This window comes from Papaver somniferum, chromosome 3 (genome assembly GCF_003573695.1).
Source record: "Papaver somniferum cultivar HN1 chromosome 3, ASM357369v1, whole genome shotgun sequence".
Lineage (NCBI taxonomy): Eukaryota > Viridiplantae > Streptophyta > Magnoliopsida > Ranunculales > Papaveraceae > Papaver > Papaver somniferum.
The window spans coordinates 22,748,524-22,820,612 of record NC_039360.1 but is presented as its reverse complement, the minus strand read 5'-3'; the positions used below and the strand labels follow the sequence as shown (position 1 = coordinate 22,820,612).

Genomic DNA, 72,089 nt, shown 5'->3' with positions numbered 1-72,089 from the left:
ATTATCCACATTCCTATGTATGGATAACTGGAAGTTTCCAATATAACCTCTTAAAGTATTTGAAAATATCTGTACATTCTTTTGATGCTCAATGCTAGGTCTGATCTTCGTACTAAAGCACTTCCCGTTGATACGAATAAAACCTACAACTCGATATAAATAAAATTCAGGTTATGGCATTCAATTCTTAATACAATTAAGCTTGCTTAATAGAGGTGGTTGATTCCCAATTAAAGAATCAGCGTTATTAATTATTAGTATTAGGATCTAATCATTAACACAGTTATTCTGAGAGTCAAGATTGGTGATAGCTCAATCTAAAATGTTCCAAGCAAACTTTGACTATATTTCTTAACTCAAAAACACAGAAAGAGAGTTGATTTTAGTATTTAACACAAATTTCGGCAGCGTAAAATTAATTTATAGTCCGAATTGAAAAAATATGTGAAATTGACAGTTCAATATGAATCTTGTTCTGAACTAAATACTGAAAATTTCAAGCTGAGTTTAAGTTGAGGAAACTACCTGAACTTGAATCCGGGATCGGATCATTAAAATTAGGGTTTTTTCCAAGACGAAGATACTTTCCTGAAGAATATCTTAAGAGGTGTTGTGAAGTTCTTCTCCATTTTCCCATTTCGTGTGAAGATGCAGAGACTCCGAGTGATGCTATGAGAACAGGTGTTTTCCCTCTTCTGAATACTAACTTCCTTCCTACTATTATGTACTTGTTTTTCACCCGTGCGATGCACGGGTCAGTGTCTCTCTTATGAAATATTTGATCCATGTTTTATAATTGATTTAATTAAATAAGCAAATATTATTATTGTGGAATTAATAAAAATTCAATACGTTGATGAACCTATAGTCAATATAAAACATTTAATAATAAGCTAATAAAAACAACATGTAATAGAAATAAATAATAAGCTAATAAAAACGACATGTAACAGAAAAAAGAATTAAAAGTTATGGGTCGGCTCTACAACAATTTCGAAGCTTACATGGTACTTGTTCTAGCTTTACTTCCATCTCATTCTTTCCAAATTTTAATATTCTATAGATTTCCAAAGCTCGTGATTTTAGTTTCTTTACATACTTTTGTCCGATCATTATATATCTGTACTTCGTCGACAGAAGTGTTACCAACATCGCGATATACAATAATCTAAAAAAAAAAAATCTCATTCGTCGGTTAATTCTTTATAAATTCCTCCATCTCAATCACGCCATTGGAATTATGTTAGTAAAACGGATATGAGTAGGGATTTACTTCAATTTGGTAACTTAATGACCTTCTTATTGTTTTCTTTCTCTTTTAAAAAACCTAAAAATATTTTTATATGAAATTTATCAATCATAAAATAAATAGAATTAATATAACAAAAAAATAAAATAGATACAAAGTAGAGATATGAATATAGATAATTATGATTTCTTGCCAATTGTACTTGAATATCCTAGTAAAATTAAACTTATACAATGGGATATATTCGACGTCTTTGAACCTGTTTGAGCAGTGAAGTGCAATCTAAAATTTCTTGGAAAGACTTATATTTTACTGTTAAAAATTGAACAACAATGCATGTTCTGAATATTACCCTTAAATTCTCCTTGTAATTTTATAGTGAATATTTGAGATAGTACATTTATTAAATTTGTTCTCCCTGCTAATTGCTTATTATTAATCGTTTTATTCGAATGCTTTTGTGAAGTAAAATCATGTTGCACTGGAAATATTTTTCTTTGTTCAGTGGCCTTATATATCCTACACTCTCTGTATTCTAACTTTTGGAAAAACTATACTTGCCCCGTCCATGATGCCTGTAAAAAATGGACTCTAGAGTCTCTCCATGTCATCATTGTCTCTCAAATAAAATGCGATATCAAATTTAATAATCTTTATCACAAAATAACATTACTCGCAATTTTATATGGGTTCAGGTTTCATCACAAATTGGAAGTTTGTCAAAGAACCACTAATTAAACTACGAAGTGATTTATAAATAACATTACTCGCAATTTTTATATGGGTTCAGGTTTCATCACAAACTGGAAGTTTGTCAAAGAACCACTAATTAAACTACAAAGTGATTTATAAAATAAATAGTTTATACTATAACAATTATTTTCATAAATTCAACTATCCTAAAAATGAACCGTAATTTTATAATTTAATTATCACGTCACAATAATTGTCTAAAATAAAATTGTTTGAAAAATCTTGGAATGTGCAACTATATGTGTAAAAACTACAACCATAATAATAAAAAAAGAAACAACTAACATGTATTCACAGATAAATTTAATAGAAAGTGGAGAATATTATTAGGAAGTATAGTTTTCCAATAATGGTTCCAAGAGATGGCACCTTGTTTGTAAAACCAACATCAAGATTTCCACTATTCAGAATTTCCTTCAGAGGAAATTTAACAGAAAAATATTGGCCATTATTGCTCGGTAGCCATCTCAAACAAATTTTTTTCCTATATTTGAGACGCCAATGCTCAAATTTTATATAGTTGTATCGTCAAACAAAGCCTATAACACCTGCACATTCCCATCTTTGTGATTAGCATCATTTGCTATGGAAGATACACAACATTATAAGAATGATTATTTTTTAAGTTGAGATACATAGCATATATTTTGTACTTGAAGAGAGTTCTTATATATATATATATATATATATATATAGATAGATAGATGTGTATTTATTGAAAACTATTCATGAATTATACATACATTGGTAACTTTATGTTGACCGGTGAATTCCCAATATACCGAGTGAATCACGTAGATCCATGGATTATAAAATGGTATGTACTTTAGACCCGTAAATAAACAGTGTGCATTTTTGAATTACTTGAATTTCCCCTTTGACGCCAAAAAAATTTCATATAAACGTCATACCATGATATTAAATATCTCCATCTGTAACGGCAACGAAGTCGAAAAGGTTTTTCTTTAATATTACTGAATCTAATTGTGAAAGGGCATGTTTCCATAAGTTTTTATTTTGCTAGACGAAATATCATTATCTTTATGTGGACGGACTATGTGGATTCAAACCTCCTTAGCGGTAATAACTGATTCTAACAAATGATACCAAGGTATAAACTTACAAAATTTAACTTGGACGATAATTGAGAAGTGCACTTCACGCTACATGGTATTATATAACAAATAGAATCACGTGAAGATCCAAGATCAATGTCCAACCCAAAAAGTTGACGCGAAAGAATGGTAAAAAGTGAAAGCATTAGTATTCGATTGTGTGTTTACTTGGACTATGTGTCCCTTTATGTACAAAAAAAGAGGAGGTTATCAATTATTTGAGCACAAAGCTTTGAAATTTACACAGTGCAAGAATGTGAAAAAAAAAAAAATAATTTTACAAATCATCAAGTATGTCACAACTCACAATATATAGAGCGTGGAATTATTACACTTCCAAAAAGGAAGATTGTCCTTCGACAAATATAGCGCATCCCTTACGGTATATCTGAGCCACATCTGCTGCATTTTTTCTCACCTGAATCGGAAAGAATACTTAGTTATGCTCATTCTGGCAGAGCAAAATACATCCAGAATGTTATCCTTTCAAGATAAATATGACAAATATGATCTCTCATGACAGCATCGATCTCCAGAAAAGTCCTCGTTTCTGCGTTTAGAAATAAAATGGTTGCTTTAAAATTAAAAGTTTTTTCACTTTCATAAATAATGTGATTTAACATAAATTACCCAAGATAGGGGATCAATTTCATAAATAATGGCTTTGTCTTTATCTTTGTCTTTAGCATCCACAACCTCCACCTACGCGAATAATGAAACATAAAAAACAGAGGCAACAATATTGTTAAAAATAGATAAAGAGTATTTCTTAATTCAATATCCCGTGAATGTGTCGCTCGAGATGATCCTTTTGTGAGATTCTTCATCTGCTTGAAAGTTCTCCAAGAAACATCTCTAGCTTCAACCTTCGCACATAGACAAAAATAAGAATAGAGGCAACAATATTGTCACATGATAGAAGAAAGAATTTCTTACTTCATCAGTGATCGAACGCGGCGCTTCCAAAGTGCTTGACTTCCCGAATGTCCTCGAATCCTTCCTTAATTTGGTAATCTGAAGTTAAGAGAATTAGTAAAATAAAGGGTGCAATGAACAATGAAAAGTAAATTGACGAATTTATGCATAAACATACCACAATTTCTCTCTCTTTCCAGCTGAACTCCCATGGTTGTAAGCGGGAGAATTTTCAGGAAGAGAATTGATAGATCCATCAGCATTAAGGCCAGTAACATAAGGACCTTGTAAGGTGATAAGAAAAACATTCCAATGATAATCATTCGACTTGTATGCGGTATTATTAGTTGTTTGATGGAAATCGACATCTCGCATGATCCTATTTCCCTCTGCGATGTCGTCCTTTCTTTATAGACGAATACCCCAACGAGATGACTCTTTTTTCATGATAACGATGTCATAGTTAGCAAAGAAGGTATCCACTGTATACTCCGCAGGGTTAATTTCAACATCAGCATACTCCGCTTTCCTGTATTTCTTGGGATAGAGGGATTCTAATCCAGCCGCACGACGAGCGAATTCTACCGTAATTCTAATGCTGTCACCACTTAGCTGAAAGATCGCACGCGAGAATTTGGGATATGAGAGAATCCTATAGAACATAGGAATTTTAGGATTGTAAAGAGGAATAGGGAGACCAGCAAGGATTTTCCCAACTGAGATGATGATCCTTTGGTCATTCCAGTGGTCGAGCGAAAACCATCTGGGATTAAGAGCAATAGTGGGTTTTGAGTTAGGAGGGACAGATAATGCAAAACCTCTATCTTTGAATTCTTTCGAATTCATTCTGAACTTTCCATCCTTCTGAACTAACCATTTTTGATTAGTATGGGAATGGGAATAGAATAGAATCACAAGATGATCAAATTAAAGATCAGGAAGGAATAGAATGAAGTGCAAGAATAAGGGAATAAAGAAAAAGGGAATGATGGGGATGATGAAAAGATGATGATTAACTTCTGAAAGTCAGAAGAATAGCAGCAGAAAGTGAGAATCGAAGAGAGAAAGGAGAGAGAGTAAAAAAGAAGAAAGAAGAAGAAGATCGAGAGTAAATAAGAAATTTTACTCCTGATTCCCGAGATATTTACTCCATTAATGCGATGATTGAAACTGAACGGATAAGAAGAAGCGGTTACAAAAGACGTGTCAGCTAACGAATGGTCGATAGGACACACGTAAATTCTCATGCTTAAAACATGGAAATATGTCGGTAGAAAAGAATATGAAAAGGTGAACGGGTGCGGCACTATAAATCGAATTTCTCACCTCGCTCCATTTTTCCAAGGAAGCGACATGAGAAGAGGCAAAATGTAGATACAAAATACCGCACACCAATTATGTATGCGGAGTGGAGACCATTAAGGCCGAGCGTGATTGCAGACAGATTGTACAGAATGACACATCGAATGACATCAGATTAATGACAAGAAAAGTGTGAAGGGTCATGCGATGTTAAAGAACATGCGAGAAGAGTCAATGTAAGCGTGCGTTAATGACACACGTCAGATCCGAAAATAGGGGCTTTATTAACTGTCTCACACTATGTAAAACTCCTATATAAGGAGCCGAGCGACCTTGTGTAAAGAGAGAGCTTTTTTAGAGTCTAGACAAAATATTTTGAGGAGAGAGAAAGATTATTTGTCCTCCAAATTAGAGCTTTCATAATATTTTGTATCAAGTTAAAGATCTTAATGAATGTTCTTGTATTTTCCATGGATTTAACCTAGATTGTTCTATAGATTATGATAAGGGTGTAGTTGTGAGAAATCTCGCAACCACAACCATGTAATAAGATTGTGTCACACACAAAATCCACCAGTATTGATCAGACTGCGCATATAATGCGATTTGAATGAGAACGAATACTTTTAGCTTGACGAGCTTATGCATGCATAGTTCAAATCAAAATAAGCTAATCAGACTACGAAACCTCTATGTAGTAATGCAGACATATCTTCATACGGGTACCCAGGATTCAAGAAACCTCTATGTGGTAATGCAGACATATCTTCATACGAAACCTCTAGGTGGTTCTGATTCTGATTTTCCTTTTCTAGTGTAGATCACTACATGGATGTAGTTTTTATTATCCTTGCACATGAAGTTGTCAACATGGGTAGTCCTCCTGGGTTATCATCAAGTGATCATGTAGAGGAATCTATTTGCAATAACACAACCACAACTTGAAGAAATGGGTTATTATTCAATGCTAAAAGATTTCGGAGTTAGAAGCTGATTTGAAGGATGTAATATATGGATTATTAATAATCGAATGCACTGCATTTTGATTTTGTCTTTGTGAATTTATCTTAGTAGTATAAATTTGCTACTATTTCACACCTAGAAGAAGCAGAAACTTCAGTACAACACTTGAAAGATCAACCCACTGTCACAAAAGGTAACTTGTTATAGGGGCTGCATGGTTTATTAGAGGGGCGGCAGTGTGATAGTAATGTCTTTCTAGTTGGTTAGGAGATGTCCTATAGGGGGTGTAAATTAACTAGATTACCTTCCTCATTTTTTTAACCTAAATCAAAGCTAAATTGAAACTTTGTTTTTTTTCTTCTTCTCTTCTCCTCCTCCCATCAACCGTAACCTCCATTAAACTCAAAATTTCATCGTCTTCGATTAATCGACGATTCGAAAATTAATCAAGTGTGGTGTAATGACTTATATGAGGTATGTTTTGAAAACTCAATTATGATTTGGTTTATTTTTTTCGATTTAAGTTTAATTTCTATCGAAAAATAGGGTTTTAGATGAAAATTGAAATTTCTGGGTTTATGTGAGTTACGGTTGATTTTAACTCAATTACGAACCGTAACTGGATATTTTGATGTTGTTACGGTTGGTAATAGTTCAATTACCAACCGTATGTTCTTATATCTGAGAATTTTCTTCAGTTATGGTTGGTAACCATTTTAGTTTACGAACCGTAACTCAGTTACGGTTGGTATCGAGCATTTGGTTACCAACCGTAACTGAGTTACGGTTCTTATCGAACATTTAGTTACCAACCGTAACTGGTTTTACGGTTGGGTTTTCTTCAAATTTAACCAGTTACGGTTGGTAGTTCATCTTTTACGAACCGTAACTTCGATTTACGGTTGGTTATGAGCACAATTCCAACCATAATTAGCTCTGAAAATGTAAATAAATTGAATTTTTTACGTACTTTAGATAACTTTGAGCAACAAAAAGCTAGTTGGGACTAATTTAGAAGTATACGTGGTCATTTTCAGGTCCTTGTTGTTCATTTTGTTGGTTAATTTCTTCAATTGATTGAGATTGACCTTCTCCTCTAAACTTTTTTTTTTAACTCTAAAAATCTGATTTTGGTTTTGATTTTGAGTTAATATAAATGAAATTAATCATTAACACTAAACTTGATTATCATCACTAAACTAGATTATCAATTATGAGGGTTAATTTGTCATTTCCAGTATTTTTTTATAAGGGACACCTTGAATGATCATGTAATGACCCTTTTTATCCTACTAGAATGCCGCCCCTCTAATAAACCATGCCGCCCCTATAACGGGTTAACACAGGAGAGCAAGACTACTTTCAATTTTAGGAAACAGTATGAAGATAATGCCATTGGCCAGTTAAATGTAAACTGAAGTTACAAGGAGAAAAGAAAGAAAGAATTAAGACAGTAGAATAACATTGTAATACACAAATCCTACTTATAAAGTTGTCTCAAAAGAAGGTATAGTGTTCTGATACATACATACATACATACATACATATACTTCTAAAACAGTTTCAAAGAAAAACAAAGCCAAGGACACAAGACATTGATGCAATATATTAGTTTTACTTTTCTGGATTCTTCTCAATCAATAGTATTTGTTGATCCTTTTCTGTAGGGTAACATTCTTTCCCTTGTTTTGTTTTCTTACGTGACAGTACACCAAAATCTGGAAGGGCTGAAACATAAATGATCTAGTAAAACTGACACCTCCAGCTTAAGGTTTCCATGGCGCTGGAGGTGGAGGAGGAGTTGGGAACATTGGTGGTACTGCTGTGAATATCGTATTCTTGTCAATTAAGGGTGTCGAAGGTTTGCCTTCACCTGATAAAGCAATGAGCACAGCCACCAAACCTGCATTACCTGCAAGTGTTGGCTCGGTGTAGTTGTAGTTTGTTCGCACATCATGGAAGCCATCATGCTTGTCAGGTCCACCAACCATGGCTCCAACTAGTGTATTTGGGTCCGGCTTATGAGTATCCCTCCATTTCCATCCTCCTTTACAATTATATCTGACTCTGTTCTTAGGAATCGAGGCCCCTCTGTGATGAACATGTTTTGGATATTTATGTCCAAAACCAACAACATAACTCATTTTCCTAGGATTTTTTCCAAGGATATAGTTAACCTGGAGAAAGAAATCATAAAATTGCATTTAAGTTGTGGTATATACAGTAACGACTGTGTTTCTGAGAGCATGAACCCAGAGAGGCACTAGAAAAAAAGCAAAAACCAAACAGTAAGCACATACCTGGGTCTTGGCAAAATCACGCAGTACTTTGGTCGAGTAGAAATTAGGTCCACAATACCACCCAGGCGTATCCGCAGCTTCAAGGTAATCAGCATACAAAGTTGCCAAAAAAGCAGCGTTGACAACATATTGGAGGGGCTGAGGAGCTCCATGGTTCAATTGTATCAAGCCTCCTACAATAGGTCCCAAAATTATATAAAAAATTAGATAAATGACAAACACCAATAGGTAAAACTAATTTTAAATGACAAACACCAATAGGTAAAACTGAAAAATGAGAGTTTATTGTACCTTTAGTTCGATTAAAGCTGGTGAAAACTGGTAAGTAAGAGCACATAATAATACTCGTCTGATTATGGAAAGTGCTCAACATATCTTCATACGGGTACCCAGGACTCAAGAAAAGTCGTAATCTACTCAGGAGAACCTGAAAATGAGAAGACGGAATTAGACTATTAGTCATTGCTCACGGAATTCCGATAAAGCTTAGTTTAAATTTTCATGGTAACTGTGGTCAGTCATGCTTGAGGAATTGCTGCAGAAACTTTGGATTCAGTACCAAAAAGCTCAAAAAGGACCCCAAAAAAGCTAACATCATAATCACGAACATGATAAGATGAAAAGGATGTCTAACTTGGAAGCTGCAGGAATTTAGTATGTAGTGGGATAGAGATGTAGCCAAGGTAAGGCTTACTAGCAATAAGGGAAAATAAAATCAGTGAGAGCCAGAACCAGTGGATTGACTTACTTGAGCACCAGTAAGCTTGTTTTCCCAGCTGAAAACACCGTAATTAGGACCACCCCAAAAAGCGCCAGCATGTTTAGCTAGACCCCGAGCAGTAGCAAGTGCAAGGTAAGAAGAATTTCCAGTGGCATAATACATCCATGATCCACCCCAAAGGAACTCGTCCCAGTAACTAGTGGAATTATAGAAAGTCGCAGCTTCTGCACTTCCAGCGCTGTACCTTCCTCTTTGATCCCGTGCGAATTTGAAGAGAGTCGCAGCACCATGGACTAGCTTTTTTGAATAACTCTTGTTGTCTTTGAATACGATGGATGCAGAAGCTAAAGCAGCAGACATTTCAGCTGCAAGATCTGAGCAGGCATGACACTCATACACTGGCCTTGGATAGTCAATGTCCTCTGGCCTCGTCCAGCAATAATGATCATTTGGAGTAGTACTCCCCCCTGAAGTGTCTCCTGATCCAACCTGCACAAGCATATGGAAATGAGAATATGAATGAATTTAATGATAATTTGTAAGGTGGTCTTCAGTAATATTAATCGTTACAAAGTTTGAAGTTAAAACATTTGTAAAAGTAATTAAGGTTGGGTTCCTTGTGCCACAGGTAGATGAACCAAACTAATCATACCCAAAACTTGTGTAGCATTACCAAGATATGAAGGTAACACCCATATTTTGTGCCACAGATAAGATGTGACTCATATTAGAGTAACAATAAATTCATTAGAGTCTTGAACAACTGTTAACTTTACCAAACATAAAGGGATCAGGTCTGCTGTCTTGCTTAATAGATTAAGAGACCCATTAGATTAACACTAAAAAGACGTATGGGCAATTAAATCTTTGGCAAATCTCATATTCCAACTCTATAATTAGCATTCCTTGTGCAGATATGGACTGAAACGAACATACTAGCGACACCGTTAACTGTAATTACGTAGTTACCATACCTATCGTACATGTAACAGAATGGCAATAAAGGATAACCAACAGATCATTAACATGAAAACCAAAAATTACCTGTGCAGCGATCTTGTCAATAGTATCAGCAGAATTATTAAACGTCTTGAGTAAGTAATCAGTACCCCACTTAATAATCTCCTTGACATGGTTAAGCTCACCGACAGCTTCATATTTGTGACTGTATTCAATTACACTCCAACTCAACATAGTCATTGCAAAAGATTGTGGGAAATTGAACTTGATTGCATCTCCAGCATCATAATAACCACCAACTAAATTCTTATTAACACTATCAGATAATCCATCTTTCATCCCAGAATTTCCCCTCCAAGACACATTATTATGCTTTGGTAATGGTCCAGCTACAAATTAAAAAAATCAAATTACATAAATTAGATCACACAGCAACAACAACAAACCAATCAATCAATCCAATTCTTAAAACCATAAATTCCAAGATCTTATTAAAACTTTGGCAAAAGAGGCATATTATATGACATCTGAGTAGAGATCTAAGTGGAATTAAAGCTAATCTAACACTAAATTTCTCCGTGAAATGAATCGAAATGATGTAAATACAAAATTTATTATACTTACAACGTTGAGCATTGAAGAACATGAGAGCTTTATGAAGAGCTTGAGTATAATTATCCGGTGGAGGTTCAGGATGATGATGTCTGGGAACAGTTTTAATAATCAACACAATCAAACCAGTCAAGAAAGCAGCAGCAAGGATAGTACCAACAGTCCAGACAAATATTTTCCTACTGACAATAATACAACCAAGATCAACATATTTCTTCTTCTTCTGTTCGCCAGGACCTAACAACCAGGATTGCTGTGTTTCATCTAGTGGTCTTGATAATGCAGCTTTATCAAAATCATTTAGATTTCTACTCCTGTCATCATCTGTTGCTGAATCTGCTGCGTGTATTTCTAATGGACCTCCCCATGGATCTCTCCCATACATCTTTACTTCAAATTAATGAACTAAAATAACATGTATCAGTAATTAAACAGTGAACTGATAACTAGCAGAGTGAGATCTGAATCTCAACTCAAAATTGAGCTGTGAAGTGAACTAACTAACAGAGAGATCTGATGATGGAGAGGATGAAGAAGAAGAGAAAGAGAGAGGATGCTGCGAATGCTTCTTCTTTCTTCTTCTTCTTCTGAAATTTGTGTGTGATTGCTTAATATTATTGTTATTGTTATGGAATGGAATATTGTGTGGATGGTGCTGTTGAGTTGTTGGTGGTGGAAGAAATGTCGGTGTTGCTTAAAAAAAGAGGAAGAAGAAGAAGGAAGGAAGTAACTGAAGTAGAATGGCTGGTTCTTGTCTTTCACTTTACTTTACTTCCTCTCCGAGCTCTTTTCGTTTGGTGGTTTTAGGTAGTGAAAGAGATGAGATGAGATGAGATTAAATTAAGTAATTATTAATTATTGATATAAGATTATTTTTTTTGATTTGTTTATGTGGTATGTTTTTGCTGTTTCTGCTGTCTCTGACACTGACAGTTCTACTTAGGTTCTGCTTCTAGATCACACGAACTGAAGTGGGTACAGTTACGCACGTTAATCGGTTGCTTGAAGAGAGATTAGAGAATCTTAACGAACAAAGGCCACGCAAAATCTAAGACTGTCTCCGACGGCAGAACAAGTCTTCTCTTCCGTTGTTCAAGGAAGCCTGTTTGGCGACCAAACAGAAGTAGTTTTGATATAAAGTAAAATTCTGCTTCTTTTGGGGTGTTTTTAAAACTTTCTCCGAAATTAGGAGTGTGTTTGGATATAAGTCGGAAGGGACCCTTTTTACTTATTTTAGCCGAAAAGCTAAAAAATTAGTCTGCAATAATTTCTAGAAATAAAAAGTAATGTGAAGTAAATTTAATTTTTTGTTTTTAAAAATAAAAGTGTTTCTGCTTCTCCAAAAAATAGTAGTCATATATTTTTGTGTAACTTTTTTGCCTTTATAAACTATTCTAAAACTTATCTACCTCAATTTCTGTAAAAAATACATCATAATTTTTTATTTTAGCCTGAAGATTAAAATGGAAAACAACTAGACCTCTAGTTTGAAAAATGAGATGCTATCGCAGGAAATAAAACACAATGCACATGTCTTTAGGTGAATTTGAGTATTTTCCTTACCCACGTACATAATTATAAATTAGGGTGAACAAGACGAACAATGCACCCCAATTAACTTGCGAGTCCAGCTGTTCGTTCAAATGGTGGTGTCCATCCCAAACAAACAGACACATTTGACCTCAAGTCGCTAATTACAGCTTCTTCGTTCCAATCAAAAATCCTCATTTTGCTACTAATTTTGACTTTTCTAGCCTTAGACGTAATTGGTCCAGTAATTAAGCAATTTTGTTGTTTTTGTAGTAGTATATATCTAAAGGTTAGGTGTTGAGACCCCGTCGGTGCTTTGTCAAGATTTCCTGTGCGCATATACCATGTGCATACATGTGAATATATAATTTACATAGTTTAATCAGATAATCTGTAATCACTATTTTAATTTTCTATTAGTACCACGTAATTTACTGAGAAAGAATTGACTGATGATGATTAATTATTGTTTTATTTTATGTACAGACTTCGATTTACGCATCCTTGATGTCTATTGTCTACTCACCCGTTCCAGAAAGAACCCAAGCTGCTGCAGGGACCCCAGTTTTATAACCCATTTACGTATATGGGGATGTTGATAACACAAAATTGGTTAAAAAGATTAAAATCAATAATTTTGGGTGAAATGGACAGCTAGATTTTGATACTGTTTAAATGGCCAAAAATATAAAAATAGGCAAGATGTAACCAATTTCATCGTGCCTATTTTCAAATAGTTTTTTTTATTTTTAATTTAAACATGATGTATCCAGTTTCATCCTTGCTATTTTTTAAATTTAAGCTAGAATGAAACCAGTTTCATCCTTACTATTTTTTTTTGCCATTTCACCCAAATTATTTTTTATCCGTCCATTTGAACCGTGATTTAAAAATATTTGGACAAATAAACCATTTTCCGTATTGATAAACTGCCCATTTTCAATTCACAAAATTCGTTAAAAAGACCAAAATCAACAATTCCTGGGTGAAATGGACAGTTAGATTTTGATACTGTTTAAATGAACAAAAATGTAAAAATAGGCAGGATGTAACCAGTTTCATCGTGCCCATTTTCAAATATTTTTTCTTATTTTTAATTTACACAGGATGTATCCAGTTTCATCCTTGCTATTTTTTAAATTTAAGCTAGGATGAATCCAGTTCATCCTTGCTATTTTTTTTTGGTCATTTCACCCAAACTATTTTTTACTCGTCCATTTGAACCGTGATTTAAAAATATTTGGACAAATGACCCATTTTCCGTTTTCAATTTCGGTTTAATAAATTGTCTGCGTTTTTTTTCAATTTTTCAAAACTGCCCCCACTGTTAACTTTTCCATCTAATTTAGTTTTCCATCCAATTTTTTACTTATTTACCCTTTACTTGTCCCGTTTATCTTATACTTCATTTTTCAGGTACGTCGAGCTCGGTTCATGGATTTAGGGTTCGGCGTTCAGGTTAGGGGTTTAAGGTTCAGGGTTAAAAGTTCAGGGTTCAGGGTTCATGGTTCACGATATAGTTCAGGGTTCGAGGTTAGGGGGTTCATAGTTCAGGGTTCATAGTTCAGGCTTCATTGTTCATGGTTCAGGGTTCATGGTTCACGATATAGTTCAGGGTTAGGGGTTTGGGTCCATGGTTCAGGGTTACGGTTCATGGTTAGGGTTCATAGTTCATGACATAGTTTAGGGGTAAATATGACTTTTTAACAGGTGAGATAACTGCCACCTTGCATTTAACGGGATGGAAAGCGTTATTTGAAAAAAACGGGGCAGTTTAAAAAAGTGCAAAAAAGCGGGCACACTTTTTTTACCCTAATGCAAAACCGGGTCACTTCCCACTGTGGCAATCGGATCCACCCTTGATTCCTTTCCAATGTACCCCACCAGGAGAAATAAGGGGGCCTATTTTAAAGAATGAGCCAATACAATTTTGACAGGTAAACGGTGTAAAATGTTGGGGTGTAAAACCGGGGGCTACATAGCATTTTCGAGAAAAAACCAAACAAATATTTTACAGCTCCGGTGGTTGTTGTTTCTGGTGAAACTATCAAAAATGCTTGCCAAGGCCGAAATTTAGACATTCCCACAAACCTGACATTTGAAATTAACGTACTAATATATTTTTAACCGGTCACATGGTTTAATCAAATCACTGTCATCAAAATTCAGTTTAAAAAGGAAGACGATGATTAAGCAACTAGCATTTGTACAGCTTTAAATACGATTTGATTTTACACAAAATTGGTTTAAAAGACCAAAATCAATAATTCCTGGATGAAAAAGACATGTAAAATTTGATACTGTTTAAATGGACGAAAATGTAAAAATAGCCAGGATGTAAACAATTTCATCCTACCTAAGGGTGCACACGGTACGGTTCGGCTCGGTTCTTGCCGAGGCCGACTACATGTACCTCCCTACCCTCAGTTCCTATTTTTTGGACCGATACATGTACCTTGTACCTCAGTTCCGGTACTAGTTGGGACCAGTACGGTACCATGGACGGTTCCGGTACTAGTCTCGGTCCTTAATTTTTCCAGAATTTTTTTTTTATGTTAAGAACCTGTTTTACTGAGCAACAATATATTAAGAAATATCTCAAAGCACAGTATATGACAACCAACAAGTAGCAATAATACTAGCAAAGAAACGTGCCAAATACCAAGTCTTGAAAAACTAAAAAAGTAACAAGTAGCAAGAGACTGACAGACACAAAAGTAACAAGTAGCAAAGTAACAAGTAGCGGTGGTAAAAAAGTAACAAATAGCAAAGTAACAACTAGTTGTACCGTCTCTAGTCCAAACAGAGTTTCAGTGGCTCCAAATTTCAGCAACTAATCAAGATTACCTGCAACAATACACTTGATCAAGTCAGAGCACAAAACAAGAAAGAAACATAGATCAGCAAAACATGAAATGAAAAAAATGAAGCAAACCAACATGTTGAATCTTTATCAAGAATTTAATCAACTTGAAACACAATAAAAACTAGGGCTGCACAAGACCCGCCCACGATACCCAAACCCACCCGTACCCGTTAAATCCGTGGGTTTTTAATCCATACCCGCCCGTTGTGGGTGCGGGGTTGGTTATGAAAAAGAAAAACCCGCTGTCTGTGGGTGCGAGGTTGGTTTAAGCTAAAACCCGCAGATTATATACCATTAGATAAAACTAATCCTAGTCGTCCATTATGAAACCCTAATACTAGTAGATAGGATAACTGATAACCCTCATTCACTTTCTACACTCTTCTCTCTGTTCGGCCTCTCCTCTTCTTCCTCCTCAGTTCTTCTTCTTCACCTACGAACGACAATTACCAGAAATCTTCACCAGAAATCGACAACAATCGAAAAATCAACAGATTCAACACTTAATCTTCATCTGTGAACTTCCTAGATATGAATATTTTGGGGGTTTTGGTTTTTTTTTCTCACTTAATCAAGGAGAATAGAAGTTACTCTAAATACTTGAATATAAAGCGGGTTTAAACCCGTTTAAACCCATACCCGCCCAACCCGTAGCGGGCGGGTAACAAAACTCGTCCGCTGTTTGTGGGTGCGGGGTTGGTTATGAAAAAAAAAACCGCAGTCTGTGGGTGCGAGGTTGGTTTTAGCTTATACCCGCCTATACCCGTCCATGTGCAGCCCTGATAAAAACCATGCTATATTGGCAATGGCAGCAAGGTCAATACTCAACTTACGAAGAGGTGCCAAAAGAGTGTAAGCTTAAATAAGATGTTAAAAGAAAAACAGTACAGGAGTGATGAGATGAGTCTACCAAAGGGGATGCCACAAAACATTTACCACAATTGGGCTTTCTACAGCTAAAACAACTATTCATTGTTAAACATTAACACGCGCAATCTAATATTTTCATCATAAAATTGGTTAAAAAGACCAAAATCAATAATTTTTGAGTGAAATGGACAGTTAGATTTTGATACTGTTTAAATGGACAAAAGTGTAAAAATAGGCAGGATGTAACCAGTTTCATCGTGCCCATTTTCAAATATTTTTTCTTATTTTTAATTTACACAGGATGTATCCAGTTTCATCCTTGCTATTTTTTTTTGGCCATTTCACCCAAAATATTTTTTTGCTCGTCCATTTGAACCGTGTTTTAAAAATATTTGGACAAATGACCAATTTTCCGAATTCACAAAATTGGTTAAAAAGACCAAAATCAATAATTTCTGGGTGAAAAAGACATATAGGTTTTGATACTGTTTAAATGGACAAAAATGTTAGACTAGCCAGGATGTAAACAGTTTCATCCTATCTATTTTCAAATATTTTTTCTTATTTTTAATTTACATCAGGATGCATCCAGTTTCATCCTCGCTATTTTTTAAGTTTAAGCCAGGATAAATCCATTTTCATCCTTGCTATTTTTCTTTTGTCCATTTCACCCGTAATAATTTTTACTCGTCCATTAAAACCATGTTTTAAAAATATTTGGACAAATGACCCATTTTCCGAAATTAATTTCATCCTTAATTAAATCCAATCTAACAGATTCAAAAACTAAGCTTTCATCATAAAAAATCACTGTGTAAATCATACCAACCAAAATTGCATTTTTTCTTTCTCACTTTAACCTTCAAAAGTTCTCAAATTTAATAGATTACACAGATAACACCAACCATGAACAATCCAACAAGTAAACTTCATATACCATACATCAAAATCATCCAAATCAGTCAAAAATCAACATAATTATCAAAATCAAACCCTAAAACACACAAATCGAGCCTCAAAACCACACAAAAACCATTAAAAATTCAAAAGGTTTTAGAAATTAGACCTGCTGAGCAATAAGTAGGAGAATCTTTCTGAAGATTTCGGATACCCAACAGATAGATCGATCACTCCTCAGTCTAAATTTAACTGAACAAACAAAAGGAAGAAAATAATCAAAATCAAAAAAATAAATAAAATAGAAACATCACAATCATAATCATAATCAGAGAAATTAGTTACCTGTTGTGGACTTGTTATTGAATGAATCAAAAAAACAGTGATGGTGGCGTGTTCTTATGAACGCAGTGATGGAGGAGGAGAGCGTCGAAGAAGAAGAACTGAAGAAGGGAAAAAAAATGAAACACTTCTGCTTCTAAACCCTAGCCTCGTTTCTATATATACTAGAAATCTACCACCGTCAGATTATATCTAAATCTAACATTCAATATTGATCGGTACAATCGGTACGGGAAGGCACGAGATATGGGCTTGTACCTTCCTCGCCTCGGTTCCTATTTTTTGGACCGTTACCTGTACCCCTTCCTCAGTTCGGTACAAAAACAGGTACGGTTCCACAGGTTCCGGGACGGTCCGGTTTTTCGGTTCGGTTCCCGTGCACCCTTAATCCTACCCATTTTCAAATATTTTTTCTTATTTTTAATTTATATCAGGATGCATCAGGTTTCATCCTCGCTCTTTTTCAAATTTAAGTCAAGATGAATCCAATTTCATTCTTGTTACTTTTTTTATATCCATTTCACCCATATTAGTTTTTATTTATCCATCAAAACCGTATTTTAGAAATATTTAGACAAAGGACTTATTTTCAGTTGATTTTATACTTTTCGTCCGTACAAATGATGTTTGGATTGTAATTTGGTTTAAGAATCTATCTGAATTTTGCAACCTATGTATTACTACTACCAGTTTTGTTCAATTTTTGAGTAAACATGCGAACCTTTCTTTAATGACCATCCCCATAATTCCAATTAAAGCACTCAATCTATTGTCGTATCCAATCCAAATATGCACAAAAGAGGGTGCAAAAATTGGTCTTAAACTCAATTTCAATTTGTATTAAAGTTGAAATTGAACATGGTAGGAATACAAAAATGCACACAGACTGCCATCAAGTATCCATGGATGAGAGTTTGAGCAGTACTTTGGAGAGCAACCATGGCACCATTTATGATATTCAAAATAGTAGTAGTGCAAAAATCAGCAATGATACACATACAGTAGGAATGTACCGTGATCTGCACAGCAAAATGATCCAACGGTTAGGGAATCCCTGAAAAAGATTTGCAAGGGATGGGGTTAACGGTGGGACCCACCACCTTTTTTCTCTCTCACACCAACACTTCGGTGCACACCACGGTGATAAACCGTGGTACACCATGCATTTTCGTGCAAAAATTGAGAGTGATCTCAAGAATAGTCTCATCATCAGTACATGATGTACCCTGCTAGGCTAAGACCATCATCAATTGGTCTCTGATTCTGGGACCATACAAAATACAATGTCCATAAAATCCCCCAATTGAGTTGAATTTAACGAGTGGATGACATGAAAGAAAATTATTGTAGTGAGCTGAGCTGTTTTTTGTCGGCAAAGAGACGTTGGTGGTGGGTCTTTGTTTTGCAATATATATATGTATTTGATTCATAAAGAAAAAACAAACAAGGAGAAGAATTGAGTTGAGTCTTCTCCATACACACACAAAGCTTTGTTTTTGTGTCACTATTGTTTGGTGGTGAAAGGTCAAGGTCACATGCATATATATAATATGACCACCACCACTTACCTAATTACTTTCCCTACCTTATAAGCAAACAATACTTTTTTTTCTACTAATCTTTTATTATTATGACTTGGTCAAACTCTGATTCTAGCTTTCCAACTGCTAATATAATCTGGTCAGATATATTCTGGAAGGCTCTGGTTTCCTCCATTTTTGGGGTACATAAAAAGTGCGAAAACAAACATCTTGGCTCTCTCCTTGGACAAGCGGGGAAATTTTTATACGGGGAATGGTCTATGAAAAATGTTTGGCTAAACTCTTTACTCTTTAGCATCTTGGTTTCATGGGTTAATTCTTTTTTACTTAACGCAACGACCAGTAAGAACTGCTAGGATATCATTTAAAAAAATTATTTATTGACTAAATACATGTCAGAAATTAGTTTAGAAAACGGAATAATACACTTCTTTCTTTTTTTCTTTCTTTTTCTTTTTTTTTTTTTATGGAAAGAGATAATTTATTAACACATGAGATTTACAATATCATTTTTATCGTAAATATTAGAATCTATCCTAGTTGAAAATTTTTTTTGATGCATGTTATCTGCCATGTGTTGAAGTTTTTTAATCCTTGCCTCCTTCGCAATATAGTCTGCTGCTGAGTAATTCTTACTCTTAATATATTTCACTCTAGCTTGAGGAAGGTCGCCCAATATTTTTCTAATTTCTTACAAGGTATTTTCCGCTGGCCACGAACTGTCTGTGCTTACCTTATTTAAGTTGTCCACCAAAGCTTTACAGTCAGTAACTATGAAGACGCTGGATAATATTTTTTCCTTTAACCACGTGGCCGCCTTTAATAATGATTTTGCTTCCGCATGGAAAGCTGATGTCGCCCACTCCGAGCCCGCTGATAAGTGCATGAAGATTTTCTCGTCAACTGAATATAGAATGAAAGCATATTTCATCGATAAATCCTCTTTCTTGAAAGATGCATCAATGAAGATTATCCAATCCGAATTTAGGTTGGACCAAGAGCAGTTGGTAGAAATTTTATGTTGAGTATTTACTTTACTTTGAATGCTATTTGCCGTGGAAGATCGAAGGAAATTATTATTTTGCGCTATTAGGTTGATCGGGTCTGGGTTAATTTTCTCAAAAACTACCGAGCATCTGTATTTTCAGAGGAACCAAAGGATGGTAGAAATTTTTACTTGAAATTGGCTCAGGTTAGCCTCTGATATCCACCATTTAACTCTAAATATAATTGAACTGGGAGTGAAATTGGAGAGAATATTATTTAGCGATCGTCCAAACCAGCCTGCTCTGGCAAACGGACACTCACAGAAAAGATGGGATTCTGTTTCCAGCTCTTGATTATTGTATAACCTGCAAATCGGGTCTATGTCCTTGTTACATGCTCCAAGTCTAGCAGAGGTTGGTAGAACTTTTTGAGACAGTTTCCAGATGAAACTTATTCTAGGAATAGCCTGCATTTTCCAAATCTTATTCCATGGGAAATCTCGGCAGTTATTAATGTCTTGATCCTGATTGGTTAGAAAGTTAAAAACATTTTTGGTCGAGAATTTACCCGAGTGATGATGGCGCCATCTGATGATGTCTTGTTCTTAATTCCTTGGATTTAGAGCTTGTATTTTAATCATATCTTCCGAGTAAAAGTATTGATTTAGCTTTTCCCGATCCCACTTATTTTGATCCGTTATTAACTCTTGAACTCTTGTTGGCTCCTGCTCTTGCGCGTTTGGGACTATTTGGATTATATTTGTGTTCGGAACCCTTCTATCTTCCCAAATTTTCACCGAAGCTCTGTTTTTTACTTATCAAACGTACTTACTTTTTATTATCTCTAAACCTTTTTGCATACTGGTCCAAATCCAAGACAAATTCGAAGTTATGGATTTTTCTAGAGGGTGCGAGTTTGGGAAATATTTTGCTTTTAACAGCTTGACCCATAATTAGTCAAGTTCGGTTACCAGTCTACTTGCTAGTTTAGTGAGGAGAGAAGTTTAACTGATGAGGGTTTTTAATTCCTATCACACCTTGAGATATGGGATTGCAAAAATCCTTCCAAGCTTTTATAAATTTTCCTTTTCTTTTTCGCCCATCTTTTTTCCACCAGAAGTTTCTCTGAATACACTTCTAATAAGTATAAAAATTAACTTTTGTGAAGCAATTTTTTTTTTGCTTCTAACTTTTAGGATTGACTTTTGTTTGTAGAAACAGTTTCATTTTAATTTATTTCTGGGATTGGCTTTTTACATCTAGAATTGACTTCTACATATGGTCGGAATATTTATTCTATGTTGTTTTGGCACAAGAAATAATCAAAAACAATTTCTTTTCCTTTCGGTGTGTGTGTTTAAGGATATTTTTGTGTTCTCTTGGTTAAATAAAGTAGGAAAGAGGCAATTTTGTGCCCCTGGTCATAAGAACAAAAGCCAAATTGTTTATGATTTTTATCCACGAATCAAAGGTATGGTATTTTGGGTAGAAATTTTTCAGAATGATAAAAGAATATCTTGGATTATTTGAGGTGTCCCTTCTGGTTTTGGACCCATATGATCCCCCTTTTCGCCCTTGTAAACCAGGCAGCCAGAATGGGTTTGGGAAAAAACGCATCATGGTCCCTTCTTTTGACATCTGAAATAGAGACTCCATGAACCAGATTCCATAATTTAAGGGCAATTCCTATGGGAATGAACAAATCCATTTTTTTGTTGAGCCAAGTGGATGGCCAAACTGGCTTTTCCACTATGGTATAGCACTGGACGTTAGATAACTAAGCGCGCGTGCTTGAGACAAACGCCGGAGTTTAAAGAAAAAGCACGGGCATTGAACAGACAAACTCGGGTGTTGGAGAGACAAACGCTGGTGTTGCACCTATAAACGCGTGTTGGTGCTATCAACGCGGGCGTGAGATACAAAATCTCCAACGACCATAATTCCAACGTCTATATTTTCAAAACCTATAAATTGGATTAAACTCACTTCATTTATGTCAAACCACTACTATTTACTTCTTCTAAAGTTCTTCTAAATCAAATTTTTTTGATACGATATGAGCGGTCTTTTAAAAAAAGCGGTCAATAGTATAAAGAAGAAAAGAGATCGAAGAAATGAACCGGAACCGCGGCCTTCCACAGGTGTAGATTTTTCTCAAGATCGTGAAGCAGAGTTTGCTGCGCCGAGTGTCGTTGTTGGTCCATCATTAGTCCAAGGTCATGTGTCGGAGCATCAAGATCGGTCTGATGGTTATTTTTATATGAGAGGTGGATTTTCAGAATTAAAGGCTATTTATGAAATTTTACCCCCTGAAGTCCGACAAAGGGTTGACACATATCCCTGGCGTGCGCTTTATAATGTGAAGGCTAGAAGACACAACAATAAAATTCCGAAAACAGTGGTAGAAAGGTGGTGGGCCACGACGCACACATTCCATTTCCTTGATTTTGAAATTGGTAAGCTTGTTTAACTTAACTTAAATTATATTTTTTAAATAATTATTAAATAATCAAAAGAATTAATCACAGTTGATATTATACTTGTAATAGGAATTACACCCCTTGATTTGTATTTCATTTATGGGATCCCAAGTGGAATAGGAGAGCCTCCATCATTCAACACTGAAAAAAATAATATCAAATAGTAAATGGGAGACGATTTTTCCCTCGTTTTTGGATTCAGAAATACCTGCAACTAAAAAACAATTGAAAGGAGGTGGGATTAGATGTTCATCGTTGAAGCTTTTCCTTAACCAACCCAGAAACCCAGAGCATGTATATGACTATCTTGAACTCGAAAGAGCGTTTATCTTATGGGTACTAAGTCAGATATTCTTTCCAAACTCAACTTTTGTTGCTCGTGTTGGTTGGCTTCAAGCGATAGAAGATCTTGACAAAGCACCAGATTATGACCGGGGATCTGCAATTTTGGCAGAATTGTACTTTAGGCTGGATGTAACGTCCATGGGCGGAGATAACTTTACTGGTTTCTTGGGCATCATAGAGGTAAATATCAAAATTATAATTTTAAAATTTAAATAATTTTTATGAGCAAATGTATATTAAGTCAAAATACTAAAATTATGGAGTAATTTGCAGTATTGGTGGTATACCTACTTCTGTGTTGGTAAACCAATCCTTAAAGACGCTACTCAAAGATTTCCAATGTTGGATATGTACATCTCGACCAACTTAGCGAAGGGCACTGGCAACGACATCTCGAGTTCCAGTTTTGTTCAGAGGTTTCATCAGATGACTCGGAGCCACAACAACGTCGTTGTTCACCCTTACATTGATTTTCTTGAGTAAAATGCTGATGTTGGACGAAGTAATCTTGATTATTCTCTGCGTAGAGTTTTTTTATACAATCCACATTTGGATAGAGGGGTTTGGTACCTGGGAGAAAGACTGCAGTACCAAATGCAAGTTATATATGCAATTGCAATTGACCCGCCACAACAGATGCAAACCTCTGGATCAGAATTTGATCGGCTGCGAAGAACCAATAGGGCGAGGTATGAACTAAATACAAAGATGAATATTAGTGAAGCGGAGTATGTCAAATGGTACAAGTCGATTGTGAATCCTGAAATTTGGAAACACAACATGCACATCTATGGCTTTGAACTCCCAGCGTTATCACGCATGTCCCATGATGCAAATATCGTTCCTAGCCAGCCACCTCCAAAAGAGCCATGTTTTATGACTTATCCCACCACATATGCAAGTTCTTCATCATATTCGTGAAATTTGCCCGAAATTCTTTGGGAGATGCCAAGTATTACTTCACAAGGTGATCCAACCACGATCCCCATTGTTTCCCAAGGTATGGAACGTGATTATCATTACAACAATGTGACTGCCAGTGAGGGAGAGTTGAGGAGACAACTGGACGATTTGCATTGGCTGACTCGGCTTATGGGGGATACACACTTAGATGTGTGTCGTGATAGGATCCGGGAAGAACCCTATATGTGATAACCGCAATCGCACGGTGTCTAACTAGTATACAGAGGCAAGTACGGGTCGTTCCCACGAGGGGCGGTGAAAATACTCTAATCAATATCTCTAATCGTTTAACCAATAAAGATGTTTTTAGTTTTTTTAGAAAATAATAAAAACGAAGAAAATAAAGTAAACTAATTGAATGAATCCAAAGAAAATATTCGTAACCAGGGTTTATAGTATCCACCACAACTTCTATTCAGTTACTGAAATGAAACATAATCCATGAATTATTTATTGTTCGTTCTATTGGCATCACCTATTATATATATTAGCATCGCAAATATTACTGGTATACCCTAAGCATGGCACATCAAAAGACTAAATCTAAGCATGAACCATCAGATTGTATCAGCGAGAAATTTATACGAAACTAAAATATTATTTCACAAATAATTTATGGCTCTTCTAAGCATAACCCATCAAAGATATTAACCCAAGCATGGAATTATCAAATAATGAGACAAAAAAATGTATTTATGAACCTAACAGTTACGCACAAAGGTTATATAAAACCGGTGAAGCGACAACTCATTTTTATCATTAAATTAATAAATAAAATCATGGGATTAATTTATTCAAATCAAAATAGTCTTTGTCAAATAACTCAATTCAATTGACCTATACTTAATGTGGTTTCAATATAAACCCTAGTTATGAAAATCTAGCAAGACATGATCATGGGTTTCTTAAAACCCTTCAAAAATAATAACAAAAGAGGAAAGATTAAACCGATGGTGTCGTCTTCTTCCCTTGTTCTTGAGCTCTCAAACATGTCGGCGCCTCTTTTTCTCTTCTCCTGTTTCTGTTCGGCGTGTAGCCTCCCAAAATTCCAGCCGGCCTCCCTCCTTATAACCTTCCCTTTCTTTTATTTCATTAATCAAAGAATCAAAATAAATTATTCTATGAAAATATCTAGCATGCAAGTTGATGTCATCATCAGTATCTTTTCCCAAATAGTATTTCCACCTCGTTCTTCCAATGAAATAATAATCTCTCCTTATTTTCAAAATCTCCCAAATGAAGAAAGAGTTACTTTATTTCCAAAATAATCTTATGTGTAAATATTCCTCAATTAATTCTTCACATGGCAAATAAATTATCTTTCCCCCTGGAATATATTTGTAATAAAGTAAGAAAGATAAAATACTCCCATTTTCAGTTTGCATGTGCCAACCTAGGGCTGCACAAAACCGACTCAACCCACCAACCCAACCCACACCCGCCTGAAATTACCCGTACTCGACCCAACCCACTTAGGAGCGGGTCGACTATGAGTCACAACATCAAAACCCATCGTATGGTGGGTCAATTGTGGGTGACAACTTCCCTCACCCGACCCAACCCAGCCACCCACCTAAATATTTTTAAATTAATTCTAACCCTTAGATTACCTATCCTAGATGAACCACATCCATTGAAGTAATAATATATAATGCCTAAACCTAATCATCGGTATCTTCTCTTCACTGAAGAGTCTTTAATCAGTTCCCTTCAACGGAAGTCTCAGAGGCTCAGTTTATTTCTTCACTTTCTCTTCGCTTTGTAATTCAAATCACAGCATCACCAGCAGCAATCAATCAACATCGTCACCAGTAAACCAACAACCAAAGGTGAGACTAGGAATCTGATGAGTGCCAAATATTGTATATATTTATCCCCTTTTGCTGGCATTTAACTCATCTTTTATGCATTAATTCTACATTTTATCCCATATTCTGTATTTTCATTGTTTTCAAGAATAAATATTTTTATTAATTAATTTTGCATTTTTAGGTAATAAATAAAGTTCGGATGAGTCGCGGAGCGAAAAGAGCAGAAAAGTAGTGAAAAGCCGGGAGAAATCACGCAAGGAAACCGCGAAGAATGGTGCGCACAACCTCATTTTCTACACACAAAAGCGCCTCCGTTCTCAGCCATCAGATCAGTTCTCAGAAGCATCCGACGGTCGCTCCTTCATAGAGCATCAAAATCTGAAGTCTCTGCCAAGCACCACAGCGCTGAAATTCCAAGCCTTCAGATTAGATGGTAGTTGAATCCAACGGTCGCTCCCTTGCTGTGCATCGAAGTTTGATATCTCCGCCTTACACTACAGCACCTAACCTAATCTAGCACCGTTCGTTTCGTTGTATCTCCTCATCCAACGGTCGCTCATCGCTTGCCTCCGCATCACCGTCCGATCTACCTACCAGCTCCACATCCCACGGCTCATCCTCGCTGTTCATCCAATTTGATGAATCCGCCTAACACCCTAGCAACCGAACCCTACCACCTAACCAGACACCCCCCGTCTCTCCCAAATCATCGAGCCCCTCTTCCATCACCTCCCCTCTGCAGCTCTGCAGAGGCCATGTCCACCACCTTCTCCACCTCTGCCACCAACTCACTGCCACCACCACACCTCCACCATCATCACCCTATCACCCAGCAACAAAACCCATCTCCCCCCTAGCCCTCTAGTTCCCTATCTCCTCACTTTTTCACGCTTCTCTGCCTGAAACCCTAGGCGTGAAAAATTGATGAATTAGGTAACCTAGAGTTGCAATTGACGCATGAGAAATGGAGTAGGAGCAATTACAAAGCATGGGTCGAGTTCAATTTGATGTTGCTACATCAAATTAGGTAAGAATTTACCAAACCCTAGCTCTGTCAGTTTGGAGAAATTTGGGGATTTTTATTGTAGAACCCTAGTTGTGTTGTGGGTATAAATATGTAGTGTTGGGTTGTGTTAAAAACTATGCTTGGAGTAGCCAACATCCAGGACTTTCATGTCCTGTTAACTGTTAATTTCTGTTAAATGTTAATTTCAGTTCACAGTTCAGTTTCATGTTCATGTTAGATTTTCATATCTTGTTAAATGTATCCTGTTAATGTTTGTTATTACTGTTAGATGTTTGTGTTCATTGTTGATGTTTATGTTCACTGTTATGTTAAACTTGCTAAACTTGCTGTTAAACTTGCTGTTAGTTAAATGTTCATTGTTAATACTTGTGTCCTGTTAATGCTATTCTTTCCTGTTGATGTTTGTTACATGTTCACTATTGTGTTTAATTTACTGTCACATTTCCTGTTAATGCTAGGCTAGATATCTGTGAAGCATTGATGTAATTGTGCAATGGAAGAAATCAGTGCTCATAGCAAGCTGATTATCTTACCATTCTTGTTGTATGCTTAGGTTGCACTGTTGATTGAGCATTGGGAGAAACTAGTGCTCTTAGCAAGCTAGTTTTCTTCCCATTCTTTTAGTATACCTCCTGTAATCTTGCCTTAGCTTAGCCTTGCTCATTTTAGTTTCATTATCATCCCTGCCCTTGGCCTCAGGCCTTGGTTCATCTTGTTTTGTTTTGTTTTGTTTTTGTTCACTGCTTTATTGCTGTTTAGTTTTTAATCTGTTTACTTTTTGCCTCACTTCCTTGTCTGTTGCTTCTCTGTTTCCTTCTTCTTTGCCACTGTGTTGCTTTCCTTTCCATTGCTGCAACTCTGTTGCTTCTCTTATTCCACTGCCTTGTGCTGTTGTGCACTTGCCTCTGCCCTGCAGTACTGCTGCTGCTGGTGCCTGCTGCTGTGTTGCCTCTGCCAAGCTGTTGCTACTGCTTGCATCTGCTCTGCTGTGCACTCAAGCCCATAGCTCAATCCCATTGAGCCCAAAAGCCCAAAACAAAGTTTAAGACCTAAAGCCCATAGTCCACATTTCTGAGCCCAAGCTCAGTTCAGCCCAACAGTTCCAAAGGGTATTCAAAGCCCATTGATATTCAAGACCCCTTTGGTATTCAAAGCCCATTAGCAAATTTAGAACCCAAAATAGCTAGAAACTCCAAAACACACCCAGTCTCTGTGGATCGACCCGTACTTGCACATTTGCCACTTTCGACACCGTGCACTTGCGGTTATAATTTGTAGGACCTTTTAGAAGCCTACCAGAATCGTTGTAATTTGTAATTACTAATTAGCGTTTTGTTTCCTAAGATTGATTTTGGGTTGGCTTATTTCAATTGGGTTCTTAATGTAATGTTCATTGTATTTTATGGTGGGTAATCCACCACCCACCCGATCCAACCCACCGTAATGTGGGTCGGGTAAAAACCAACCCATTATAATTTTGGGTTGGTTGCGGGTGACAACTTCTGTTACCCACCATCAGTGGGTTGGGTGACGGGTGAGGCCAAACCCGACCCAAACCGACCCATGTGCAGCCCTATGCCAACCCCACTTTGATTTCAATTCATTTGCTGCGTTTGTGCCTCGCCTATGAAACAATTTTATGCTGCTGATATATATGGAGATACCAGGCCAGCTACATTTTGTCATTTTTTTCATTGTGGTTGTTGATATATGGAAATACCAGGCCAACCTCATTTCATCATTGTGGTTGCTGATATATGGAAATACCAGGCCAACCCCATTTCATAATTGTGGTTGCTGATACATGGAAATACCAGGCCAACCCGGCTACTGATACATGGAAATACCAGGCCAGCATAATAAGTGTTGTTGATATATAGAAATACCAGGCCAGCATAATTGATCATTGTGGTTGCTGATACATGAAAATACCAGGCCAACCACATTTCATCATTGTGGTTGTTGATATATGGAAGTATCAGGCCAACAACATTTCATCATTGTGGTTGCTGATATATGGAAGTACCATGACAACCACATTTTTCCATTTTCGTCGCAAACACCATTAAGTCTCACATTTTGTTGTTTATTCGCTGGATGATCGAATTCACTTGTATTTTCTACAAAAGCACTAAAATAGTATTAGTAACTAAAATATTGTATCATATCTAATATAAATATGGGTATAAAATGTAGCATATACATGCTTATCAACACCCCCACACTTATATTTTGCTAGTCCTCGAGCAAAACAGAGATATTATGCAATTGATTTTATTTTTATTTTATTTTTTAATTCTAAGAAAAGTGAAAACCTGCAAAAATATGGATAATTACCCACTTCCCCACACTTAAACATTACATTGTCCTCAATGTAATTGAGTCATCCAACGTAGAAATTAAGATGAAAAATACAAAAACAAACAATATATATAAGAGATAGAGTAGAGGGAACAAATATGATGGGTTGACTCCCATGAAGCGAAATGTATTTGTTTCCCAACTTGCCAATAGCATGTAGTCTCAAACAAGGTGAGGTTGGTACCCCAAAGTAGACATCCAATCATATATATAGAGTAAAAAGTTGAGGATCATCCCAACTAATCTGGTCAGCTGAAAATATGCACCTGCAAATACTATAAACCTCCAGAAAGATGTTTAAATTCATTCCCACTAGAGAATTGTAAGTGCAAATTACATCACTCCCATAAGCAACAGGTTCATATTGTTTGACAATTTCTATTCGCAGAGCACTCTCTAAATCAGGTTCTAAATCAGCTGAAATGATTTCTGGAGCTAATATTGGTTCAAATTCATCCGCAGAACAATAGCTCAATGGAGAAATAATATCACGACTCGTAGACCCATTATCATTTAAAACGGTTTCATTATCAATATCATCAAGACAAAAAAATTCAGAACTTAATGACTTAAGGGTCAAGGTCGGATCTTTCTCGTCTAATAGAACTAGTCGAGACTCTGACAAACTTAGAGGTTCAAGTTTGGGTTTCCATTTATTAGTGTCTAGCAGTGGTGTGGAGTCTAATAAGGCATTGAATTCACATATAACACTATCATCATCAAAATCATACCCAAAATGAGCTAAGCAAACCTCTAGTGGATCTTCCAAGTGGCTCTTGCAAAAGCTTTGCGAGTGCATCTTTTCTCTGGTAGCACTTCAAACTAAGGTACCTGGAAAATTCCAAGCAAACTACGTAAAAAGAACTAAAAGAAAACTAAAAGAAAAATAAAAATAAATTATGTACGAAAATAAAAATAAAAAAAAAAGATAATAAAAAAAAAAACTATGTACAAGATATCAAACAGAGAGTATTATGATAGGAACTAAAAGAAACCACTCTCCGGCAGCTGTGCCAAAAATTGATAGGATCCGGGAAGAACCCTATATGCGATAACAACAATCGCACGGTGTCTAACTAGTAGACAGAGGCAAGTACGGGTTGTTCCCACGAGGAGCGGTGGAAATACTCTAATCAATATCTCTAATCGTTTAACCAATAAAGATGTTTTTGGTTTTTTTAGAAAATAATAAAAACGAAGAAAATAAAGTAAACTAATTGAACGAATCCAAAGGAAATATTTGTAAGGGTTTATAGTATCCACCACAACTTCTATTCAGTTATTGAAATGAAACATAATCCATGAATTATTTATTGTTCGTTCTATTGACATCACCTATTATATGTATTAGTATCACAAAATATTACTGGTATACCCTAAGAATGGCACATAAAAAGACTAAATCTAAGCATGAACCATCAGATTGCATCAGCGAGAAATTTATACGAAACTAAAATATTGATTCACAAATAATTTATGGCTCTTCTAAGCATAACCCATCAAAGATATTAACCCAAGCATGGAATTATCAAATAATGAGACAAAAAAATGTATTTATGAACCTAACAGTTATGCACAAAGGTTATATAAAACCGGTGAAGCAACAACTCATTTTTATCATTAAATCAATAAATAAAATCATGGGATTAATTTATTCAAATCAAAATAGTCTTTGTCAAATAATTCAATTCAATTGACCTATACTTAATGTGGTTTCAATATAAACCTTAGTTATGAAAATCTAGCAAGACATGATCATGGGTTTCTTAAAACCCTTCAAAAATAATAACAAAAGAGGAAAGATTAAACTGATGGTGTCGTCTTCTTCCCTTGTTCTTGAGCTCTCAAACATGTCGTCGCCTCCTTTTCTCTTCTCCTGTTTCTGTTCGGCGTGTAGCCTCCCAAAACTCCAGTCGGCCTCCCTCCTTATAACCTTCCCTTTCTTTTATTTCATTAATCAAAGAATCAAAATAAATTATTCTATGAAAATATCTTGCATGCAAGTTGATGTCGTCATCAGTATCTTTCCCCAAATAGTATTGCCACCTCGTTCTTCCAATGAAATAATAATCTCTCCTTATTTTCAAAATCTCCCAAATGAAAAAATAGTTACTTTATTTCCAAAATAATCTTATGTGTAAATATTCCTCAATTAATTCTTCACATGTCAAATAAATTATCTTTCCCGGAGGAATATATTTGTAATAAAGTAAGAAAGATAAAATACTCCCATTTTCAGTTTGCATGTGCCAACCCCACTTTGATTTCAATTCATTTGCTGCGTTTGTGCCTCGCCTATGAAACAATTTTATGCTGCTGATATATATGGAGATACCAGGCCAGCTACATTTTGTCATTTTTTTCATTGTGGTTGCTGATATATGGAAATACCAGGCCAACCCCATTTCATCATTGTGGTTGCTGATATATGGAAATACCAGGCCAACCCCATTTCATAATTGTGGTTGCTGATACATGGAAATACCAGGCCAACCCGGCTGCTGATACATGGAAATACCAGGCCAGCATAATAAGTGTTGCATATATATAGAAATACCAGGCCAGCATAATTGATCATTGTGGTTGCTGATACATGAAAATACCAGGCCGACCACATTTCATCATTGTGGTTGCTGATATATGGAAGTACCAGGCCAAAAACTTGGTAGGCTCGAAAACCTACAATAATATTACTGCAAGTGCACAACGTCTAACTTGTAGACAATGGCAAGTACAGGTCGTTCCCACGAGGAGTGTGAAATACCACTACTAAGTAATACCAAGAATAACTAATCAACAATTTTTAAGATTTTTCAGAAATTCAGACAAAATGAAATAATAAATAAATTTAACGATAAACAGAATGATCAAAGGTTGTTAGGATTTTCGGTTTTCACCAATTAATTATGCAAACTCTACTTATCTTTAAAAACCTATTCCATGCATTTTCAAATATTGTTTCTCCGTTGTAATTTTTTTCGCTTCAAGGGTAGTGATTCTAAAGCATTACATATCAATCCTAAAGCATATCACGTCAAAAAACTTAACCAAAGCACGCCATATCAATTGAAAAGCATAAGTAATCAAGAAAATCACATGAACAATAAAATACCAAGCCATATGAAGAAAAACTACTAGTCATTCAAATCATTATTGAGCATATAAATGTAGAGTTTACACAATTAAATTGGTTTCTACCTAAACCCTAACATGACTCTAGCTAGACATGACTTTCTCAAAAACCATAAACATATTAAAATCAAACTCTAGCTAATTAAAAATGAAGAATCGAAAAAAAAACTTCAAAACCCTTCTCTACTTACGGCCCTGTGGCCGGGCTCTCCTCTCAAATAGTCGACCCCCTTCTTATAACCTTCCCTTTCTTTTATTTCATTAATCAAAGAATCAAAATAAATTATTCTATCAAAATATCTTGCATGCAAGTTGATGTCATCATCAGTATCTTTCCCAAATAGTATTGCCACCTCGTTCTTCCAATGAAATAATAATCTCTCCTTATTTTCAAAATCTCCCAAATGAAGAAAGAGTTACTTTGTTTCCAAAATAATCTTATGTGTAAATATTCCTCAATTAATTATTCACGTGACAAATAAATTATCTTTCCCGGTGGAATATATTTGTAATAAAGTAAGAAAGATAAAATACTTCTATTTTCAGTTTGCATGTGCCAACCCCACTTTGATTTCAATTCGTTTACTGCGTTTGTGCCTCGCCTATGAAACAATTTTATGCTCCTGATATATATGGAGATAGCAGGCCAGCTACATTCTGTCATTTTTTTCATTGTGGTTGCTGATATATGGAAATACCAGGCCAACCTCATTTCATCATTGTGGTTGCTGATATATGGAAATACCAGGCCAACTCCATTTCATAATTGTGGTTGCTGATACATGGAAATACCAGACCAACCCGGCTGCTGATACATGGAAATACCAGGCCAGTATAATAAGCGCTGCTGATATATAGAAATACCAGGCCAGCATAATTGATCATTGTGGTTGCTGATACATGAAAATATCAGTCCAACCACATTTCATCATTGTGGTTGCTGATATATGGAAGTACCAGGCCAACCACATTTTTCCATTTTCGTCGCAAACACCATTAAGTCTCACATTTTGATGTTTATTCGCTGGATGATCGAATTCACTTGTACTTTCTACAAAAGCACTAAAATGGTATTAGTAACTAAAATATTGTATCATAGATAATATAAATATGGGTATAAAATGTAGCATATACATGCTTATCATGTCGGAAATGGCACGAGAACTCAATGTTTGGATTGAGTCCACCAACTATAAATGATGATGGGCGACAGTCACGGTTTTCCGATTCCACCAGGAGCAACAGATCATTGCACGATAGTGATGATACAGTGGTGGGAGAAACACAAGTACGACAGAGTTCTTCTTCACCACACATATGGCACAATACTCCTTCACCATAAACTGTGACTGTATCTCAACCTCAAGTATTTCGGCTAGATCCTAGGCGCATTTCATCATCATTCTCGCCCTACAACCTAAATGATAGCTGCTATAATGTTACACCACCACAACAACAATAACAAACATCTTATATGCTTGGAGGACCGAGTGCACCGAGTGCTTTCCAACAATCGCCTAATGCTTTCCAATCGCCTAATGTTGGTCAACCAGGTCTATCCCCAGGTTTTTCAACATATGCACATTTATTTAATATGTTGGAAAGTGGGAATGTCCCAGGTATATCCCCAGGTTTGCAAAATTCTGAACTCCAGAAAATAACAATGGGGGAGCTAGCGATGAGCGATGTTAGAGAGATTGTAATTTTTAATTCTGCTACATTTGTAATTTTAGTTTTAAAAGTACGACGGTCTTAATTAAATAAAATTACATATGTTACGGCTTCAAAGAGGTTGAAACTGTTCAACACCTTCAGGATTTCGAAACATTTTTCAAAAGGAAAAGCCACATTTTTCCATCTTCGCCATTCAACCAAAGATATTGTTACCATCTCAACATCAGTTTCACTTCTCAGTCTATATCGATTGGATTGTATGGTTAAATCTACAAATTCACTTACTTCTTTCTTAATTGTACGAAAACGATTTTCTATGTCGTATATAGCACGACGACTCGGATTACGAGTGCCACTGCAGAACCGTCGTGAATAACCGCCCAGAAATTCACCCATGGATAGTTTGCTGAAGCAAGCTGATTAAATAAAAAAACATAGTTTCTGAAAATAGATGTTCTTCTTCTTTAGTATACGGAGCGCGCCGAACTAACAAGGGACGAGACATCTTCAAGAATTTGAAAAATTTGTTGAAGTTGAAGAATTTTTTTAAGCTCGAAGAAGAGTAAAGAAGACTAGATGTGTGAATGTGGATTTGGAGTTGAAATGAGGAGTATTTATAAAACTCAAAAATTATAACCGTTAGATCACAAGAGTTTTCTGCCGGCCAGATTCAGTCGTTGGTGCTTCTATGAAAAACGCGGCGCTGGAAGGACAAGCTCTAGCGCTCTAATCAAGAACGCGCGCTGGAAAGACAAGCACCAACGTTGTTGTCTCAAACACTGGCGTTTGAGGCAAGCTCGCCCAGCCTATCATCAAACGCTCACTACATCCTCCACCTCAATGAACAAACCAACAAATTTGTTGGTTTGAACATCCATTTTTCATGTTTGTTGAGTCCATAGTGGGAGCAAAATGAACAAATTTGATAGTTTGTTCATTCCATAGGAACTTCTCTAAGCTAGCTACATAAAATGGACTGCATTTCTTTTATTTATCACTAAGAGAGCATGCAAATATATACATTTCCTCCTCAAGATTTGAAGGTCTGTTATATGTACAGATTATAAGAATATATCTCCCACCATTTTAATGCCAACAACCCATACTCAGAATCGTTAACCTTTTTTCGTTGCCCACGATTTTTTCGTTTGCGCACGTATTATTCATCTTCCCGGCTTTTTATAAATCGCCGTGGGATTATGTCCATATCTAACTTATGTCGTCAGATCTTATGAAACTCAAAAAACATTCACTGTACGTAAACAGAAACAGTCTCCTCCTTTTCGTCCTCTTCGATAATTCATCTCCCTAACTCTCTCTTCTCCTCCCTAAATAGCAAAAGATCTCACTGCCTGAATCTTCCACTAGGTTCGAACAAACAATGATGGAGACGAAGAACTCAATCGATCGTTTGTCTCCTCTTCGATCGGGTTCCTAAAACTAAAATCGTGATTACTTTATTCTGTAATTCTAGGGTTCTTTCAGTTTAGGGGTTTTATTCAGTTTATGTTCTTCAGTGGTTTTGAATGGTATGCTATTCAATAATCACACCAATTGATATATAAATGTAGCATTTTCGTCTTATTGGTCTATGAAATTAGTTGAATAGAGGTTGTGCAGCTACGTCAAAAAATTTAAATTCGATGATAATGAGGATTTATGTTTGTTCCTAATTTGGTATTTTCTTACTCCCTCCGTTTTTTTAATAGGCCAGTTTTTATAAATAAAAGTTTCAAAAAATAGGCCAGTTTCCTAATTGGCAAAGTCAAATGTAATTTAATTTTTTGGGACCACTTTTCTCTTAACTTCTTTTGATGACAAGTGTTATGTGGACCACTTCACTTTACTTCTTTTGCTAACAAGTGTCATGGGGACCACTTCATTTCATTTCTTTTATTGACAAGTGTCACGAGGACCACTTTCAATGATTAGTTCTCTTAGTTTTCTTAAATTTTGCTAAAAACAAAACCAACATATTAAAAAAGAACGGAGAGAATATTATATAAGTGTTTTGGTTCATAGGTGAGATTCAATCGGCTATTTGGCCGTAGTAAGCAAACAATATGTGATTTTCCACAGGGTGTTCTTTAAAGCTGTCTTAGGCTGTTGATATGAGAATCAATTGAACTGATGTTTTTTGAGGCTATAATACCAATTGGCATCATAGACTCTTTTTCTCCCAACTTTAACTGATGTTTGTATGGCTCCCACTTCTCCTCTTATTTTCTTCCAAAAACTTCACATTCTTGAGATATGAAGTGCAACCTTTCGCTTGCTATAATGTCATTAGTTTGTCATTATTCCTTTACGATTTTGAACACAATGATTGATAAGGTTTGTTGAAATTTATAGTCTTTATTTGGTTGATTTTGTGTCTACAAATGAGGAAACTAGCTTGGAGATGGTTATGACTGATCAAAATGTGAGTGTCCAGATTACAACAATTTCAGCTTTAATATACTCCGGTGTTGAGAATTACAATTATATGGTGCAACAGTTTCCAGGTTAATCCTGGCTGATTCCATTTGCAAGGAGATGAGCTTCACATTTTTCATCCCCAAGAACCCTCGGATCACGAAGCTACTGTATTTTCACTTGCCAAGTTCAACCTTTCCAGAGAGGAACAAACGCCTTGGGCCTACAAACTGACAGCATATTATTGGTGGACTTAACTTGGAGTGCCTAAGGTTCATCTTTCCAAATTGTGTGAATATGTCAGGCTTGCTAAGTTTAATTTAATTCTGTAGAATTTTTTTTAACTATTTTCTCCAAACAAGGCAGAAACAAAGTGAAAGTCATCATCTGGGAAGATTGTTCACCGAGTGCAGACTGTAATGTTGAAGAATATCCAAGTAGCCTGTCAGTCATGGTTGCAGTTCCCTCGACCTTTGACTCAGGAACTGTCATTTACGCAGCAAAGTAAATGTGTTGCATATCATGTTAAGCAGATGGCGTAAACTGGAGTGAAGGTGTGAAACTCTGCGTCTTTCGTGCAACGCACGTGCACTCTACTTGTAAGATTTAATATAAATATAGACTTGTTACAAAACCTTGAACCAGATCACATATAGACATGATATACAGAGATAACGAACATGCACATGACTAGTATCATTTAGGTATGTATTAAACGTATGTATGAAGGATTTGATGATGACAATGAGTTGATGTTGCAGTCAAAATATTTAAAGCTCGAAACTGTGACTGTTGAAATGGAAGAATGGCTGATTCTTGCTCCTCTTTATGTTCTTGGACCTGCATTCCTTGGCAACAATTGATTCTAATGTTGATGGACCACAAACAATGACACCCACATCAACATTGCCTCCCCACCTCTCAGACGCCGAATAGAAAATCTCTGAAGAAGAAGAAACAAAATGGTTTCAACAATATAAAGAAAACTAATCCAGATGGGGATGAGCAAATAGATAATACTAGTAACAAGAGGTCTGGCAAACCAGTAGCGCCGAACCTAGCTTCTATGATGGCAGATATGCAAATGAGTTTCAGTGAGACAACTACTTACGGAAAAACTAAGCTTCTTCATAAATACTGAATCTATCAGTAATTTAGCTTTAGTATTACCTTCAAAATCTGGACGACGTCCATAATTTGCAGTTGTTAAATTAGCAACAGTTGTCTGGTAAGCATCAGGATATGTCCTTAGCTTATTATACTGCACAGAGTTACTCTTTTCATCTTCTTCCATCCACTTTGCATCATTCATATCTCTTCTTTCACATAGATGCCATAACACCACCACAAGACCGCCAAAAACGAGGATACCTGCAATCATGCAAGCTACAAAGAGAAGTCCTTTCAACCACCATGCAGTGACACCAAATGGCTTTATGTAAAATAATTCTGTCAAAGCCATAAAAATTACAAAGCCAATTGTAGATGTGATCGCATAAATTCCAGGCCATATATTATTTACTGTTCCAGCCAAACCAGACATTTTGTTTTGGTTTTTCGTAGGAAAGTAGGACCGTCTGGTGCTCTTGCCAACCTCACCATCTTCCTGCAATATACATGAATCAACAAAACATTAAGGGTTCCAAAATCTAAGTGGGTGTTTGTTGTTTCCACAGAATGGGTGCAATGGCCAAACCTGACAAGGCAATTTAGAACATGAGTTGCAGAAGATTTTTCATAGTGAAACTTACCAACGGAGGCTCTGTTTCTTGTGTGATGTAAGTATGCATCTCAAGCTTGATTTTGTCTGCAAAAGATGGACAAATTGACTCTATGTCAACTGAAGAAAACAGAGAAAGCTCATTCGTTCTTTTTACGGCCCAGACAAGTAGTATATTTTTCGGCAGACAAGGCTTGCTCAGTTCAACACGGTGAAATATGTCACACAAGATAGCCAGGAATGGAGAAATGCCAATGCCTCCAGCAACTAAAATAAGGTTCTCATACCTAGAAACAAGAGAAAGAGGAACATAAGTACATAAAAATGAGCGATTCAGTTTAGAAAATTAAGTACAGGCAACTCAGATAGAGCTGGTCTAAGGTGAAAAATATGTAAGGATCGTGCCAGAAAAATGTCTTTTTTTTAGTAAACATGTTTATCACAAATACAAATATAAGTGCAATCAAACGGTATGGCATATACATCAAGTGGTAAGGTGACGCATGCCCGTATGGACCCTCAACTGAAGCAGTTAACCTTGGATGAAGTTGGGTGGATAATTCTTTATCAGGCTCTTCTGAGACTTTTGAGATGTTATCTTTCAGTTTCTTCGTCCATCCCCCAAGTACCTTTATACGAACTGACATATGATGTTTACCATCCAAAGGACTGGATGATACACTGAAGGGATGCCATTGCAACCATGACAATTCACGCACTTGAAGAAAAATAAAATTGAGTGCATTGTACTGCAAATCTGCATTGCCAAAATAAAACTTTCAAGTTATGGTTTTGCTTAGGGACAAAAGACAATACAAAATTACTAGGTTGAGAAGAGCTATTATTACTTTTAGGTTTTGAAATGACCAGTTCTACAGTTCCGCAGGGTAAACAAGTGGCTGAAAGTAAGTCGACTGTTTTTCGTGATTGACAGAATCTTAAGAAACGATCGGTAAGGAAAAGAAATATTCCTCCAGCGCATATGCTGAAAACAAAGTCTCCAGCGTGCAAAGCCATGAAGACGAAGAAGACCACATACAGCTGATGTGTGTAGAAGAACAACTCAAAGTACTGCTTCCTGACTGGATGGAATGATGTTATCCACATTAATAAACCTGCTGAAAGGCTGATTACTCCAGGAAGATTAGCGATACCAAAATCATTCCATTGCAACATCTGAATAGACAAAAACCACAATAAATTATTAATAATATGGTCAAGAGTTTGCGTATCTAGTCCACTCATACGCACTAGAAACCTGACAAATTAAGAGTTTTAGTCCCTCTCTTGCTATGTACATGACAGTTTGAGAAAGAACACAGGATCCAACCGTTGAAAATCCTCAAAGTGGTTATATAGTTGAAATCGTAAAGAGATACAGGATGTTAGAGTAGTCAACTAAGAGAGAGGTCTGGTCATAACAGTAAGTATCCACTTAGTGCCAACCTAACAGAAGTGGTTCATGAATAATGAAATTCAAAGAGGAAAGACAACTCTTGTTGAGTTGCATCCAGGGTTGTAGAATAACTCACTTCTTCTAGTAGGCGCCCTTGCATAGCCCATGCCAGTAAATAACATAATCCGTGCACACTAAAGATGACCATCGTGAGATGCCCCAACCATACATGATATCTAGTAGAAACTTCAAAAGGAATATCGATGAATCGCAGAAGAAAGGACCCCCTTGTTATGGGTATAAACAAAAGTGCCAAGCAGAATAATCCGATAGATCCAATGCGCAGTCCAGAAAGTTCCAGCATCTGGTAACTACAGATGAAAATCGTCGGCGTTAGTAAATCAAAAGAACAAAAGGCTTCTACAACGGCGAGTAGTTGCCACTTTGTACTTTTATAGTGAAACTGGTAACAGCCTGAGACCAAATTGCTGACAGACACTTTCTGGAAAGAAGCATACAGACTGAATTTGTCATGAAACGAAGTAAAGAACATAGAATGTCTTAGGGCACTGATTCCTCTGGAAATCCAAAACAAGAGACAAAAACTTTATGGATAACTGTTATTAAAGTGTACCTTTCTTCCCAGAAAGGCAGGTTGAACTTAGATATCGACTCACGGTTCTGTATGGTGTAAACTGCAACTGCCCAGATAACATAGACAATGAAGAAGACTATTCCAATCAATTCAGCAGCAGAAACAACACCGAATGGTCCACCCACGAGCACGGGGAAAGTCCACAGTCGGAATGTTGGAAATTTCAGCTTCTTCTTACTGAAATGTTTAGCAAACCGAAGAAATTATACTAACCTTAAAAGTAAGCACAGGTGTTATGACATTATATGAACTAGTAGTCAAAAGCAGAAATGAAACTCATACAGCTACATAGATAGTTGCGTACCCATGGAACTCCTCAGCTGGCGAGATCATTAGATATACAAATGACAGAAATGTCATGAGAAGAACTGGGCCACTGAATATCAAAAAAACACTTCCTGCAGTTGTGCAAAACGAAGATATCATCACTTGTTCAGAGTTATATCACGTAAAAGAAAGTAGTCCTACTCAAGCTAATAGCAAAACTAATCTGCATATGAAAAAATGGATAAACCATGAAAATGAAAATAAACATCTTTTGTTACAATATCTTACCAGTGATCCCGAAAATTGTTCCAATTGTAGCCATAAGCATTGATTCTAAGATTCCCTGCATAAACTTGGTCGGGTACCAAACAATAAGGGTACCCCATGCAACAAAAATCACCGATATGATGAATTTGATAACCCATAGTACAAATGGAATATATTGGGGCACTTTCTTCGCATAATCAGCTTCATCAGCTTTGTTCAAAAGAAGAGGTTCATGTTCTGAAAGTGTACCCATGAGAATCAAAGTATATCACAATAACAATAACCTCTTCACATAATTCAATTCTGTCAGATACTCAGTTTATATAAGTTTAAGGTTCTCAAGCTTATCTCTGAGTCAACCACATAAACTCAAATTTCCAAGAATAAAAAGAAGAAAAAACTCTTGATGGTAATAAATTTTGAAGTGACAAAACAGGGAAAGAACCTAAACAATTGTATCAATAAAAAATTTGAGCCAACAGAGTCTATTCATCAGTACAATTATCTGTACAAAAAGTCAAGAAAATAGAGAAAATAAAAAGACTTGTATTCTTTGAGCCATATAATCAAACAGGTAATGACTACAGGAAATTAAAATTTGTGATGGTGGAGAAAACCATGTAATAACCACCTGAAAAAGAGAGAGTGACAGCGACAATCAAGTGTATCTTATTCATTCATCTTATGAACCAGTACACAATAATAACAAAACCATGAAGGATAAGAATATTGGTGAACAAGAATTCAAAGACCACAGGATATTTGTCTAGGTTTATTTATTTTCTTAGAGTTTCAGACAGTTTAACATAGAAAGTGAAAGCAAATGGACCCAACCCATTTTATTTTTGATCTCCTTGCTCCTCGTTGAGTTTTGGTTCTACTTCCCCTCGGTTCAGTGAGTTTTGGTTTTCGTTATTCATTCATCTTATGAACTTGGAAGTGAAAGGTAGTAGTTCTCCTTTAAAAAATTCCTCCAGGTGCTATATGCCGAACATCTTTTTCTGTTAGTCGGTGGTAAAATTCTTTTCTAGTAGGATTTTACTTCAGGCGGTATTGGTGGCTCCTCTGATGCATTACTAGTAGTATTCATCCGTCAAAGCTAACGAGTGACGGACCTTCTAAACATACCGGGGCAGAAAACTAAATTATAGCCGCTCCCTCACACCGAAGAAGGGAGCCCCACCCTGGAGACATTAGCAGGGGCAGTTTTGGGCCATCATGAAGAGAAATGCAAGGATATTGTTTCCTTTTTTTTTATTTTTTAGTAGAAACTATTATATAATTTTCGAAATAATATACTTAGTCGGATTGGGGTATACCTAATTTTAAAGGGATTCATTTGAAGGGATAGAGAGTGATAAAATTGACAAAGTTACAAAAATACTCTCATGCATTATAATTTTTATTATCTTAATCAGATTTCATTTTCTTCATTTCATCTTCTTCTTTTCTTCTTCTCCTCCACCATACCATACCGGCTTCTCCATCACACCACCATCGAAAACTCATCGATTAATTCGTCGTAATCGTCGATTCGAAAATTCCGATTAATCTTCAAACATGGAGCCGCCGCCGAGGGCTAGTCGTATGAAAAGAACAAATAGAAAGCCTAATGAATATAACCCTGGAATTGCAAATTTAGTTCAGCAAAAATCGAGTAAAAAAACCGTTGAAGAAGAAGAAATCAACGCCGCTGAAACCGGAGAAATGGCGCGATTGAGAAAGTAAGGGCCTACTTAAACTCACTCCAGTACTTCAATTTTATGTTTGCATGTCAAATTAGGTCAGAAAAATCAAATTTGTGAATGTGCAGTTATTCAGCCGGTGGGGTCTCTGATTCACGACCATGCCGGCTTTTCATATTTAGGGTTAGTCGGAAAGCTCTTGGGTTGAATAGCATGCCGGCTGGTTAATATCTGTAACTGCTTTTTACAGGGTCGGCTAGGTATTCAACCTTAATACCTTGCCGGCGATATTTTTTCTTTACAGTCGTTGGGTTATTATTTTTACCCTGTCGGTGGTGTGTTTTGAAAAATGTTGGTGTCTCCTGATGCATAAAGTCATAAGGTCGACACGGTATTTTAATACCACCCTGTCGACTGCATTTTAGCCGACATTGTATGGGTTATAGACCCTTCCGACTATATGTAGCAGAAAATTCTTGTATTTATTGTGTTCAGAGTTGTTATAAGCCGACATGTTAGATGAATAAGCCCATGTCGACTATTGTTTAGACGGCAAAAACAATAGTTGTCGACCCTGCCGACTGTTGATTTATTTTTTTAATTGTTCTTGTTTAGGTTGCAAAAGGGAAAGAAGAAAAATGTTACTCATCTTTCAAGACCTCCTCGTGTTAAACTCTTGACTGCAACACATCGAGGGGCATTAGTTGAGCCAGGAACACTCAAGATTCGTGAAGTGAATGATTCCCAACCACGAACGGAACCAAGTGATTCAGATGAAACTCCACATGAAGACCAATCAAATCCATCTGGTAGAAAAGGTAATGATCATGATGGTGTTGAAAGAACTCCGGCTGCTGGAGGAGATGATGAGCATGATGATGATGATCAAGACATGCCACCTGTTGTAGGAGGTAATGGTGATAACAATGATGGAGATAAAGATAAGATAAAGATGGTGAAATCATTGAAGAGGAAGAGGAAGAAGAAGAAGGTGGAGAAAAACAGGTAATGATCAACAAACTGAAGCTGCAACTTCAACTGCAACCGCAACCGAAAGACAGAAGCGGGTTATCACTAAACCAGCTGATTCCCACATGCTTCCCAGTCACTTGAAGGTCACAGTACTTGAACCATGTCAGCCTCCACTAGGGACCCCAGAAGATGGTGGATATGTTCCTTTGTATACAAAGACACACGGGCACGTGAAATCCATGGTGTTATTGTAAGTAATCTCAATAAAACTTTGTTTTTATTTAAGTGTATCTATCTTAAATTTGCTTCAAGTGTTTGTATTTGTTTTAATTTTTTGTTTTTGGTACTTAGGATCACAAGCATCCCATCCGTCTTATGAGGCACCAAGCTTCAAGCACTATGATGAAGAGCTGGCCACTTGACAAGGAATGTGCCGAGGTACAAGCGATTGTCAAGAACTCTGGCTTGTGGCTTGCAGTGGAGAGTTCGATTGTTGAGTATGACAGAGTTACTGTATCTTCATTCAGTGAGAGGTTATACGGAGAAACTGATAGAATGTTATTCCCATTCGGTGAGATTGCGGTAACTCCCAATGATGCTCATCAAATTCTAGGCCTCGAGGTTGAGGGAAAACCAATCAGTGATGGCTACGAAGAAGGCATTTCTTGGGTGAAAATCTTCAATTTGACCAAGATATTGTTCGGTTTGGATGAGAAGCAGTCTGAGTTTTTGTTTGTGAAGAAGGATGGTTATATAATCAGGAAGTTAAATCTGAAGATGTTGAGGGACACATACTTTGGGACTCAGAAAATATTTGTTGACGAAGGAAATGTGTCCATGGTGCAAACCAATTCTACTGCGTCAGCTTATTTTCTCTTGGGAAACTGTATCTTCCCAGACAGTTCCGGAAGCTTGGTCGATACCAAGTATCTTCAAATATTGCATCCATTTCATGAAATGCATATGTACTTTTGGGGTACTGTTGTGGTTGCCTTCTTGAATGCAGAGTTGACAAAGGGTTCAAGAGCACTGACTAAACAAGTTAACGGAAATCTATGTCTTTTCCAGGTAATTCAATTGTCTAAATCATTTATATTTGCAAAATGCTTATAAGATAAGATTCTTACTAAAATTTGTGTATGTATATGTTTGGGTATATGAGCACTTCCCTACTTTCTGTGAAAGTCAACCCCCACATCAAAGTGAATACTAAGCTTGCGATTAATAAGCCAAGAGGACAGAGATACAGTTTTAATGGTACGCAGGATAAGGATATGCCGTAACTGCTTATCAACATGCGAGTCACCTTGGACAAAATGACTGCGGATAAGTTAATATTTGATCCTTATCGAAATGACATAAGTGAAGGTATAATCAAAAGGAGAGATGATGTTGCATTATACTATGGTCCCTAGTTTTACCCCCAAGGATTTTCAATGTACGATCCACAACGGGTTTTGAGACAAGTGGGTTACATCCAAGAAGTACCTCATCTCGGTAATGATACGTTCTTTAAAGTGGTAAGGGGGGAGTGCAACATGTCCCAAAAAAATATTGACGTACGTTACGCTACATCACCAGTGATTTCTCATTGGGACGATAGAAGTGACCGTAAAATCGATACGAGTCTTTTGGACGAGGTGATCGAAGACCATGGAGATAATGAAGATTACATGCCGTGGTACTTGGGTTTTGCTCGTCCTACTGTGATTAGGGGAGAGATTGTTGAACAACCGGCTCGTAAGAGGAATATGCCATCGAAATACCCAACAACAAGTCTTAAGAACTTTGTAAGTATTTTAGACTTGCTCTTATTATTTTAAGATTACATTATTGAATAATTCTATTAATTGTTTGTTGTTGAATTGAAAATAGAAGGAGCATTTGAAGACCCTTGTGAAGATGATGTGTTGTGCAAGAGACAGAGGAGATCCTTTGAGAAAACTAAGCACATTGACTATGCTAACAATGTTGACAATGAGGATGCCACTTAAATGTTCCAGCAAGCTAATGTTAAACTAAAGAGGGAAGCACAAGCGAAGAGGGCATCACAAGCCAAGAGGAATGGTGAACAAAAGAGGGCTCGTACCCGTGGTGGTGGTAGTGGTCGTGAAAATGCTAAACGGGGTCGTGGTAGTGGTTGTGGTCATGAATGAATGTGTCTCTAATTTATTTCTTTATGTGGTAAATAGATGTTAAGGTTAATGGTTGGACAAATGTTTATTTCAAGGTTTATGGGACATATGTTTTCTTATTTTGGAAAAATGTTGGATTTCTAGTTGTTGAATGAATGGTTTGTTTAGCTATGTTAAGTTTCAATAGTTCAACCGGCAGGGTATTGAGCGAATGTTTTATTAAGTTACGGTGCCGACTAAACCAGGGTCGGAAAGGTTGTGAACTGGCAGACTGCCGGCCCTGACAGCAGAATTGGTGCAGTTACCAGGGTCGACATGGTAATAAAATTATGACCTTGCCGACTGTCGGCACTCTAATGACCAAATACCGTGCCGACTATATGTCGCAGAAAATGAACTTCTTATGTGTTACAAAAATCATAACGTCGGCAAGGTAAGAAAATTACTACCCTGCCGACTAACATATACCTTGTTGACCATATGCAGCAGAATATGACCTTCTCCTGTGTATGAAAATTGTCATAGCCGGCAGGGTAAGAAAATTACGACATTGCCGACGGTATGTTAGTCGGCATATTATGGAAACATTAACCTATCCGGCGAGTTCAAAATTCAAATTTTTGTAAGTACAACTGCATTGATTGACTACCATAATGGCCAAATTTGGGCACCATCCTATAAATACACTAGTTCTCTCTACAAAAACACACACACTTATTTGCATATACTCTCCAAATATCATATCATCATATACTCCATCTAACTCTCCCAATACCTCTACATACAACAATGGCATCATTTGATTCAAATGAAGATCTATCCATCACCAAAGCATGGTATGCGGAAACTCGAGTTAGAAATCAGTCCTCTGTAAGGGTGGATGTCGTAACCTTTTGGGAAAGGGTATACAAAAAATATAGGCAAGAGTTTGAGAATCCTAATAGAATAAGTGTTCAACAAATCTATGATAGGCACCTAGTTATCGAAAATGCGATACTTGATTTTTTAGAAATCCAAAAACGGATTTTCAACGCTACCCACTTTAGCTACTCCATTGAACAATTTGTAAGTATTTTTGTGGTTTATTTTATGTAATCCATATTGTTTGATCTTCATACTAAACACCACTAACAAAGTAAGTTTGTGTTTTTTTGTAGCATGGAGGAAAAGTGTGAAGCATTTGCATTCGATGCAAGCTATCAATTCATGGTATCCAAAATCCCGGAGTATACCCCAGACTTCATGGAGGGTGGATCGGACTGGGATTCCTCCGACGAAGATTGAAGGTTTTAGAAGTTTTTATGCAGGTTTTGTGGGTAGATCTCTATGTAAACCCTCACGAGACTATAACTCGTCCACTAGGGTCGCCTAGGGATTCAAAAGCTTGATGCACATGCTAAGTGCATTCGTTATTCCAACGACAAGGAGTTAGATTTTACGTTTCAATCCATGTAGCAACAAAAATTCCATGAATAAAGTAAATTACATCTTCCCATATTCTGTTTTCTGTTGGGTATAACTAAAGGTTGGCAAGGTTACAATGTCGACTATTAGACAACCGACAATGTCAAAAAATTATTGTGTGTCGACTATTAGTTAGCCGGCAGGGTAAGAAATATTTATATACCAACTATATGATAGTCGGCATTGTAAGAAATATTTATATACCGACTATAAGATAGCCGGAAAGGTAAGAAATCAATAAGATGCCAACTAGTGAAGCATTTACAACAGTCTCATGTGTGTCAAAAATAATAGAGTCGGCATCTTCTTTATACATCGACCTTACCGGCCTTAGATAGTCGGCATTTTCTTCATCCGTAAACCTTGCCGGTAACAATTTGTCGGCACCGTCTTCAATCGTCGACCGTGCCGACTTTTCACAAAATTCCGAACTGAAAGTATTGATTGAACTCATGAGACAAAAGTTTAAATCTACTCCGTTCATAATTTCAAAAGTTTTAATCTACTCAATTAATTAATCTAAATTCAATTATTTAACCTAATCATATTTTTAGTGTTAATTAAACAAGGGTATAGTAGCCATTTTGAAAATACATGGTTAAGGGGTGGCCTGTTTTACTTCTAAAGGACCTGGGTTTTATCTCATTAGGTATACCCCAATTAATCTGGGTATACCCCAATCTCGCCAGAATAATATTGTTAGAGCATTGCTCGGTCGAACGCATGCATTGCTATTTCAAGCATGTTTGTCAATATTAGTGATCAAAACTATATATCTTGATTTCTAGCCTATTTATAGATGTCTCGGACTAGGACATAGATAGTGTAGTTGAGCTTAGATCTCTCGGTGTTCATCATTTGAAGACGAAGAACTACTAAGGGGAGCTTGTGGAACTTCATCAACAAAAGGTATGTGGAGACTTAAACTCATCTATCACTTGGAAAGTCTATTTCTACTCTATCTCCTATATTGAGACATAAGTCGTGTTATGATATAGATTTCTATTATGCACATTTGAGATTTCGAGCTGAGTTTATCTCGCTTATACATTTCTCTAAATATGTGTTGGAAAGCCTTCGCTTTAGCCATGTTCATCTTATATTCGTGACGAAAGTCCGAATAAGATCATATGAAAAGTGTCGAGTTATATCTAACATGGTTTGTGTGATACAATCATTTGATGTTGCCTTGGAATGTTTCATTATGATAATTTCAATAACTTGAAAATCGCTTTGACGAAAAATAGTTTGTGAACAACAACTATATAACGTCCTCTACGAAAGTTTCAATGATTGAAATTAAGAGTTAATGATATAACCATCTTTGGATATAAGCATATATAGTGTGTTCGCACTTTAATGTGTAAATCCATAAACCGGGAACCAAGTGTATGCATATGTGCGTATACAAAATTGGTGAAGGAGACAACATAAGTATGCGTACCCGTACGCATACTGGTAGAAGTTTTCGACCCGAAAATATCTGTTGTGTTTAGGAATTACAAACTCCTAAACTATTCACCTTAAGTATGCGTACCCGTATACATACTTGAGGAAGTTTTCGAACCGAAAATATCTGCTGAGTTTGGGAATTACAAACTCCTAAACTAGTCACCTTAAGTATGCTTACCCGTACGCATACTGGCGGAAGTTTTAGAATCGAGAATTTCTGCTGAGTTTGGAAACTTAACAGACTCAAATCCGGTTGCTTAAATACGCATACCCGAACGCATACTTGAGCTGGTTATTTTGTCAAATCGGTCTATTCATGAACTTAAACATTTAAATCTTAAGGAATACAATCTTTAAAACCGTGGCTATAATGTTCATGATTGATTCGAGTGAATCAAACCGATTTGGTTTCAATTCTATTCTCTATGCAATTGAACAGCTCTTTAGCTAGTTTCATTTGAGTCATTTGAACTAGTTATGGATAAGATGAATAAGGTTAATATGAGAGTAAATATATGGCTAAGCTCGGTTAACTATTTGAGCCAACATGAGTGTACATGTTTGGGTACGGTTACATAAACCTAAATGAGGGTACATTTCATTTGTGTGTAACAAGCTAAGTTCGATCTAACGGTTGAAAGATATTAGCTTGGTTGAATCAGGTTTTTCATCTAACGGTGAATAATGAATGCTTTGTTACCAATGTAACTTGGACTACAAACCCTGATTTGAAAACTATATAAAGGAGAACTCTAACAACTGGGAAACCTAATCCCCACACCTCCTGAGTGATACTAGTTGTATTTCTAGAGTCGATTCTCTTTTAACCTTAGGTTTCTTCTCGATACCATGTAGGTTAACGACTTGAAGAAATCATTGAGATTGTGAAGCCAGACAGATACTACTTCACTTGTAGTTGTGTGATCTGATCTTGTTGTTTCTATCGTACGAGTACAATTGTAAAATTGGCTTGAGATTTATTTCTCCGATAGGCAAGATAGAAAAGTAATCACAAACATCTTTCTTCTCATCGTTTGTGATTCCATAATATCTAGTTTCGCCATCATACGATTTAGATTATTGTGAGGTGATTGATAACACTAGGCCGTTCTTCGGGAATATAAGTCCGGTTTATCAATTGGTTCATGTTCACCTTGATTTATCAAAAGACAGAACAAAAAAGTCTTGGGTATTTCTGTGGGAGACAGATTTATCCAATCCTATAGACTTTTCTGTGTGAGGCATATTTGTTTATCAAGTCTTCGACTTTGGGTCGTAGCAACTCTTGCTTGTGGGTGAGATAATCTAAGGGAATCAAGTGCATAGCATCTTGCTGGGATCATAGATGTAAGGAGCGCAACTGTACCTTGAATCAGTGTGAGATTGATTAGGATTCAACTACAGTCCAGTCTGAAGTTAATTGGTAGTAGGCTAGTGTATGTAGCGGCTTAATACAGTGTGGTGTTCAAACTGGACTAGGTCCCGAGGTTTTTCTACATTTGCGGATTCCTCTTTAACAAAACTCTGGTGTCTGTGTTATTTCTTTTCCGCATTATATTTTGTTATATAATTGAAATATCACAGGTTGTGTGATAGATCAATCAATTAGAATATCCAACCTTTGGTTGTTGATTTACATTGATTGACATTTGGATATTGGTCTTTGGTACCATCCAAGTTATCTTTCTTGTATTTAATTATACTTGTAGATTTATATTTGTTTGAGTAAGAATTAGATCGAGAGATCGATATATTACACTCTTTGATATACTTTATTCTAGATTGAGTCTGACTGTCTAGTTGATTCTCTAGAAAGTGTATTGGAGTAAGTCCTCTTAGATTTCCAAATGAATTGTTTGGTGTGGTTGTTAGACCCCCGCATTTTCAATTGGTATCAAAGCAGGCAAACACATTAAAGACCTTACAAGTATGTGTTTGTAGCGATCTGATATGGACAAAGGTGCTATCTCTATAAACGTACCACCAGTATTCGATGGATCTAATTATTTATGGTGGAAAATTGTTATGCGATCTTTTTCTCAATCGCGTGATTTTCAATCATGGGTTTATGTAGTTAATGTCTATGATTCTCCCGTTGTTGCAATTGGTAGTGTAACCGTTCCAAAGAATATTGGTGCGTATGATGCTACCGAGATACTTGCTGCAAAGAAAAACTCCGAAGGGTTGAATGTGATCATTCATGCCATTACCCCAGATATTCAGCACCATGTGAAAACATGCACTAGGTCGAAATATGCTTGGGATATCTTAAAAACCGTATTTGAAGGTAATACAGTGAGAAGGAAGCTAGGCTTCAAAACCTTAATTCCGATTGGGAAAACCTTCGTATGGAAGATGAAGATTCATTTGATGAGTTTAATCACAAAGTGTCTGAAATTGTTAATGCATCTTTTGCATTGGGTAAGCCTATTCCTGAAAAGGACATTGTGATGAAAATTCTCAGATCGCTGCCATCTAGATACGATTCTAAGAAGCATGCCATCATTGAAGGAAATAACCTTGATACGCTCTCCAGAAATACGTTGGTTGGAAAGCTAAAGATCTTTGATCATTGAGAAAACATCCAAAACCGGAAAGGATGTTGCCTTCAAAGCACAAAGAAACCCTAAATTACTTGACAAAGGTAAAAGTGTTTGCTCTCTGAGGATGATCTTTCTGAGACTGATTCATCAGATGAAGATCTTGACAAATCAGTCTCGATGATCACAAAACAGTTTAGAGATCTCTTATTAAAGAGAAGTAAACGGTTTTCCATAGACAAACCTAGGTCACCAGTTAAATCTCATAATCGCATTCCTCCTAAAAAACAGGGATGCTGACGAGGATGATGATGAGGATACACCACACTGATTTAAGTGTAAGGGCTTTGGTCATTTTTCCAATGAGTGTCCAAACCATAGAAAATACACTAGGAACAAAGGTCTTGCTGCAACCCTTGATGAAATGTCGGATCACTATGATTCTGATGAAGAAGGAAAATCAAGTGTTCCACTTCTTTGTGAAGATATTTATTTTGATAATTGTAGCAATACATACATCAATCTTGATATCCTTCCAGAAGATTCAACCAATATGGAAGAAAAAATTAACCCTTCTTTTGGAAACTCCTTGTCTTTTATTTCAGGTACCAATCTGTGTCTAGCCGCTTGCACATCTCGGGGATCTGAATCATCTTATCCATTGACATGCTCTTATTGTTCACTCAAAGGTCATGAACTTTCTAAGTGTTTCATGTACAAACACAAGATGAGATATGTCAATAAACTTCAACGAAGAACAAATCGCCTGGCAGACAAGCTTAAACTTGTTGAAAAAACCGCTGAAGTATGTAAGATTTTATCATCTTCAAAGAAGTTGGTTTTCAAAGATAGGTCAAGACCACTAGAGAAAAGAGTATGGTCTAAACATATTGATAGACATGGGTCTATGAATTCCTCTCAAGAAGGGTATGGTGGACAAATTGTTGTTCACCACAACACAACTTGATTGTGTTGTTTTTGTGCATCCTGTCTCATGTGCCTGATTAAAAGAGACAAGATTGTGCACACCTCAGGATTAAAGAGAAATACTTATTTTTTGAGATTGGGATTCTTTCATGTTGGAAGGGACTTCCCTGTTGAATCAATAAAAGAGGGTTATTCTCGACATTTTTACTCTCTTTAGGGTTATAATTGTGCATGCGTGAACCTGTGTGGATAAAGGTTCTGTAACCCTACATTCCTTTTCCCTTATCTGAAACTCTTTTCATCTTAAGATTTCCTGTTGAGTTTAAATTGTGATTTCCTCTCACAAACCCATATACGTATGGATACTCCAAGCATCATGTCTTCTGATGGAAAAGATTTTAATATGATTGTTAAGCCATCAATCATGAAGGAAAAAAGATAAATCTCCGTTGCCTCCAACTTTGAAAAGAAAAAGAAGGAATGTGAGGAAGCCAATAGTCGTTCCTTCATATTCTCAGAAGTTTTCTGGTGTTCTTGAAGAGTTGAAGGAAACAAGGAAGGAGATTCAGCAAATAAAGGCTCTTGTTATGAGAACTCTTGAAATTCAGAAGGCCCTGGTTCGACATCATCAGCCTAGAAGGTTTGTTGTAATTGACTCTTTTCTCCACGAACCGTATGTTCCCATGGCTGTTAACGACAAGGAGTTCGGGGACGATAAAGAATTCTTCAGAGGTCTCAATGTCTATTAAATCTTCTTATGATAATTTTTATTCCTGTTTTTGTTTAGAAGAATAACTAGAATTTGGAATAACCATTATTGTGATTACGCATAGCTAGTTCTAAACGTTTTCATCTTCATGTTTTTAGATTTATTAATTTAAATTCTAAGTTATTTTGGAAGATGATGTTTGCAATTTTAATATTTATGGTTTTATATATTGCAAATTGTAATGGGATATGTGTGTTTGCGTCCGTGAACTATGATTGTCCCATACTTGTTCAAAAGTTATCTCTATTATGTTGATATGAATGTATTGATAAAAGATAGAATGAACTTTTGACAAACAAAATTTAAAGCCTTTTATGTCACTAGTTTGATAAGAGAAAGGATAGAATTTTTGTTCACAAGGATTAAGTCTGTTATATGTCATGCAAATAGTGATGGAAGATAGAATGAATCCTTGTATATTCCGAAGTATTGGTCGATCTCCGATCCACATATTTGTGCATATACTGTTTTGCTCTGTAAGGTTCCTTATGTTTGAGCATGACCAACTAAATTAATTATTCTCTTTTGGTTATTTTAGTTGTTGCTCCGTAAGTTCTCTTAAGTCGAGCATGACGAATTGAATTGATCACCTTTATGGTTAATTTGGTTGTGTATTCCAATTAAATTAATCGTGGGTTTTCTTGTGATTAATTTGGTGTATTTTTTCGTTTGTATTAATCAGGGGTTCTCTTGTGATTAATTCAATTGAATATTTTGGATGCAAATTCATGTTTTCATGTGATTTGAGTTATCCAAAAAGAAATCCTTCTTTTCTTGTAAAAGCAAGGTCGCCTTTGTTGTTCTTTTGGGAATGACATTATATGGGGTAGAGTTATTTTAAACTTGTGCTTAATTGCCAAATCTTTGTGGGGAGTGCGGCTGTGGAATATTTTAGGGGTCATCTTGTATCTTTATAGATTCCTTGATAAGTGCATTTAGCTTCGGCTTTATGATTGCATCTAAATTTGTTAGTATGTTAATACACCTTTGGTCATGAAGTATCTCCGTGGAAATTTCATTAGGATCCCACTAATTTTCGTACCTTTGCCAATTTTATTGACAAAAAGGGGGAAAATTAATCTGTAGCTCATACTACAAATACATATGGTTTACGGATCATTATGTAAGGGGGAGTGGTTTTCATGTTGAGATAAAGTATTGATTAAAGGGGAGTAATACATATCACCATAGTATTGTTGTCAAAGTTGTGATACAATTGAACTTTGATGCTGTGTAATAATACTATGACACTGTATAACAATGATTGAGAGCATTTGTTTTCTCATTGTTATAGCTACGGATCCTGAACAATGATGATGCTAAACTTACAACCTTTGGGATCATTGGAGTACTTGGAAGTGACGAAGATTTTGAGTCGTGTTGAAGATGCCAAGGATATCAAGCATGTGAATGAAGCTTCAATTATTTATTTATTTTGTAATCCATACGTATTGATAGTTTTGTCACTAAAATTGACGAAGAGGGAGATTGTTAGAGTATTGCTCGGTCGAACTCGCATGTGTTGCTATCTCAAGCATGTTTGTCAATGTTAATGATCAAAACTATATGTCTTGATTTCTAGCCTATTTATAGATGTCTCGTACTAGGACATAGATAGTGTAGTTGAGCTTAGATCTCTCGACGTTCATCATTTAAAGACGAAGAACTACTAAGGGGAGCTTGTGGAACTTCATCAACAAAAGGTATGTGGAGACTTAAACTCATCTATCACTTGGAAAGTCTATTTCTACTCTATCTACTATATTGAGACATAAGTCGTGTTACGATATAGTTTTCTATTATGCACACTTGAGATTTCGAGCTGAGTTTATCTCGCTTATATATTTCTCGAAATATGTGTTGGAAAGCCTTCGCTTTAGCCATGTTCATCTTACATTCGTGACGAAAGTCTGAATAAGATCATATGAAAATTTTCGAGTTACATCTAACATGGTTTGCGTGATACAATCATTTGGTGTTTCCTTGGAATGTTTCATTATGATAATTTCAATAACTTGAAAATCGCTTTGATGAAAAATAGTTTGTGAGCAACAACTATATAACGTCCTCTAAGAAAGTTTCAATGATTGAAATTAAGAGTTGATGATATAACCATCTTTGGATATAAGCATTTACAGTGTGTTCGCACATTAGTGTATAAATCCATAAACCGGGAACCAAGTGTATGCATATGTGTGTATACAAAATTGGTGAAGGAGACAACATAAGTATGCGTACCCGTACGCATACTGGTAGAAGTTTTCGACCCAAAAATATCTGATGTGTTTAGGAATTACAAACTCCTAAACTAGTTACCTTAAGTATGGGTACCTGTACGCATACTAGAGGAAGTTTTCGAACCGAAAATATCTGCTGAGTTTGGGAATTACAAACTCCTAAACTAGTCACCTTAAGTATGCGTACATGTACGCATACTGGCGGAAGTTCTCGAACCGAGAATTTCTGTTGAGTTTGGAAACTTAACAAACTCAAATCTGGTTGCTTAAGTACGCATACCCGTACGCATACTTGAGCTGGTTATTTTGTCAAATCGGTATGTTCATGAACTTAAACATTTAAATCTTAAGGAATGCAATCTTTGCAAACCGTGGCTATAATGTTCATGATTGATTCGAGTGAATCAAATCGATTTGGTTTCAATTGTATTCTCTATGCAATTGAAAAACTCTTTAACTAGTTTCATTTGAGTCATTTGAACTAGTTATGGATAAGATGAATAAGGTTAATATGAGAGTAAACATATGGCTAACCTCGGTTAACTATTTGAGCCAACATGAGTGTACACGTTTGGGTACGGTCACATAAACCTAAATGAGGGTACATTTTATTTGTGCGTAACAAGGTAAGTTCGATCTAACGGTTGAAAGATATTTGCTTGGTTGAATAAGGTTTTTCATCTAACGGTGAATAATGAGTGTTTTGTTACCAAGGTAACTTGGATTGCAAACCCTGATATGAAAACTATATAAAGGAGAACTCTAACAACTGGGAAACCTAATCCCCACACCTCCCGTGTGATACTAGTTGTATTGCGAGAGTCGTTTCTCCTTTAACCTTAGGTTTCTTCTCGAGTCCCTGTAGGTTAATTACTTGAAGACTTCATTGGGATTGTGAAGCCAAACCGATACTACTTCTTTTGTAGTTGTGTGATCTGATCTTGCTGTTTCTATCGTACGAGTGCAATTGTAAAATTGGCTTGAGATTTATTTCTCCGATAGGCAAGATAAAAATTTAATCACAAACATATTTCGTCTCATCGTTTGTGATTCCACAATATCGAGTTTCGCCATCATACGATTTAGATTATTGTGAGGTGATTAATAACACTAGGTTGTTCTTCGGGAATATAAGTCCGGTGTATCAATTGGTTCCTGTTCACCTTGATTTATCAAAATACGGAACAAAAAACTCTTGGGTATTTATGTGGGAGACATATTTATTCAATCCTATAGACTTTTCTGTGTGAGACATATTTGTTTATCAAGTCTTCGACTTTGGGTCGTAGCAACTCTTGGTTGTGGGTGAGATCAGCTAAGGGAATCAAGTGCGTAGCATCCTGCTGGGATCAGAGAAGTAAGGAGCGCAACTGTACCTTGAATCAGTGTGAGATTGATTAAGATTCAACTACAGTCCAGTCCAAAGTTAATTTATAGTAGGCTAGTGTCTGTAGTGGCTTAATGCAGTGTGGTGTTCAAACTGGACTAGTTGTATTGCTAGAGTCGATTCTCCTTTAACCTTAGGTTTCTTCTCGAGACCCTGTAGGTTAACGACTTGAAGACTTCATTGGGATTGTGAAGTCAGACCGATACTACTTCTCTTGTAGTTGTGTGATCTGATCTTGTTGTTTCTATTGTACGAGTGCAACTGTAAAATTGGCTTGAGATTTATTTCTCCGATAGGCAAGATAGAAAAGTAATCACAAACATATTTCGTCTCAACGTTTGTGATTCCACAATATCTAGTTTCGCCATCATATGATTTATATTATTGTGAGGTGATTGATAACACTAGGCTGTTCTTCGGGAATATAAGTCTGGTTTATCAATTGGTTCTTGTTCACCTTGATTTATCAAAAGACAGAACAAAAAACTCTTGGGTATTTCTGTGGGAGACATATTTATTCAATCCTATAGACTTTTCTGTGTGAGACATATTTGTTTATCAAGTCTTCAACTTTGGGTCGTAGCAACTCTTGGTTGTGGGTGAGATCAGCTAAGAGAATCAAGTATGTAGCATCCTGCTGGGATCAGAGATGTAAGGAGCGCAATTGTACCTTGAATCAGTGTGAGATTGATTAGGATTCAACTACAGTCCAGTCCGAAGTTAATTGGTAGTAAGCTAGTGTCTGTAGCGGCTTAATACAGTGTGGTGTTCAAACTGGACTAGGTCCCGGAGTTTTTCTGCATTTGTGGTTTCCTCGTTAACAAAATTATGGTGTCTATGTTATTTCTTTTCCGCATTATATTTTGTTATATAATTTAAATATCACAGGTTGTATGTTAGATCAATCAATAAGAATATCCAACCTTTGATTGTTGATTGACATTGATTGACACTTGGATATTGGTCTTTGGTACCATCCAAGTTATCTCTCTTGTATTTAATTAGACTTTCATATTTCTATTTGTTTGATTAAGAATTAAATCGAGCGATCGAGATATTACACTCTATGATATACTTTATTATAGATTGAGTCTGACTGTCTAGTTGATTCTCTAGAAAGTGTATTGGAGTAAGTCCTCTCATATTTCCAAACAAATTGTTGGGTGTGGTTGTTAGACCCACGATTTTCAAATATGCAGTGAGTTTTTTTTTGATGGAAAAGAAAATTTTATTAACCAAATAACAAAGTAGAAGAGATTTCTAATCTCAATTTTGACAACAACGTTGGAAATAACACTAGATTTTGAAACTCTTTGTTGAATATCCGAAGACATGTGCCTAAGATGCTTTATCCGAGCTTATTTAGCAATGTAATCTGTTGCATATTTATATTTCCTGTTTATATACTTTACCTGAGCATGTGGAAGATTTTCCAGTATTGAGATAGTTTCTTGAATGGTATTCGCCTCTTTCCAAGGAAAATCTTTGCATGTCTTATTGATCGTTTTCTCCAGTGATTTGCAGTCTGTTGCTATCGAGACACTAGGTAATATATTTTAACCATGAGGATGCTTTTAACAAGGTTTTTGATTCTGCATGAAAAGCTGAGGAGGCCCATTCCGATCCCGCTGCAATATGCACGAAAGATTCATTGTCCACTGAGTAAAGTAGAAAGGCATATCCCATCGTTGAATCTTCTTTTTTAAAAGTCGCATCAATAAAGATTATCTAGTCCGACTTCAAGTCGGACCATTTTTCATTGGGTATATTTCTTTCTTTGTTCTTCATTTTCTGTTGGATCTTTCCTTGAGAATTCTGGTGCAGGATTTTATTGATTTTCTCTATGAGTTGGTTCGGATTTGGACCAATTTTTCGAAAACCACCGAACATATGTACTTCCAAATAAACCAAGACATAGTTGCGATTTTATCTGACCATTGTATGAATTCTTGATCCGTGATCCACTTATTTATCCAATTAACTATGGAGTCCGAACCAATTCTCATATCGCCGCTTCAAGAGGGAGGTCAAACCAAATGGCTCTTTCAAATGAGAAAAACTTAAATAAGTGTTGATCTGATTCTTGCTCTTGTGAATCACACATTGGTCACTTTGTGTTTATGTTTGTATTATGAGCTCCAAGTCTTAAATTCGTTGGGATGGCTTTTTGAGCTAATTTCCAGACAAATAATTTGATTCTCAAAATTACTTGTATCTTCCATTTTTTTTTTCCATGGAAAGGTATTTAGGCTAGTGTCTTCTTGGTTTTGATTTATGAGAAAGTTATACACATTTTTTGCTGAGAAGATTCCTGAGGGATGATGCTGCCATCTTATTCTCTTGTTCTTGTCTTTTCGGAGAAATTGCTAGAATGTTAACTTTTATATCTGGTTCAAAGTAGGTATTGAGATTGTCTTGATCCCAAATATCTTCAAGAGTTATCAACTCATTTACCCTCTGCGAAATAGGATCTTGAATATTAATTTTAATAATATATGTATTAGGCACCCATTTGTCTTCCCAAATTTTTGTAGAATCTCCATTTTTTACTTGCCAGATAAAATTACCTTTAGTGAGCTCCGACCCTTTTTTTTATGCTAGTCCAAATCCATGATAATTTAGAAGACCTAGAGAATTCCAGAGAATGAGAGTTCGCGAAGTATTTTGCTTTGATAAGTTGAGCCCAAAGTTGATCTTGGTCTGAAATGAGACGCTGGCTAGTTTGGTTAGGAGAGCTATGTTAAATTGGTGTGGATTCTTGATACCTAGACCCCCTTGAGTAATAGGCTTGCATATGCTGATCCAGGCCTTTATATACCCCCTCTGCTCTTGGGTTTATTTTTATTCCACCAAAAGTATCTTTGGATTCTGTCTATCTGATCTAGCGTTTCTTTAGGGAGATAAAGCACTTGCATCTGGTAAGTTGGAAATCCTTGAAGGATGAACTTTATTAGAACTGTTCTACCAGCTTGAGAGAGTAACTTATATTTCCAAACCTTGAAGAGTGGCATAGTATTTTTGTATCAGAGATTCAAAATTTTCTTTTCTATTTTTATCAAAGAAAAGAGGGATTCCTAGATATCTATCATTTTTTGTCATTAAGGGAACTTTTAGGATCTCGCAATGATTTTCCCATGTTTCGGGTGGATTCTAAGACTGGAATAGATACCGGAATTTTGGAGGCTTACAATTTGACCCGTATTCTCGCCAAATCTTGATGGAATATCTAACAGGTTTTTTTCCTCGCCAAGGTCAGCTCTTGTGATAAAAAGCAGTCATCTGCTAAGAAAAGGTACGAAATATTCGGGGCAACTTTATTTACCTTGAGGCCCGAAATTTTCTCTTCGAAAACTGCTTTTTCTGGGAGTCTAGAAAGCATCTTCATGCATATTAAGAATATGTACGGTGAAAGCGGGTCGCCTTGTCTTATGCCTCTAAAATTGGAAAATTTGGACCCAGACAGCCATTTAGAAGGATAGAAAATGAAGTGGCTGAAATGTAATGCATTATGAGGTTAACCCACGAGTGACCAAAACCAAACGCTGATAGAGTCGATTTGATGAAATTCCGCTCTACTCTGTCAAAGGCTTTTGAGAGGTCTGTTTTCAAATAAAAATTTCCTTTTGTAGCTTTTGAGTTTTTCATAGAGTGAATAAACACATGTGCAATAATAATGTTATCCGTGATTTGTCTCCCCGGAAGAAAAGCATATTGATTAGGGGATATTATCTTGTTTAAGATAGGTTTTAGCCTATTAGCTTGAATCTTGGATATGATCTTGTATATTGTATTACTCAAGATGATGAGCCTAAAATCTACTGGGGTTTGTGGGGTGACTATGTTAGGAATCAGGGTTATGAAGGAATAATTTAATTCTAATTTTAGGATTCTGGTTTTGAAAAATTATTGAACTATATAAATTATATCCAAGCCCATTATATCCCAGTTGTCTTTAAGGAAGCCTGGTTGAAATCCATCTGGTCTTGGAGCTCCCCGCTGGTTCATTTTGGAATTTGTATTCCAAATTTCTTCATTTGAAGGAGTAGAAATTAACGATCAATTTTTAATCTCAGAGATACAAGGTTCAATGAAACTTGATAAGTCTTCTACCGAGTTGTTGTTCTGCGATGTGCCTATCTGAGTAAAATGGTTTACCAGAAGGGTATTGATTTGATCTCTGTATGAAATCCAAAGACCCGATGATTCTCTAAGAGAGTTTATAGAATTGATTCTTTTCCTATTGGAAGGTATAGCATGGAAGTATTCTGTGTTTTGGTCATATTCCTTCAAAAAATTGTCTCTTGAGGCCAGGAATACTGCAACGAATAAAAAACAAAATAACAGTTAACAGATTTACCGACCCTGTAGCACCAACTAGGGGACCATCATTTTCTTTTAGTATCCGAGAAAAAAAGACAAAACTGGAAATGGAAAATTGGTGGTAAAGCGAGACATAAAAGCATCTGCAGACGACGGAAATGTCAATGATGAATCTTCCAGTAACAACACTGGTCTAATCCAAAGAACATGAAAACTAAGAAGTAAAAGAAAAACTTCAAAATCACAGAGACAGCGAGATTAAAACGGAAATATGTTGACGAAGCTGGAGAAACATAAGCTGACAAAGCTCAAAGCGAGAACTAAATTAACACAAAAATTAAAGAAATGCCAAAAGACACCAAAAAAAAAATTGAGAGAAAGAGAAAGATAAAATAAGGACTCTCGAAAAAAAAGAGAAACCTTGTTGAAGAAAACACCTTAATGTCCAAAAAAAAAATTCAGATGATTCGAGGGCATCGAAGAGACACCAAATGGTGATTGAGAGAAGAGGGAAATAGCTCAATAAGAAGTCAAGTACTATTAGCAAGGAACCTGATCTAGATGATTTAAAAAAGGAAACACTTGGTAATAACTGTTTGACACGAAACCTTAAGATTATTCGGTAGCACGATAAACATAAAAACTGACCAGCCATGAAGAGAGCTTGGTAATAACTGTTTGACACGAAACCTTAAGATTATTTCGTAGCATGATAAACATAAAAACAGACCAGCCATGAAGAAAGCTGACACATCACACCAAACAGATACAAATCAGTGGTAACAGAGAAGTATTGAATTTGTAGCTGTTCGACGAAAACTTAGAGAATAAAGAGAAATACTGAAACAACGGGAACCAGATCAGAAATGTCTGACAATAAATGTAACACTCCGAGTTTCGGATATGGGTCAAACCATATGGATATCCGTACTCAAGGCGTTACGGGTCGGAACCAATGTAATTAATATCGGATACCGGTTTGTCTCGGCCAAAGACCGGTACACTGGTACAACATTGTATCGGGGAGATCTCGGTTTCAAATATCGGTTCAATATCGGTTCTAAATTTATATCTATAATTTATATTGTTTCACACGAAATTAGACAAGATAAAAATTCATCAAAAACAAAACAAGTTCATTCAAAACATAAGAGTCGCCATTCATCATTGTCATCACGTTCATCCAGAAAAATAGGATCTTTAGCTTTCGGATCATCAAAGACAAAAGATAAATAGATAAACCAACGGTTTCATGCTTTGCTGCTTGTTGTGATAAGAAGACAGAGGTTTACAAGCATCTCATGTTCCTTGTTCAAACGAAAAAACAGAATAACTGTACCCTTATTTGAAAAAATTTACAGTTCAGTCAATAGCAAAGACAAGTAATACATGAAATCACCATTTCATTAAATTTTTTGAACTCACCATTTCCATCTCCAAATTCAATCTTAAATACAGCAGATTAAACCTCACAAACCCCATAATCATAAACAAACATTTTATCCTAAACCAAATCACATTCGAATCTTTTTCTCAAAACCCCAAAATATACCAAAATATGAACAAAGATTGACATAATCGATTTGAAATAGTTGAAATAGAATCATAATTTTACTGCATCTCATAAACATGCTTTCCAGATTTATCTTCAACTTCGTATATCAAAAGCATAAAACTGATATACCTTCAAAAGATTACAGTATAAGAATCGAAACATCAAAATCAGCAAAAGAAGAGATTAATGATCAAAACCAACCTCTTGTTAAGATAGAATCAATTGAATCTCGCCATTAAGATCGAGAAGAAGAGTTTTTTCGGCTGCAAAGAAGTTTTTTCACCTGCAAATAAGAGTTCCTGGCTGCGTATCGATGGGATTTAGGGATTTTATCTCTTCCCTTCACCTAGAATTCCGAAACTACCCTGATAAATTACAGTAAATGTCAAATATCGCTGAAAATATCAAATATCGCCGAAAAATCGGTGTATCGTTTTTCCCGTACCGGCCGATATTATCAGCAAAATATCGTATCGCGATATTGTGGTTTCTGTATCGCTCAACCACCGGTACCGGTAATATCGCCGATATATCGGCCGGTACGAGCGAAATTGACTACATTGGTCGGAACGAGAATGATGCATACATTTTTTTTTTGTTTATTATGTTTCATCAAGCACGATTAAATATAGCGGAAAATGGGTCATTTGTCCAAATATTTTTAAAACATGGTTCAAATGGACGAGTAAAAATTAGTATGGGTGAAATGGACAATTTTTTTAGCAAGGATGAAACTGGATTCATCCTGGCTTAAACTTAAAATATAGCGAGGATAAAACTGGATGCATCCTGTGTAAATTAAAAAATAAGAAAAAGTATTTGAAAATTAGCAGGATGAAACTGTTTACATCCTGACTATTTTGACATTTTTGTCCATTTAAACAGTATCAAAATCTAAGTGTCTTTTTCACCCAGAAACTATTGATTTTGGTGTTTTTAACCAATTTTGTGTAAATATAAATACAAAAATTATCATTTTAAATATCTTTAATAATTTTCTTAACAAACAATTACACGTCAGGCAATTACAAGATATATGCACACAATCAACAAGATAACTAACTTCTTAGTTTCCACTTCCACATTCCGTAATATCTGCAAGAAATGTCAATTGGGGTGAGATGACAGCTCAATAGAATGCATTCCCTTTCTCAAAACATTAGAAAAAATACAAATCAATCGAAGAGCACATACAACATGAGAATTCAACACAACTTCAAGGATTTACTTATATATCCATAAAATAAACTCATTAATTTATCTTTATGCATGGGTTTCCCCGGTTCGTACCCCGCATATCCTCTTATCAGAGTCATTCTAATAAGTTGCACGAGTATCCTCAGTTCGAGCCCTGCCAATCCGCTTATCGGGGTCATTCCGACAAGTTGCACGAGTATACTCGGTTCGTGCCCCGCCATAAAAACAAACATATTGATTCACGTTTAAACCACAATACTAGCAAACATGACAAACACCATATATTGTTTTGAAACATTTAAGCAAACACAATAAATGCAGAATTGTATATTACAGGTTTTACAATGATTCCTCGATCCGATCGTCCTCAAATTTTACATGAACATTTATAACATATTTATACATGACATATCCAAAATTTACAGAAAACCAACGGTTCAAATGAAAGATAATGATTTTATACGATCCATCTAAAATCTGGGCAGATTATATCATTCTAACAAAACATTCACAGTAAATTCATAATAATTTGAAATTCAGCAAACTCAGCGCACAATGAAAGATAAGACATAAAAACAACTTTTACTAAGACCTAAAATCATTTTGATATCATCAAGATTTTCAAAACACATCCAAGAACAGACAAAGCGAAACCCTACAGAAATTTAGAAGTCAATATCCAAGTTCAAACAAACATTCAACGGTGGATCTTTGGTGAAATATCCTCAAATTTTAACTAGAGATATTTAAGCATGTTATATATCAATATTAAAAGGCCGATCATCATTTAGATTCATATATTTAAATAATAAATTACTGATATCTAATTATACAAATTCATATAAAAATAGAATCAAGTTAAATCACCCGAAGAGAAAGAGTTATAGCATTCTACCTCTTCATTTGTTACAAACACCTCCTGATTTTCTTTATACTTTTTGTAAAAAATATCTAGTTTCATCTTCCTCTCCTCCTCATTTCTCTATAGCTTAAGTTTATGTTTGTAACTCCTCCCTTTTCTTTTATCTCTCTATTTCCTTTTAAAAACTATATACACTAATGCTAATATTAATATCACTCATACTAATAATAATAATGCATCACATTTATTATTTTTTTAATTATTTTATTTGTCTTTTCATTTTCTCTAAACTTTTTTTACACATTAAAATAAATTAAGTGACACAATTTCCACCCTACCTTGTATCTTTTCCAGTTCAAGCAACCCATATATGCTAAGGCAAAGAAAACAATGATCTAAACTAATTTGGGTAAAATCCGACCCGAACCGGTAACTAAAAATACAGGGTATTACAATAAAACCCAAACAATTATTAAATAGATGCACTAGAGCTCGACAAGATTGGTCCTGCCTGTTTTTTTTTAGTGGAAACTACTGTATAGTCCTAGAAATAAAATACAATGAGTTTGATCATGTTGACCTGGTGTAGATGGTGAAATTTGAATAAGGGAAAAAGTGTCATTTCAAGACCATGAGACAAAACTCAACTCTCACGAAAGAGATTAAGCCCTTCGCCCTCAAGGCATCCCTAGCCACGATTTCTAGTATACGTTCCCGTAAGACACTGTTGGTCGTGATATCGTGATTCGTAGCACACATCCCCGTGAGATAATGCTGGTCACATAGGTTCTATAGAGCGTAAAACGTCCCCGATATACTTATGAAGCATTACATCCAAAATTCCAGCATGTCTTCGCGAGAAACAGCTGATTTTGATGCCATGATTCCTAGTATACATCTTCGACGAGATACTGCTGGTCATATAGGCTCTGTAGATGCGTAAAAACGTCCCCAACAGACTTATGACCCAGAGCGGAGACATACATGTCTCCTGTAAGCACGACTCACCTTATTTGATATCAAAGACTGATTCCTATTACATCATCGCGAGATACACTGGTCATGTCTCCTCTAGGCTCTGACCGCCTTACCGAGGCTTCAGTTTAATTCCTAGGAATTCCCCGCGAGATACGCGGGTTATTATGCGTCTGGACCCTTTCGAAAAACTCATAGAACATACTTAAGAGATACACTGGTCATGTCGGTCCCCATAAATATGGACACAATTGATTCCTAGCATATTTTTACAAGATTACGCTGGTCAAGAAACAAGTGAGCCTAAGTCTCGCAGAGACAATATTAGGCGTACAAGCCTTCTTTTCTCTCCCAAAACATGTCCCAGCTGACTTCGGAGAGATTATATTGTGTTGTCCAATTATTGAACAAACTTTATTCCGTTGGCCAAATTTCTGACGGTCTCAAACCCGTCAGCCAAATTTCCGACGGTTTCAAACCCGTCATCTAAATCTATGACGGCCTCAAACCTGTCAGCTAAATCTCTGACGACCTCAAAACCGTCAGCTAATATCAGATAGTCTCAAACCCGTCAGCCAAATCTCAGGCGGCTCCAGACGTGTCAGCTAAATCTCAGATGACTCCAGACGCGTCAGCCAAATTTCAGACAACTCCAGACGCGTTATCCAAATCTCAGACCGCTCCAGGCGCGTCAACCAAATCTCAGACAGCTTCAGTTGCATAGGCTAAATCTCAGGTGGCCTCATCCCGAGTTGAGCCATTTTTTCATAAGAGTCCTATGCAAGTACATGACTTAGGCACAAGCCTCATATAGGCCTCATGCCTTTTTCTCAGCATCTCAAACACACTCATGACTAGTAAATTGGGCTTGAATTGTACACGTTTATCCAAAAACGTGGATAACTTCTCTTGAGTTCCACGTGCTCAACAAAGGGACCCACAAGTAATAATACGGTATCCACGTGATATGTGTGACCGTCCAAGTGGAGAGGGAGCTCAACCTCAGCTCCTATGACACTCTACACACGATTTTTGAGGCATTTCATGCCTTTTCACGCGACTCATCCTAGTCATTCTCACAAATCATAGAATATATCTATATCTTAGCCAACTCGGCTAAAGAGAATATTTCTCTCTCTCTCAACACATCATCACAAAGGCTGACTCAGCTTCACACAAATGGGGGGATATCAATTAGGATTTTGGTCTAGTGGTCTACTGCACGTGTGAGATATACCCGTCCTATTTCTCACCGCAGAATAGAGTAAAGGCGGTGGAATAATGAGATAAACTCAACCTAGTTTATCTCTATCTATTTCTACGAGAGAATTGATCCACACGGCACGACAAGCAATCATTATCTTCACCGACCTGAGATTAGAGAATTCATCTATAAATAGGTCTTTTATATCTCCAAGCTAACATTAGGACTTTCTCATAACCTCTCACGGTAATTCCTCTCCAAACCCTAGAATTCTCTGATCTCTCTTTTCGTTTGATTCCCTCCTAAGACCGGCCCTAAACCTCTTCCATGTAACTGAAGCAGCCTTTGACGCGGCCATTGTGCGTGGTTTAGGCAGAGACTGTTCGTGCTCAACCTCTCGTAACTCACTTTCAGAAACCTTAGAATCCCACTTTTATCCCCTCTCAGATTTTAGGTAACTACACCTAGTCAACTGTTGCTTGGTCTTTTTTCAAAACATATATTACTATTTGGTCCTAGGGTGGACAATATCCACGCGGAATATACTTTTCTGATTACTAAAGTACCGTTTCAGTACCGTATATATACTCAACTATTAAGAGAGGAGGAAATCAGTTTAAGATTATTTCTCTCTCCCCTCTCTGCTGCTGATGTCGATTTTTTCCGCTCAGCTCTGTAAATCGAGCAACAATTATCGTATCAAGGCAAGTAGGAAAGATTATGTAGCATAAGGAGATGTAGAAAGTGACACCATGAAATCAGATAGAATGAAAATGATCCTGATATTTATATATTAGTAGTAGAATCAACTAAATCTCGCAGAATCATTACAAGGAACATCTAATACCTAACATGTGTAACCGACTTATAACAAGAAAGAACATAGACCCGTTGCACCAGTATGATAAACACACAAAAACAACAGATAAGGGACACCAGTTACAGTTACAAAGACCTGAAAGCAAATGATATTATTTCTAACACTAGGTTTACATGTCTAACATCTTGTACTCCTATAACAATAACATGTTCTTCGACCAGCGAGAGTAAAATTTCTTTAGTATCTATGGCAATAACAAATTTTATTCATAACTAAAAAACTCTGGCTTGTTCCAATTATAGGTAAAAAATTGATAGGGATATCCCTAGCTTGCATCTCATTGTATTTGGCATAAATTTTCTTTCTTTTTTATCCTTTACAGCAATTATCATATTGATATGAGATATTATAGTCCTTGTTGTTTTAATAAGTGCTTCTTTATTTTGAATACAATTTTTTTAAGGTACATCTAAGCTTTTGGATATGTGAGTTTATATACTTTTCAACTTATTAAAAAGAAAAATCAGTATTTCTCTTGTCTTTAAACCAGCCAGTCATCCAGGCATGATAGTCAATTTGTATGCATATCATCTCCAAATATTTTTACAAACATCTTTGGCCAATCTACACTGCATAAACATGCGAGTGATAGTTTTATTATTCCCATTGTGGATCTCGTCGACAGGATAATGTTGGTCAGAACTCTGGAAATTCTTTCATTAGTATTTGATAGGAAGAATGGTATAGGCACACTTCCACACAAAAATTCTTATGGAAGGTTATCATCTACAGGGAGTTTCCACATGGTAGTAGATTGTTCCTTAATAAGCTTCTGATAAAGATATTTGACATAAAATATCCCTCTTTGTCAGGGGCCATATTACTCTACCTTCAGTACCAATCTTGTCCATAGAGGTTTCTATATCACCTGAAAACCAATTGGTGATATTAGTGAAGTTCCAAATATTGTTAGAGTGCATAAGGACACTCAAATTGACCACAATGTCAGGTTAACTACTAGATTTAATAATTACATTGTTCACCACTTAATCTATAAGGGACGTAAGAAGATCATATACAAAAAGCAAAGATGAGGGCTATTTTTCATATGTTGGCCAAAAACACCTTTGAAAATAATTACATTATTTAATATCCACATAAAAACTTGAAACCTTGCTAGGAGTTGATATTTTAATACAAAGTTTCGAAATGTTTTTCTGGGTTGAGGTCTAACACCACTCAGACAACAGATTCATATTTATATACTTTTGAATAACTTGTACATCATATTTTAGGACAAGTCTTATGGTAGGATCTATAGATATCTATTATCAACAAACCTATACTGTTAATATTTAGAAATAAACTACAAAGAGAGTTTGCACAAACATCTATAAAAAATCGAATATAGTGCATTTATTTGTAATGGAAAAATATGTTCCAAAAACTAGTTCAGGTGGCTATTATAGTTTGTTTAATGTTTTATAAAAATGAAAAACGACTAAATTAAAATTTCAAGTATTACAGATGTGTCATTTCCGATTGAATATCTAAGTTACCCAGTTTTGCATAAGTTATTCAACAAATACAAAGATGATAGCAAAATAGTCGGCATCCTTATTTGTTTTTTTATGAGAATGAGTACATTTCTAAAAGAACCTAAAAAAATTAAAACATCAATGATAATAGTAGTCTATTTTACTGTTCTCATTGATTGCTAATTGAAAAAGCGGGGGTATAACAACCATACCCAATAATTCGTTCGGTAATCTGTATGGACTAAACTCCAATATAATTCCAAGAGCACTAACTTAAAAGTAAGACTCAATCAAGAAATATATCAAAGAGCTTTATCTTTATTTCTCAACGCAATCAGCAAATCGAACAGATAGAAATCCGTGATCCTGATTGATATGAGAAATAACTTGGATGGTACTAAATACCAATGCTTAAGTGTCAATCAAGTTCTACCCAACAATCAAGGTCAGATTTGTCAACTGATTGAACTACGCACAACCTGTGATATTTCAATTATATAAACAAATATAATACGGAAAATAAATAACACAGACACCAAAATTTTTATTAACGAGAAAACTGCAAATGCAGAAAAACCTCGGGACCTAGTCCAGATTTGAAAACCACCCTGTATTAAGCCGCTACAGACACTAGCCTACTATAAGTTAACTTCGGACTGGAATGTAATTGAGCCCTAACCAAGTCTCACATCGATTAAGGTATAGTCGCATTCCTTACGCCTCAAGAACCATGCAGGATTCTGCGCAATCCCTTAGCTGATCTCACCCACAACAAACAGTTGTTACGACCCAAAGTCGAAGACTTATGAACAAATCTTTCTCGCACATATATGTCTATTCTTTATTCTGTTTTTGTTTCATCTTTTGATACAAAGATCAAGGCGAACATGAACCAACTAATAAAACGGTCTTATACTCCCGAAGAGCAGCCTAGAAATATCCATCACCTCACAATAACCTAACTCATTGACAGAAGAAGTTATTGTGGAATCACAAGAGTCTGAGACGAAGAATTGTTGTGATTACTTTTTATATCTTACCTATCGGAGACAAATCTCAAGTAAATCTTAGAGAACATAAAACTCAATACTATTGAATAAATAAGATCAGAATACGCAATTACAGAGCAAATAGTTGGATCTGTCTTCACAAAACCCAAATGAAATCTTCAAGTCGTTAACCTAATAAAGGTTTTAGAAAAACCTAGGTTAAAGGAGAATCGACTCTAGTTTGCAACTAGGACACAGAGAAGTTTCGGAATTAGGTTTTCCAGTTGCTAGAGTTTTCCCTTATATAGCCTTTTAAATCAGGGTTGCTTACAATCAAATCTAAGATAACTTAGTAACAAAGCATTCAATATTCACCGTTAGATGAACTCCTGATTTAAGATTCAAGCTAAGTCTGCTTAGAAATTAAGCAATCAATCTCCGCCGTTAGATGGTATTAGCTTGTTACACACAAATGAAATATACTTATATTTAGATACGGGTAACTGATAGACAAATTTTTGTGTCCGATTTGTCTCGATTCTATATATTGTTAGGGCTCATTTTTGTACTTATTATGGTGTTTTATTTATTTGTAGGTATTTTTGGCTAATAAACATTTTTGGAAAAAATTGGCTCGAAAAATTGTCGGAAAGCACCCGGAGGACATTTGCTATACGGACCCCAGATTTGGCTAAGGGGCACCCAGCCGATAAGGCGCACCCCTGGGAGGCAACTGCTAATCGCACACATCACTGGATAAGGGGCGACCCTCTTATTCATTTCAAATTCTGGTTTTGGCGGGAAAATGAAGAACAGAACTGAGTGATTTTCGATCGAAGTTTGAAGGAGTTCTGGGTAGATTAAAGGGCTGAAATTTGTTGGGTAGTTGTGATATGTCCCAACAAAACTATCATGAGTGATTTGATCGATTAAAATTGGATGGATTTTCGTCGAGAAGGAAACAGAGAAGCGTGTGCATGGAAAGAGATGTTCACAAGATTACTCCGTGCCTGGATTGATTTGGCATGCTGAAGAAGCGTGCACCATCTAAGCAAGGATATTTTTCACGAATCATACAGCTGCAGACGCATGAAGAGGCGAGAAAGGAAAGAAAATTGTCCGAGATTATTTTTTATTTACTGCCGAGCTATGGAAAGATTTTCTGGAGTAATGAGCGAAGACTTCTGTCGTTGAGGAGTATAAAAAGGGTCTTGAGGTAGCAGAGAAAGGGTCTGGAGAGTTTGGGAGAGTTAGAGAGCATCACAGAGCCGAAAAATCGAGTTGCAGAGAACACCATTTCTGCTGCTGCAGAACTGAAGAACACGAAGAACAGACCGACGAAGACAGTCGTTCATCAACAGTGACAACGACAGACACGTGAGGGTCGCAGAGATACAACAACATCAATTCTCTTTTATCGTTCTTTGTAACAGTATTTTGCAACAATTATAAACGTTGCAAACACCCGATTTTCATCATTTTCTCCATTTCATCATTTGTACACCTATTTTGAGTAATGAAATCAACTTTTGAGTTTGTTTCCAACATCATGATGAGCTAAACCCAATCTTCCGGGGCGATGGAGGAAGCCATTCTTCCAAAAGTTATGTGGTAAAATTTATTTGAATTTATTTATGCAATTCTTTTATGATTATTTGCACTGAATGAAAATTGAGTAATGATTTTTATTAATTAGTTGTGTTTTCTCTTGATGAAGTATGCTTAGTTTAGGGATTTTGATACTTCATTCTTGCGATTAACAATTGATGTTTTGAAAATCTAATTTAGGCAATGATTAGAATCACAATTTCTTTTGATTAGAGTTATATTGTCTATAATTGCATGATAAAAATTAACATTAAATTACATGAATTTTGGTGAATGGTGAAATCCTGAACCCCGGTCTCTCTAATATAATCAGTTTCAATTTGCTTTATTTTCTTTAATTTTAAAATTTAAATCTAAAAGCACAACCTTCACAAGTCTTGAACGAACTCTATTTATTACTACAACAAGTTTGAAAATACATCAAATTTTTGGCGCCGCCGATGCGGACTTGTCTTTAGGCTAGAGTTTTTAGGTTTTTATTTTTATTTGTTCTTCTTTACGTTTTTGGGTTTTTGTCTTTTTCTTTCAGATTTTGGAATTCGGAGCGAAAGAAAATTTTGCCAAAGCTTTTGGTGAATACTTAAAGACTGGAGTAAAAGGCAAAGCGAAAGGAGCGAAAGAAGAAGATTTTTTTTTATTAAAAAAAAGAGAGAAAAAAAAGAGAGACATTTTTATTTATTTTTAGACTTTCTTTTTCTTTTGCATTTTATATTTTTGGACTTTGGACTTTAAATTTTGGGACATTGTTTTTTAAACCCTACGGAAGGGTAGTTTATATATAAACTGTTTGCAGAGAAGGACGGTGATTACGATATCACCTCGGCCCCTCGGGTTCGTGCATGACATAGGAGTCGTGGCCCGAGTCGACTACAAAGGTTCATCCCCCGTCTGGTACGGGAGGTAAGTTTGTCGAAACACTCGCAAATCCCCTGTCAGCGAGTTACTGTCTTCCTTCGTATGCATATATGTTGAGGACTTGAAAACGGCTGCTTTAATTTCCTAGTAAAGGGCAAGGACT

At 36.1% G+C, this 72,089-nt stretch overlaps 3 protein-coding genes across 5 annotated transcripts in view; all 3 read right to left on the bottom strand.

Moving 5' to 3' along the window:
- The window catches only part of LOC113355555 (D-2-hydroxyglutarate dehydrogenase, mitochondrial), a 5,307-nt gene extending 4,590 nt beyond the window's left edge, over positions 1-717 (bottom strand). For all 3 annotated transcript variants that reach the window (XM_026598439.1, XM_026598441.1, XM_026598440.1), the window contains exons 1-2: positions 526-717; positions 1-143 (exon numbers count right to left, since the gene is read on the bottom strand). The exon at positions 1-143 is cut by the window's left edge and continues 228 nt beyond it. In XM_026598439.1, coding sequence (XP_026454224.1) covers positions 1-143; positions 526-637 — 255 coding nt within the window. In that variant the 5' untranslated portion in view covers positions 638-717. The remainder of the gene's footprint in view (positions 144-525) is intronic.
- Positions 718-7,731: 7,014 nt separating this feature from the next.
- LOC113355554 (endoglucanase 25-like) lies at positions 7,732-11,687 on the bottom strand. Its single transcript, XM_026598437.1, has 6 exons — positions 10,903-11,687; positions 10,363-10,667; positions 9,346-9,807; positions 8,889-9,024; positions 8,598-8,770; positions 7,732-8,474 (listed from the first exon to the last, which is right to left on the bottom strand). The coding sequence occupies exons 1-6, from the start codon at positions 11,273-11,275 to the stop codon at positions 8,064-8,066; spliced, it is 1,860 nt and encodes a 619-aa protein (XP_026454222.1). The 5' UTR covers positions 11,276-11,687; the 3' UTR covers positions 7,732-8,063.
- Positions 11,688-36,679: 24,992 nt separating this feature from the next.
- On the bottom strand, positions 36,680-40,948 carry LOC113355553 (ferric reduction oxidase 6-like). Its single transcript, XM_026598436.1, has 9 exons — positions 40,457-40,948; positions 40,206-40,299; positions 39,881-40,078; positions 39,383-39,617; positions 38,699-39,026; positions 38,334-38,607; positions 37,882-38,137; positions 37,301-37,736; positions 36,680-37,073 (listed from the first exon to the last, which is right to left on the bottom strand). Exons 1-9 carry the CDS (start codon positions 40,686-40,688, stop codon positions 36,901-36,903), a joined length of 2,226 nt encoding a protein of 741 aa, XP_026454221.1. The 5' UTR covers positions 40,689-40,948; the 3' UTR covers positions 36,680-36,900.
- Positions 40,949-72,089: the final 31,141 nt, after the last annotated feature.

What these genes read in the sequence shown, in the direction of transcription:
- LOC113355554 (XM_026598437.1), bottom strand. Translation starts at nt 11,275, where the DNA reads ATGTATGGGAGAGATCCATGGGGAGGTCCATTAGAAATACACGCAGCA. An exon ending in CAGCTTTAATCGAACTAAAG is followed by an intron (nt 8,771 to 8,888) that starts GTACAATAAACT and finishes GACCTATTGTAG; the next exon opens with GAGGCTTGATACAATTGAAC. An exon ending in GTGATTTTGCCAAGACCCAG is followed by an intron (nt 8,475 to 8,597) that starts GTATGTGCTTAC and finishes TTCTTTCTCCAG; the next exon opens with GTTAACTATATCCTTGGAAA.
- LOC113355553 (XM_026598436.1), bottom strand. Translation starts at nt 40,688, where the DNA reads ATGGGTACACTTTCAGAACATGAACCTCTTCTTTTGAACAAAGCTGAT. An exon ending in CCAGCTGAGGAGTTCCATGG is followed by an intron (nt 40,079 to 40,205) that starts GTACGCAACTAT and finishes TAAACATTTCAG; the next exon opens with TAAGAAGAAGCTGAAATTTC. An exon ending in CTGCCTTTCTGGGAAGAAAG is followed by an intron (nt 39,618 to 39,880) that starts GTACACTTTAAT and finishes TTTCATCTGTAG; the next exon opens with TTACCAGATGCTGGAACTTT.